The sequence below is a fragment of the Magnolia sinica genome, chromosome 19 (assembly GCF_029962835.1).
Source record: "Magnolia sinica isolate HGM2019 chromosome 19, MsV1, whole genome shotgun sequence".
Lineage (NCBI taxonomy): Eukaryota > Viridiplantae > Streptophyta > Magnoliopsida > Magnoliales > Magnoliaceae > Magnolia > Magnolia sinica.
This window is the reverse complement of record NC_080591.1, coordinates 59,798,799-59,863,020: the sequence shown is the minus strand read 5'-3', so window position 1 is coordinate 59,863,020 and position 64,222 is coordinate 59,798,799. Positions and strand designations below refer to the sequence as shown.

General features: G+C 41.1%; 1 protein-coding gene and 1 long non-coding RNA gene across 2 annotated transcripts; both read left to right on the top strand.

Annotated features, from left to right (window-relative positions):
• Positions 1–7,905: 7,905 nt before the first annotated feature.
• LOC131235464 (uncharacterized) lies at positions 7,906–10,918 on the top strand. The gene is made up of 3 exons (XR_009166153.1): positions 7,906–9,266; positions 9,391–9,458; positions 10,260–10,918. It is a non-coding gene; the product is annotated as an uncharacterized LOC131235464 (long non-coding RNA).
• A 3,092-nt stretch (positions 10,919–14,010) lies between these two features.
• LOC131234645 (NDR1/HIN1-like protein 10) lies at positions 14,011–33,777 on the top strand. The gene is made up of 4 exons (XM_058231571.1): positions 14,011–14,130; positions 18,096–18,212; positions 18,294–18,500; positions 33,084–33,777. Exons 1-4 carry the CDS (start codon positions 14,011–14,013, stop codon positions 33,762–33,764), a joined length of 1,125 nt encoding a protein of 374 aa, XP_058087554.1. The 3' UTR covers positions 33,765–33,777.
• The last annotated feature ends 30,445 nt before the right edge of the window (positions 33,778–64,222 follow it).

The following is a 64,222-nucleotide window of genomic DNA, read 5'->3' as shown; positions in this document are numbered from 1 at the left end:
TAACCACTTTTTACCGTCCATTGCAACTCAAAATTGGACCACACCTTGGCCTCACATAACTACGATATCATACAAAATTTAGACCCCAATATATGATCTTGCACCATTGAACGTGAAAGTCAATTCTTTCCTTTTGGCACAAAAGGTGAGATTTCAGATTTAGCCTTTTTCCACCATCGATCAGCCACCAAATTTTGTCCAACTATTTTCCTATATTAACTACACATTTTCTCTAAAATTGGTCCTTGATCATTAAGCGTGGACTGCTAATTGAGATTAAGTTCATTTCAACCCCCATTAGGAGAATTTCAAGATAAGCTTATGTAAGGCTCAGATCTGCTTTATATTTGGGCTCATGGGCCAACATAACCTGAATAGACTGATGAGTGAAATGGATTTCCCAAAAATTCATCGTAGTGGACCGCATGGATTCTGTACAATCGAACCAGAAGGTGTAACTTCTACATGCCAGCGCACAAGGAATTCTTGTAGGAGAGAAATCCTCTCACCTAAACTCACGATCTTGGCAACAATAGAAAAATCCCAGCCATTTAATTCTCATCCAGGGAGGATCCGACTCCAACACAAACCCTTGGATAGTGTGGTGAATCCCCACAGTGCTGGGATCTCGGAAGAATGCGAATTCAAATAGGAACTGACGTAGGAAATGGGTCGCTACATGTTTTCACTGAACCCACAGAACAAATACATCCAAACCATCAATTTTTTATGTCTATAAGCTTTCATGCTTCCATCTGGACCATCCACAATGATCGCCTTGAAGAAAGATGGGTAGGAATGGAGTCTTCTATTGAAGCACCCATCATCTTCTCCAATTTAACGTCAACCATGTGATCTTAAGAAACCTTGATTGGGGAATCAGATACATCAATAAGGTAGGCCCCACAAATTCGAACAAACTCCTATTGCTCTTGGCCTAATCATCCAGCAATACCTCACCCAAAACGAATCCAAATTCAATGTCGTTTTGTCATGTGCTATTCCACCATGCGCATGTTGCGATTCCAGCGGGATGTGAGGTTCTCTCCTCACGTTAAGATTGGCTGAGATCCTTATAAGAGATCATCTAATATAGGAGTAATAGCTAGATAATTTGGGAGAAAATATGCTAAAGTGTAAAGAAAGAAAGGAGAGAGAGAGAGAGAGAAGAAGAAGAAGAAGAAGAAGAAGAAGAACAACAACAACAACACCAATAAGAACAAGAAGAACAAGAAGAAGAAGAAGAGAAGATCTGGCACCAAAGACAATGACCCGATCTATCGAAATCCAACAAAAAGTTGGATCTAGTCAGGGGTGATTCTAGACAGACGCCCAGAAATAAAGAAAGAGAAAGAGGAGGGAGTTTTCCTCCTGGCTGAGTATATCTGGTGTAGCTGTCGAGTTCAACATCCGGATTGCACCAAGGCCCATCGAGTCTAGACAGGTTTAGCGGCTTCAAGAGGTGAATCAACTTATATGCCATTTTCTATAATCTCCTGTAAGGATAGACTCTATCCAACTTAAGACAATGAGAGCATACTTTGCTCTAAACAATTCAAACTAAGTCGACTCAGAAAGAGTACCCATGGAACTAAGGATTGGTCGGGCCAAGAACAATTGTTGAACAAGGTAAGCCGCTGTCCAAACTCCATCTAAATTTAAGTCTTCTTATACAGACGTAATCATAGGTTAAAAAAATAAATTTAGATCTTAAACTAGCTCTAACCCAAGATTCGATCCTAATTATGTAACCTGTTTAGTGTTGTAATCTTACCATATAATCCGTGTAACCATGTTAGAATTTAACCCAAAAGCATACACAAACTCTTAACGACATAAGAGGGTGATCCAACCTTAAGGTGAGGGTTTTTCCATTAAAATTTGTAATTTAATTTATTTGATTACATCTTTCTTACCTGCTTCAAGTTTTGATGCCATTTATCTTCACTATGCAAATCATTACTACGTAATTTTAGTTACTACACTTATATCACACAATGCAAGTATTATGTTGGAAATCCCACTTCTAGTGATCAATATAATATCGTGGACGTAATGCGTTATAGGTAACGACCTTCTTAGTCGGCACGTAATCCCGTGGGTTAGGTGAGTGGTGCACAATTAATGTAAGTAATCTCCATGCGTGTTATATCACTTCTCAGGATTGGATGTCGCAAATAGTCCGTCCATGAACATACCGTGTCACGTAAATTCCCCAATCACGTTATTATGTCGCCTTGAGATGTTCATATAAATCCATGTTAACATTGGACACGTCGACGAATCTTCGTAGTGTGAGAATGTGGGGCGAGCTGGATATCTTTAAACTACTTTTCACATTGTGATCATGATCATTGAGTGTGATGAACCACACATACTTTGCTAGGCATGCATGTCATATAGAATGTTTACACATACCGATACCACTTGTGTTTATGAAATAGGGGATGTATCAGAACCCTTCCATTATTCTTATGAATCACTTGAATCATTGTAAACTTTAAATTGGACAACCGCCACTATGAGTAGGGCATTGACCCTCTCCAATCGTAGAGTTGTTGCAGGTGAATCACAGGTTGATGTAAAGGACGACGATCATTCTGTGGAAGACGGGTTCAAATAGAGAAGAAGAATAGTGCACAATTAGTTTTATTTATTTTCCACTGCAAACTTTGATAATGTAATAAGCTCTCATTAATAGGGCATTTGATAATTTTTTAAATCCTTTTACTTTAATGGAATAATAAATATAGTTGATTTTACTCTCGTGAATGTAACTGGATGTGATCTAAAGAATAAAAGAAAAAAAAAACGAGGTGCGACTTTGAAGCATCCAAGTTTTACATTATTAACACCTGGAATTCTCGGGCATGAGTATGTACTCGGGCCGTGAAAATTCAGGGTGTAACATTCTTATTTGACCAGAGGATGGATGCAACTGTGATACAGATCTCCAGTTAAGACAGAGAGAGAGAGAGAGAAATGGAAGGAGAGAGATGAAAGAAAGAGAGACGCTAGAGAGCCCTAAAAATGTAGAAGCATAAACTCCCTTGGTTTTGAAAACGTGCCCTCTCCTTATGCTTAGGAATAGTTTAAAACTGTTCACATTTGGAACGGCCTACAACTTTTCCTAAACCAAATAAGTAACCATTCTGAATCAACGATTTTGGTGTAGTATTCATAGATTTAAAATATTGTAATTGCTAGTAGATAAGTAGAAATAGCTTAATCCATATGCCACTACGCATGGTGTGATTGTTGCGTGTACAATGAGTCTATACTATTGGACAATATCCCCACGCATGTAATCATGTGTATATGTATGCATTGATTGGTTTTATGAAATCAATTTGGATTCTTTATTTAGCATTGATCATGTCTCTTATCAATAGAAAACTTAAGAGGCAGAGTTGGCATTATGTGTAATTAAGTTTATTGTAGGGTTTATGATAGGCGGTTCCCATCGTATTTTGAGGTGAAGGCTTGCCCAAAATCTTATAGGCTTGTTCATAAATATAATTTTCTTCTCTTTAAAAAAAAAAAAAGGTTTCTCAACAAAGGATCTACAGCCATTACCAGTTTAGCCTTATATCATTAATCGAAATAAACAAATATCAACATGGATGGCCAAAATTTATTATGCAAATTACTTTCATTAAAAATTTAATTTTGAAATAATCATATGTTTATTTTGTAAAATCAGGGGTTTTGATTTTGAAATAATACTCCTTAAAACAGCACACCATAGTCGCACTAATACTAGCGTTGCTACACTATCCCAGGCACCATCTTTTGGCCATGATGTCCGGAATATGGCTCTACCTTCAACACCACCAAAAATTGGTGCAAATGGTATGCCACTTAATCCAGAGATCAGCACCCTTGATTTCATCTATTAAAGAACTACATGGCCATATTTAAATAAAAAATAAAGTGTTCAATTGTTAGTCATCCAATTTGAAATTTATATATATTGCGATCAAGAATTAAAAATTTAATCTTTCAATACTGAATTCTTATTTGAGTTACCTAATGATGCAAGGAAGGACATGAGGTCGAGCACCATCTTCCTTAAGGGGATAATTGTTCTGAATCCATGGAACTTCTCTAGACTCCTCACAGAGACTTCCTGAATCCACGAGAAAGAAAGCAAGCAAAATAGAAATAAATTCTTTAAAATTCATGATTTGATTGATGAATCAATTAAATGAGTTCACAACCCTTTAAATAGGGATACTAAGCAATGGGAGAGAAATTAGAATCAAACTACAACTAAAACTCCTAGAATTAGCAACTTACTATAAATAGTAAATTTACTATTTATAGACAATCGTGATGTCTACTAGTGCGCAAGTTTTTCAGTTAAAAATAGTAAGTGTCCTATTTGGATTCACCAATATGTTCTCCTAATTATTCTAAGCACTTTTCACGTTGGTCGTAACTTCGGCACCGGTCCAATCTTCTTGTTCTTCAACTTGTTGTATGTCTCGGTCGGAAATATCTCCTTACGTAGATGAACCATAACTTGGTCGCCTACCTCGAACACATTTTATCGCCAATCTTTGTTAGCTTACTCCTTGTAGTTGTCGTTCGAGGTGTGTAACTTGTCTTGTACCTCAACATGAATGCCCATGATCCTATCTGGCATATGTTCTGCTGCAATGCTCATACCTGGGAGCTTGGGCAAAGGGACCAAGTCAAGTGTGTGACGAGGCACTTGGCCATAAATAACCTTGAACGGAGACTTTCCTGTCGAGCAGTTTACCATGCTGTTGAATGTAAACTCCACTCGAGATAAGGATAAATCCCATTACTTCGGCTTTTCTTCTGACATACATCGAAGGAGGTTCCCCAACGTGTGATTCACAACTTCAGTTTGCCCGTCGGTCTGTGTGTGGTAAGCACTACTGAATTCAAGTCATGTACCAAATTGGTTCCACAAAGTCCACTAGAAGTGGCTAATGAACTTCGTATCGCAGTCAGAAGTGATAGTCTTGGGAACCCCGTGTAGCCGCACGACCTCTCTAAAGAACGAATTTGTCACGTGTGTCGCGTCAAGGGTCTTCTTGCATGGTATGAAGTGAGTCATCTTCAAGAAATGATCTACCACCACGAACACCGAATCCATACCATACTGTGTCCATGGGAGACCCAACACGAAGTCCATTGATAGGTCCTCTTAAGGGCCGTCAGGTACAGGTAATGGTGTATAGAGGCTTGTATTATAATATTGCCCCTTGGAGATTTGGCAGACATGACAACCTTGTGCCGCTCTACCCACATCAAGTACTAACAATGGTCAGTAGTACCATTTTTCAACAAGTGCTTATGTTTTGTCCCGTCCAAGGTATCCACTAAGGCCACCTCCATGTAGCTCTTGAATAATTTGCTCCCTTAACGAACATTTGGGGACGCATATTCAATTACCCTTGAAAAGGAACCCGTCTTGCATATGTAGGTCACCGAGGTGACCTTCTTGGCATCTTACCCATGTGTCCTTGAAGTCATCTTCATCAACATATATGTCCTTGAGGTGCTCGAACCCGACAACTTCATTGCTCATAGTGACTAATTGAGTTACACAACAACTCAGTGCATCAACTGCTTTGTTTTGTTGCCCAAACTTATGTTTCAGTACGAACGTGAATTCCTGCATAAACGAAATCCACCTAGCATGCACATGGTTAATATTAGCTTAGCTATTAATGAATTTGAGAGCTTGATGGTCTGTGTAAAGTATGAATTTCCTTTGAATCAAATAATCTCACTAGTGTCACAGTGCTTAGACCACTACATACAATTCAATCTCATATGTAGACCACTTTTTACGTGCATCACTAAGTTTCTCACTATCACTACTAAAAAAATGAGCAAGGCTACGGACTATATAGGTCTATGGCTATGGCTTTAATCTATAGCTAATTAGCTACGGATTTAATCCGTAGCCATAGGATAAAACCCGCCGTCACACTTTTATAAATTGTCAGTCTCATAAGGGTCTCTATGGGGCCCATCGTAATGTATTTGTTTTATCTAAGCCGTCCATCTGTTTTGATATCGTATTTTAGGGTATGATCCCAAAAATGGAGGCATATTGAAGCCTCAAGTGGACCACACAATAGTAAACACTAGAAATTATGTGCGTATTGTTGAAAATTATTTTGGAGTGGTGTGGTTGACTTGGGCCTTCAATATGACTCATTTTTGGTTTCATGTCCTATCCATGGTTGCCTAAATGAATGGACTGCGTGGATAAGACACATACATCATGGTGGCCCCCACGAAGCCCCTAAGATCACCATCCAAAATAATAGCCAAAGCATTGGCTTGGTAGTGGATTGGCTGCTGTTGCACACACCACTTATGTGATTTGGTGTGTTAACATCACTAAGTTTTGTGGGTCCCATCATGACGTATGAGTTATATCTAAACCGTCTATCCACTTGGCGACCTTGTCGTGAGGCTTGAGACGAAAAATAAGGCAGATCAAAAAATCAAGTGGACCACACCGTATAAAGCAGTGGAGGATTGAACACCTACCATTGAAACCCTTTTGGTGGTCATGGAAATTTTGGATTCACATGATTCAGCTGCCTAAACCCTATCTTTCTCCTCTCCCTCCCGCTCCAAAAAAAAAACCCTCCCTCGGACCCTCTCCCTCTTGCTCCAAAAGAAAATGAAACCCTCCCTCTCCCTCTCGCTCTCTCGTGCACCCTCGCCGTATCCCTCTCCCTCTCCCTCTACCTCTCACTCTCTCGTGCTCCTTCTCTCAATCTCGCTGCCACTCTCCTTGTGGATGGAAGGTTTCTTCCTGTTAGGTAAAAACAAAGGGTTTCTTCCCGTCAGCCCCTCGTTGTCCTTGGTCTCTCTCTCTCTCTCTCTCTCAAATATTGAATGTCCAAACCCTATTCCGTTTTCTTCTATTTGTTTTCTTTCATCTCTCTATTTTTTTTCTTTTTAATGCCTAATTGGTTGATTCAAATATCATAAAATTTCTTGAGATTTTATGCCGAAATTAGACTGATTAATCCTGATATTTGGTGCTTTTCCTTCTAATATCTTTGTGCATTTTCATCTAATATCTCTGTGCATTTCATGAGATTTGTTTTTAATGCTCTTTGGTTTATTCAAAGCCTCATTGAATTTTGAGTTTCGTCTAATATCTTTGTGCATTTCCGTTCTATGCCTCATGTTCTGGTGCTACTTTAATATTATTTTTGCTTATTTCCTTGGGTTATTCCCTGTTGTATGTGGAATTGTACTAAAGGCCCCTATTGTTTGTTTTGGGCCTTTGGTTCTCATTGGTTGGGATTGCTCTAACAGTGTGAATTTAAATATGCACATTTCCAATGGATTCACCATTTGATGTAGAAACCCCTACATCAGTGCCACAAATGAGGAGTATGAGTTACTTTTTAAACTCCACATAATTACCATAGGAATGCTAGTGGTAACTGAGTATACACAAGTTGAACTATACACAAGTTGTGGGAAGATGGATGATGCACAGTGCTTGTTTGAAGAAATGCTGAGAAGAGAGGTGGTGGGAATCTCATGATTCGTGGGTATTGCAAGACAGGGGGTGTTGAAAGTGGCATTCGTTTCTTTTAAGAAATAAGTGAACGGAGTATTGTTTTTTGGAATTCTATGATTGTAGGGTTTGCTCAAGCAGGCTAGTATGGTGATGCTATGGAGCTTTTCCAGGAGATGTTGGATGCATGTTTGGAATTTTAAATTCTAATTATATTCTTTGAGAAATTTTACATTGTGGAACAGGAAGGAAGGTTAGGACAACTTGGGGGATGTTTGGAAACATCATCTTCAAGTTCAAGCACCTTTAGAATTGCTGGAGACTCTAGTTCAATGCTGGAGGTTGCAGAGAAGCAATTGGATGAGAAGGAATAACCTTTTGCAAGCAAGTGAATCACTTATTCCACACAAGAAAGTCCTGGGTAGGTAGCTGGACTTCTTCCTCGAAGTCACATGTTTTTTTAAATATTTGAAGAATCATGCTTGGACTTTTTGGTAGAATTTTATGAATAGGGAAGAGGTTAGTAGCAAATATTTAATTAGTGGGCCTTTGGAAGAAAAATAAAAATCTTTACTATGGATAAAAAGAAGATTTTCCCAAGTGCCTGTTTGGTGACTTTTGTCTATTGAATGTGGACCCTTGGCCGGATCTTTTGCAATTGTTCATTTGTAACCATTGGAAGTCCTTTAATCCAATGGTCAGGATCATGTGAATGGTGTGTTTTAGCCATTAAGGCCTGTCCATTTGAGTAAGAGATGACATTGGTTCTTTGCTCATATAACTAGCCTTCTATTTACTACGTTTTGCCATTCACTGTGTGCATGCTGGCTGGGTTATTACTTGATTTATTAAAGAATGTTTACCCCATATTGTTCTAGGTTTTGGTTTGTACAATTGGGGCCCATGATTTAGTGATTTGGACCACTGATATATGGCCACACTTTAGATTGGCATGTACCAAAATCTCCAAGATGGAAAGGTCGTGGCCAATAATTACAAAGGGAAGAATGAAAGTATAACAATGGTTACATTCAACCAAAAATCAATATTCCATTGTATCTTCTATTTTTTTTTTTTATTCAATTCCATGTAGGTAATAGTATCTGAGGATATTGTATCCTTGATTCAAGTCCTTTTAACTCTCTTTTATAAACTTAAATTGCAGATTGAAAAGTATCATACTAACTATACTTATTTGATAAGGGATCTTCCACACCTTACACCCTACTCTTTACCCTTTACACTTTACATTTTGGGAAAGCAAAAGAATGGGAGAGAGAGCTTCAGACATCTATAGAAGACCCAGTTCCAAGTAGTTGTAGGATGGAGGAGTTTAAAATTCATCATGACTCCTCTTCTAATCCATCACATTTAAAGGTTTTATTCCTTTTTTAAAATCAGTGCATGTATCACTTTCAAAGCACACCACCTCTTATGCGAATGTGTACCATTAAGCTAGGGGGTGGAATCATCTTAATCTACTCTTTACTCTTCTTCTTATTTTTCTTTTTCTTTTTTATTATACACATGCATTCACACCTCAACATACCCACATACTCTTGAAGCACTCTCTTCATTTGAACAGGGTACAAAAAGGTGAAGCATGGGTTTGGCATGAGGGTTCCAAGATCGATGTTGAGGTTCTTCAATTAGTGAGATTTTTTCATGTAAGTGATATTGGTCTTGTTTCGAGTCTAACAGTTTGTCTGTTCTAAATGAAGACCAACTTGTTCAGGTAAATCCTGAATTTTCTTTTATTAATCCGTTTTTCAAGTTGTTTCAAGTATTCTGAATTATCTAAAGTACATAAACAAGATTGTCTGGCATGAATAGATTTAAGAAGCGATTTTGGTGTACAGATTTGTCTGGCATAAGCAATCACAATCGAAGCCGATGGATGAGAAGATAGTAGCTATTGCACTACAAGGTGAAAGATGCGTATTTACTTCAGTTGGATAGAATGCTCCTAAATAGTAGCTGTCGTGCTGAAGTTCTTTGTTCTTTATTTTCTAGGATAGGTTATGCTCCATTTGAGTTTTTATTTATACAGATTGTCAATAAGAATGCTCCTACATTTTTTGGAAGCTTTTTTGGTGCCAATTATTCCAAGTGTCTGATCTTACTTCAAATGTTCTTACTCTAGTTCAGATACTAATGCAGTAAACCAGAAACTTTCTTTGATTCATTTTGGTGACAGAACCCTTTGCATGTGTTCCTACTTCCACTTTAGATAACCTATTGCTTAAAGCATGGTAAAAGATGTTCCTTGTGCGTCATTGTATTAGTAGAGATGACCTGTTCATTTTCTTTCTCTAACTTTTTGGTCCATGCAAACTTATTTTTTGGTGATCTTGTATGGTCTAGTTTGACCAAACCAGTGAACTTGTCAATCCATTGACTAGTCTTTCTTTGAAGACATTTTTTTTTTATGCATGTCTATCTATATCTTGGTTATTGTCTTGTTAGAAAAATAAAGTCACCGTTATTGCTAATTTTCTTTAAGTCTTGAAATATTAGAGCGGAGGCACTACTGCATCATATTCGTACTTTCCTAGACATTCTTTTTTTTTTTTTTTTTTTTTTTTCTTGGTTGCCATTCTTGCATCATAGACAATTCTAAATTATTTTCTCATTTATTCTTGGACTAAACTCCCTAAGTATTATTGCTTTCTTTCTCAATTTAGTTTTTAACTTTTATAAGCTTTAAATTTGGTTTTCTTTTGTGCAGCATTTAAAAAAGTTATGTGTGACACCAGCTTATCAGAGACCCGAAAAAGCGGCTGACCACCTATGAAGTTCCGTGTGAGTTTTTTTTTTTTTTTTAGCTATATCATGTTTTATAATTTAGAGATCTTGACAGTGGTGAAATATTTATGACTGTGAAAAAGCTTTCAAGGTTAGCTCATTTCTACTTAAAACATCGAATAACTAGATAAATCAGCCAGAATGTACATTGATTAGTTGGTAGTTTTTTGGCTTTATCTCATTAATATTGTATCCATTATATTTTTCTAAAGGCAAATCATCTTTCCAACCTGAGTGGCTGCTGCAGTTGGATATAGACTCATTGACTTGAAGTTGATTTTTTCCTTGTTGGCCACCACCATTGCCATTGTCATAACTTTCCGCCAGCTATTTGAGATTGCCTTTGATCTTTTCCTTGTTCTTCTGGGAAAAAAGGAAAAGAAAAGTGAGAAAGGATTAAATCAGTTAGTTGAAATTTGTGAACATTTGAAGAGATCAGTGGAGAAATTAATCCCTCGAGTTCTTGAGAACTATGGGAACTTCTCATAGAACATTGAAGCTTGTCTATTAGATAACTTTTAATAATCAATTTCTTATTCTGGGTAAAGATGCACTTGATTCATCAGCTGATGCTCTCATGCTATTTAGGATAAGTGAACATTAAAGGACCTCTTTTTTTCTTCTCAAAATAAAACTGTTTATCTTTTGAATTCTGTAGAACTTTTTTCTTTCATGGACCATCACTTGAAAGTTGAGCTGTTTGTTACTTGTTCACCTTATGGGCATTTTTTCCCTGATTTTTTTTACTCATCTCTTTTTATTTTCATACTACTCATTTTCCATTTTGAGAATTCCTCATATAGGTGTATGCAAATATGAAAAGGGTGGGGTGGATGTAGATATCAAATTCCGTTTAGGGATCATTTGTTTGCAAGGATTTTTTTTTGGGGTGGGCGGGCCGAAATTGATTGGAAATCCATTTCACTCCTTTCATTGGCTTGCATTTTGTGCTGTTTTAGACGATGAATTATATGTCTAGATGAAATTTACAATGATCATATATCTAGAAATATCATGATATTTGACCATCTAATCTCATGTTTGGGATCATGTATCTAGAAATATGTCTAGATTGTCATGTATACAGTGTGCATATAGATGAACATATGGATAAAATACATGCATGCTTGTTGGTGCTTCCTGGTGAAAGGGAGACAGTTGCATTAATGCCTTAGGATGTAAGCATTGGCACATGTATCATTCAATTATATGATAATTAACTGACATTCACCTGCCTCTGCTTAGTAGTTGACTACGACTGGACTATTCCAATTATCTTATCAATTTGATGCCTCTGGATAAATTAATCTTTCGATGAGTAGAATGACCTGACTCTAGGACCAAGTCATCTATGTGGTAAGCCCATACAAAGATGGCTGGGATGTCATGTCACATACAGTTTTCATAGTCATGGTTCAGTTCAGTTTAGTTCAGGTTCAGTTTGCAGTTTGGATTCTTGAGGTGCTTAATGAATCCAATTCACTGAGCTTGGTTCACCATCAGTTTGTTTAGTTTGTAGTATTGATTTACTAAGTTTGTTTACTCTCTTAGTCATTTTGTGAAGTTTGTATTATTGATTTACTAAACTTGTTCACCATGGGACCCATTTGTACAAATTGAAACCTGAAATTGTTATACCTTGCTAATTAAAATCTTATTATTGACCAAATGGCTGTTTATGTCCAGATAAATCAGACACCGACTAGCGGTAACGGGAAAAAAGTTTACAGATGCTGGAATTTGCATTCGAATGCTGGGACTTGTGATCAGATTGCTAGATTTTTTTACAGTTCTGGAAAACTATTTTCTTACAAAGGTATTTATATTGGAAATAGTCTAAGACTCCTAACAAATTAAATACAATAGAAAAAGTAGCAATTGAAGTAAATTGATGTTCAATATCACTTTATGAGGAATCATCACAAACAACCAGTTGCATGTGAAGTTCACATGCAAGCTTGCTCATACGCCAAAGTGTCATGTGTAGGACATCTGAGTGATGCATAAGGTGGGATTCACTATGAAAATCACTTGCTGCAAAAAACAGGTCAGTTCGCTCATCAGGAAGCCACCCTATATGAAAACAATGAGTGTTTTTAATTAGAACTATTAACTGTCTGATTCAATGTGCATGTCTATCCTGCCTGATCAGTGGATTTTTCTGATTTCTATGCCTGGAGGCCTTCATCTTATGCATAACCTGATGTGTCATACACATGACGTGAACGGGGTTTCATCTGAAGTTCACTTGCAACTGGTTGTAGGTGATCATTCCTACTAGTATTGAATTGAATTGACTGTAATGATGGTTGTCTTTGAATAATCCTAGAAAGTTCGGTGCAAGAACTCGCTCAGATGTTTATCCAAGAGCTAGCTTTGAAGGTAACATTTGTTTAGCCTTTATCAGCAAATCTTTGGCTGACAGTTGTATCATCTCATCTTTTGTCACGTTGTGGGTCATCTTTCCATGCTCATAACTGTCCTTTGTTTGTCTACAGATTTTTGTTGTTGTAAGCATGGGGTCTTGTTAGTAAATGTTTACTTTGTGAATGGAAAGTAGCAGGGGAAGCAGCTGCTGCTGGTCTTTCTCTTGCTGATGTTACTGCAGAAGCAAATTATGCATCTGAAATGGTGGGAACGATGGGTGTCGCACTCTTTGTTTGTACACTTCTAGGCTAGGTCGCATCAGATCATTTAGGCTCAGGAAAAATGGAGCTAGGTCTTGGAATCGTAAGTTGTTAAATAATCTCATTTTCTTGCTATCTTTATTACAATTTAATCCATTTCAGGTACCTTTAATGATCAAGCAACCTGAACAAAGATCTTCTAATGATTATCTTTATATGTATCTCAACCACTAGAATATAATTTCTTGGGACCTTGCGATGGCTACTTGAGAATAGGACTTCGGAATTTATGCATCAACATGCACCACTATGGCTTTCATAAATTGGTTCTTTGACTTGAAAATATTTCTCACACTATAGGCTTTGCTTTGTGTTAGATCATTCCAATTGGTTGACATCATCTTGTTGATTGGCTGGTGTAATGACATGTATTTCCTTTTGCAGCATGGGGAGCCTGGGGCCGCTGTTGCTGACATCCAAACTGTGGATGTAGTGGTATCTCATGTTCTAAAGCAGATTTTATCAATGGTCTGTTTCACTTGATCACTGATTATTATACTGCTACTTCTATATTCTGTTTTGTTGCTTAAAATATGGGATAACAGGTCTGGGATAACAGGTCCCATGATAAAACTGAAACTCAATTATGATTGCATGCTAAATTAGTTCTCTTTTCTCATCTTTTTATCCTTTCTAGACATTATTGGAATCTTTATTGGTCCCAGTAGTGTTTAGTTCCTTTAATTCCTTTGCATTCTCTTCTTATATTTTACTATTAGCACTAGTGAGACTCACTGAAGAGTTCTGCTATCTGGTCTTCAGGGGCTTGGTAATGTGGAATTTTGGATAGTTTCTTCATTTTTCTGTGCATATTGGTGTTATATATATATATATATATATATTTATATATTGAAAACCTTGCTTATGGGTATTTTTGTTTTTCATCACATCTGAAAAATGAATTGGACTATATTGGGGTTTTCTCATTTTTCTAATTACCCATTACAAAACATGGATTACAAATGAAAGATCTCTTATCTTGGAGAAATGAGATTGTTCTTCATTCATGGAATGTACGTTGTTTCTTCTCTCATCTTGATGGGTGTGAAGAGTGATATAATTGATATAAGAACTGCAATGGAAATTGCTACTTTTGAAAGAAATAGAGTAGGTAGGTTCTTGTAATATTTAGTCATCAAACAAGGGTGATTTGGATAACTTATTCAGTGGACCATAGCCCAAAAATGAAGTCAAATGGACTGCAATGGCCATCCATTCAATGGCCTACAAACAAATCATTAACACAAAGTCGAGAGAAAAAGAGAGAAACCAAGAAAAGAGAAGTGAAGTGGTTTACATTCAACTAGAAAACTCATAATGAGCATATTGTTTGGATAGTTTCAATTAGCATAGAAGAGATGGAGACTGGTTCTTTTGCCTGCCCAGTGGGCTATCTGGTCTTAGAGAAACTTGCACTCTTTTAAAGATAAGAAGGGTTCAGTTGGGGGGAGTGCTTCGGTCCATGAAGGAGTGGGCTCCTTCATCTTCTATGGTTTGGGTTTGAAGCCTTGATGTTCACATTTTTTTTTGTTTATTGGTTTTTGTTTTTTTGTCTTTTTCTTTTGGCTATTGCCTATAAATTGTTCATCTTTGAAGGGAAAAAAAGTTTCAAGCAGCATAGTTTTTGGGCTACTGTCCATTCACATAGTAGCACATGTATGATGGTGACCACGGACTACATAACTTCCTTTTCTCTTGCTGTGAATTGATGATGAGGCATATTTTTAACCCAGTAGCAACTTATCCAATCATGTAATAAAATGTGGTTTTATTTGTAACTTCGTACACATTTCTAGTTGCAGCCAAACATGCCAACATGGCAAAGGTTTAGGATGTTGTTGTATCAACTTTGATTGGTTAAGTGGAATTAATATTGCTATAAAATCTTACTGTTCTCATATAGCTGTTGAAAATTTGATCTGGGTTCCAATTTCCACTATGGCCCATTGTCCTAGTTGTTGATGTAAGTTTTGAGGGAAGGTGATTGAGTGAGGCGATTAGGAACAGTGGGTGTTCTTGGTTTGGTGCTTTTCTTCTGTTGCAGTCTTCTCCTTGCAATGTAGCTCCTTATCCAAGGAGTCACATCCCCGCTGATCGTGATCAAAATGAAGAATAAGAGGTGGTAGATGATTGTCATACTGAAGAGAACCGGCAGGTCCAACCATTTCGAGTGGTCAACGTCGATCTGGAAGACTTATTCTAGTATGTATTCAGCAGAGATCTTTAGGAGATCTGGTGTCTGGTTATCAAATTCCAGGCCCCTCAAATCATTCTGGTATTGGCCCTGAGGAGCAAAAAGAACATTTTGAATATTGAACCTTTTAAGTGAAAATTCTACATTTTAAGAAGAAAATTGTTAAGGGCCTAAGTATTCGAGTTTAGGAATCTTTCATTATAGTCTGATTCTCCATGGTTTGAAGCATTTTATCAATATATATTTTTAAAATTTTCTAGATGAATGGGTCTTCCTGTTTTTCAAGGAATTCCAAACAACACCTTAGTTCCTTGTTCTAAAAAACACAAATGCAGATGGTTTTGTGTACCTGAAGTGCCCAGAAACGGAAACTGATGTAAGACATTGGATATCGCCAGACAGATTTTGGGATGTCCTTTGGCAGTGGCAAAGGATAAATGCGGCGTGCATGTCTCGAATGAACACCCAAACACTTTATTATTTTCTAATTTCAATTTCCTTGCAATGTGTGTCTCGAATGAACTAGAGGCTGGCCGTCCAAAAGCGGCAGAGTTTTCAGTAGTGGTGACTATTTCTATGTCGGCATTGTTTGAAATTCTCTTCACAGTTGCAATTCTCATCACCATGAGCCACTTCCCAAACCTATCACAAATTCTCTTCACATCGCCATTCTCCACCAGAAGATGCATTCTTTTTTTTTTTTTCTTCTTCTTATGGATGAAAGAGATAGGGAGGATAAGAAGTGCGGGGGGTTTTGATGATGCTTGACACGCTTCCATAAGGAGGGAGGAAGGGATGGATATTTTATAGAAAAGGGTTTATCAAAGTCATGATCTCTATAGGAAAGGAGTGGAAACCTCTTTAGGTGCTTGCTGTGATTGGGCCCTTGCAAGTCCTGATTTCCATGGCTGGCCTTTTGGGGGATTGTGATGGAGATTTTGGTGACTTTCAGCTGATGTTTTGTCTGTAGCAGGGTCCTTTTGTTTTTCTGGTTTTCTTTTTTCTCAGGTTGGTAACAAGAGGGTCACCTCCTATGCTATGTTGTGCTTTCTTCGCTATTTTGTGGTTTCAATGAAATTTCATTATCTTTCAAAAAAAAAAAAGTCATTGTGGTATTTTGTTGAAATAATGATGCCTGTATATATACATGTATGTATGTGTGCTTGTTTGTTTGTTTGTTTATATCTTTTCTATAAAACTTGTGTCTATATGTTTTTATCTTTTATATCAAAGACAATGATATTTGATCTAAAAAACATAAATGCAGATGGTTTTGTGTACCTTAAGTGCCCAGAAACGGAAAATGATGTAAGACATTGGATATCGCCAGACAGATTTTGGGATGTCCTTTGGCAGTGGCAAAGGATAAATGCGGCATGCGTGTCTCGAATGAACACCCAAACACTTTATTCTTTTCTAATTTCAATTTCCTTGCAATGTGTGCGTCTCGAATGAACTAGAGGCTGGCCGTCCAAAAGCGGCAGAGTTTTCAGTAGTGGTGACTGTTTCTATGTCGGCATTGTTTGAAATTCTCTTCACAGTTGCATTCTCATCGCCATGAGCCACTTCCCAAACCTGTCACAAATTCTCTTCACATCGCCATGCTCCACCAGAACATGCATTCTTTTTTTTTTTTTTTCTTCTTATGGATGAAAGAGATAGGGAGGATAAGAAGTGCGGGGGGTTTTGATGATGCTTGACACGCTTCCATAAGGAGGGAGGAAGGGATGGATATTTTGTAGAAAAGGGTTTATCAAAGTCATGATCTCTATAGGAAAGGAGTGGAAACCTCTTTAGGTGGCTGCCGTGATTGGGCCCTTGCAAGTCCTGATTTCCATGGTTGGCCTTTTGGGGGATTGTGATGGAGATTTTGGTGACTTTCAGCTGATGTTTTGTCTGTAGCAGGGTCCTTTTGTTTTTCTGGTTTTCTTTTTTCTCAGGTTGGTAACAAGAGGGTCACCTCCTATGCTATGTTGTGCTTTCTTCGCTATTTTGTGGTTTCAATGAAATTTCATTATCTTTTAAAAAAAAAAAGTCATTGTGGTATTTTGTTGTAAAAATCACGCCTGTATATATACATGTATGTATGTGTGCTTGTTTGTTTGTTTGTTTATATCTTTTCTATAAAACTTGTGTCTGTATGTCTTTATCTTTTATATCAAAGACATTGATATTTGATCTTCAATGTGTTTTAGGAACCATTATCCAAGCAACATTGCCCGTCTCTTGACATAATGTTGACTTGTGAACACATAGTGGTCTGTGGGTCTGGGTTTTGAAGGGTCCTGTAATGGAACTCTTGAATGTACCAACCAATATATAAAAATGACTTTGTCCTTTGTCCTCAACCTGCTGACGCAATCAGTTTGAATTGACCCGACATTTGGATAGTGGATACTGCTCCTTCTGAACCTTTGTTTTTTGGGAAGCCATGTATTCATTTCATCATGTCCATGTGACCTTGACAGCTATCAACTATGCTTCTGCTGTGCAAAAATGTATTTTTCTTTGTTATCTGGAGAACAATAATTGATTCGTGAATCATCTTTGAAGTTGATTATTTGTGAAGTTGAATGCATTAGTTCATCATGTGTGAGTACGTGCTTGATTTATAATTTATAGTCAGACTTAGGATATTTTCTGGACTCAAACAGTTGAATCTATTAATCCTATTTAAGTACCTCTTGTCTCTGCACACGGACTTGCAATAATTTTGCATCTTTTAGCATTTTTGTTAAATCTTGTCTTGTTGAATAATTCCAACACCCAATTTTATGCAGCTCTCGTAAACCATTATATGATTCTTTTTTTATGCTTTTATTCATATATCGTTTGCTGAATGTGTTGATCTTTTGTTATTGCACATAAATTTTATCAGAAGGAACCGGAGCTTCTATCTGGAAATGAGGTTTCGTGGACCTTCATAAACTTTGCTGGAGAGGATCATACCAATTTTCAGGCTCTCATTGCTTTCTTGAGAATGCTGAGTATCTTGGTAGGCCAAAATAACTTTTCATGTATGATATGGTTTATTGTGTTATCTGCACTATTGTTTGATGTGCTTTTTTTACTTCAGGCTTCTAGTGAGGAAGGTGCTTCAAAAGTTTTCGAGTTACTTCAGGGGAAAGCATTCCGTTCAGTTGGATGGAATACACTATTTGACTGTTTGTCTATTTATGACCAGAAGTTCAAACAGTCCCTCCAAAGTGCTGGAACCATGTTGCATGGATTTCAGGAGGGTGATGCAAAAGCTCTTGTTCCATATCTAAGTGTTTTACAGAAGGTATTTGAGCATTTTGATATGAACCCCCCTCTCCTACAACACACACACACACACACGGGCCGCGTGAAATTCTTATGGAGATGGTTTCAAAACTTGTTATTGATGGAGTAAGGTCTGGATCCATTGAACCGTGGCAAGTGTGGTATTTGTGGAAGACTATGGACAATGTTTTAAATATCGATGATATCAACTATAATAATAATTTCGATTTATGAATGCCATGACTATTTGTAGGATGATGGAATATACGAAGCTTTTGCAGGAACTAACTTTGTCATTACTAGAGTTGCATTTCGAGACAACTCTTCAAAGTACTACATAAATGACCGTGGAAGTAATTTTACAAAGGTCACTAAGAAATTGGAAGGAAAAGGAGTGGACTTGGACAACAATCGACTTTTTATTCTTCAGGTGGGTGATGGGCTAATAGCTGAAAAAGACCTATTTACTTGTGAAAAAAATATCATACTGTCAAAATATATCTTCTCTTTCAATTCTTTATCATTGAAATTTCATGGTGAAGTCGAGCAAATTTCTTTAATGAAGCCAAAGATTTGTATTTTCAGCATTATTGTAATTGTAATTAATTAAATGAAGGATTGTAATTGTAATTGATTGAATGAAGGATTGTAATTGTAATTGAATGAACGAAGGATTGTAATTGAATGAACGAAGGATTGTAATTGTAATTGATTGTACGAAGGACTATAATTGATTGTAATTGAATGAACGAAGGATTGTAATTGAATGAATGAATGATTATGCAGGTGGTAATTGAATGAACAAATGATTGTATATATATTTTTTAATGTACGAAATAGCTATGGATATTGACCGTAGCTAGAAATCTGACAGTTGTAGCCATTATTAAATTTGGCATATTGATACGGACTTTTAGCTACAAATAATATCTGTAGCTGTTTGTGCTCTTCGCTACAGATATAATTGCTGCGGATTATATCTGTAGGTATTGTAATCTATAGATACGGATTAAATCCGTAGTCAAATAATGTCGCCAGTGTCCCAGTGCCTAGACCACCACGTATAACTCGATCTCATATGTAGACCACTTCTTACGTGCATCACTAAATTTCTCACTATAGAAGGCTACATGCCTACCTTCTTGAGACAAAACTCCCCTAATTCTGACATATGAGGTATCACATTCGACTTCAAACAGTTTGTTGAAGTTGGGAAGTACAAGAACTGGGGTTGTGGACAACCTACGCTTAATTTAAACAAAATTCCTATTGGCTTTGTCAGTTTACTGAAACTGCCCCTTCTTCATGCAATCGTGATTGATGACACAATAGTACTAAAATTCTTCATGAACCTATGATAAAATGTTGTCAGTCCATGAAAGCTCCATACTTCATGAATGTTTGCAGGAACCGTCCATTTCCTGATTACCTTCACCTGTTCCTCATCCACCTAAATGCCCATGGATGTCACGATAAAGCCCAAAAATAATAGGCTATCGGTCATGAAGCTGCACTTTTTAAAATTGAGATACAATTTATTATTTTCAGTGAGCACTTAAAGGACCTTCTTGAGGTCTTTCATATGGGTGGTTTTGTCTTGTTTGTATATCAAAATACCATTGAAATAAACCATAACAAAGCGCCCAATGAATGGTTTTGGAACTTAGTTCATCAACCTTATGAATGTGTTAGGCGCGTTCGAAAAACCGAAGGGCATGACCATTCATTTGTACAATCCTTCCTTAGTCTTAAAGGTTGTCTTCCACTCATCATCTGACCGTATTCAGATCTGATGGTATCCACTCCTTAAATCCAATTTAAAGAATAATTTCGTGCCCTTAAGTATGTCCAACATATCATCCAGCCGTGGTATAGAAAACTTGTATTTTATGGTGATTTTGTTGATGGCTCGACTATCGACACACATGCACTAACTCCCATCTTTCTTATGAGTTAATAGAGAAAGTACAACACATGGGCTCATGCTTTCTCGGATAAGACCCTTATAGATCAGTTCCTCCACTTGCCCTTGGAGAATTTCGCACTCCTTCGAACTCATCCGATAGTGAGGACGATTGGGTAAGCTAGGCCCAAGGACAAGGTCGATATGGTATTTGATATCTCGCATGGGAGGTAATACATCGGGAAGGTCATTAGGCCAAATTTCATTAAACTCATGCAGTAAGGGTTTTATTTCATCAGGGATGTTGGTGGGATCGAGTTCTTTCCCTTTTACAATTAGTGTATAGGGTTGTCTTGTTTCTTTGGATTCCTCCACGAAGTCTCGTACAGTTAAGAGGAAATAACCCTCCACCTTAGAGGTTTCAGGTAATCCCTTCAGATCTATAGGGACCAATATAGTTTTTCGGCCGTCCTTGACAAAAATATATACATTATCTTGCCCTTTATGAGTGGCGTCATGGTCGGATTGCTAAGGTCAACCGAGTAGTATGTGACATGCTTCCATGTTAACCACATTGCATACTACTTCATCTTTATAATATTTTTCAATTAAAAAGGATATGCCACACTGTTCAGTTACCTTTATTTCACTGACCTTCTTGATCTAATTAATCATATACGGGGAGGGATGATGCCCATTTTTCAATTACAATTTCTCTACCATTACCCTGGAGATGATGTTTCACTGCTCCCTCTGTCAATGATCATATCACAGACTTTTCATTGTGGGTGTACTTCTTTCCTTGGTGTATACAATAGTCGCCTTACGACGAGTGATTTGCCATGATCCTACTAAACCCAACCTGACTCATCCATATCGTCTTCTGTAGTGTGCTCTAGTTCCTCAATACTTGGATTCTCGTTAGCGTTTTCAGCACTACCATCATTGATGGCGAGGTTCGCCACTTGTCATTGAGGACAAGTATTTGATAGGTGACCTGGCTAGCCATAATGAAAGCAATGGTCTAGACTTGGCCAAACATTAGTGTCTACACAAGGAGCCTAGTCCTGATTTGTCCATAACTAAGATCCCTCTGATAAGCCTAGGAAGGTCGGAGGGGTGCCTATATATTCTATTGGGGCAGCCTTCACTGGCTAACCTGGCTAGCGCATCCGTCATCGCATTACCTTCGCGAAATATGTGAGTGAAGGTGAGATTAAGGGGTTGCCTTTTGGAATGAATTTCGCCCATTGTGTACCAGATGTTTCAGGGGTAGGTAGCAGTCGGGTCTTTAGCCGCATTAACAACTATTTCAGAGTCTGATTCGACTATAATCTTGGAAAGGCCCAGGTTTGAACAGATGGTTAAACCCTCAAGCAATGCTTGGGCATCCGCCACCGTGTTAAAGATCACCCCAAATTGCCGTCTGAAAGCAAAAATCAGTCTGCCAGAGTGGTCTTTGCATGCACCGCCTCCTCCACTAATACCCGAGTTGTTTTTGGATGAACCATTAGTGTTTAACTTCAACTAGCCCACAGGAGGCTTGGACCATTTGACGATGTTAGGATTTGCTATAGCAGGGGGGTTTGATTTGGAGGATCTGAAGAGTGATGAAAGACTCCATGGGAAGCCTTAGCTAGCTTGATACTCTGTAGATGATGGAATTTTCTGACATGGGGTGGCCCTGGAACTGGGCAGCATTTCTACTAAGCCAAATTTCCCAAATGATTAAGCTAGGGAGGAGACCGGTAAGAATGGATAAGCTAGATTGATTGCTGGCTGCTGAGATCCACTGCCTGAGAGGGGGGAGGATGGGTTGGTTGGGGATGAAAGGAAAGGTAAATATCTTGTGATCCACTGCATCATTCGTCATCCAAACGGACTGCATTTGGACCCGATCCTGAATCGCCATATGCAATCCACTGTTGAATCGGGTGACTTGCTACAATTCAGACTCGACCAAATCATTACGTGCCGCCAAGTGGTAGAATTCTTCTGCGTATTCTCTCACTGACAGACTACCCTGTTGATAATTCTGGTGTTGTTGGAATAATACCCATTCGTAGTCACTATGGAGGAATCGGGTGCATAGTAGTTACTTCATCCGCTACCATGTGTGGATTGATGCTTTCGTCTATCTGGTCTGTGCGAGTTGCAGTTGTCCCACTAAGCTGAAGCTTCACCCTTCAACTTGTAAGACACAAGCTTGACCTTTTTTTTTTTATTTAGGGATGTTCGTATAGTCGAAGAATCGCTCAACTTCAGAAAGCCAATCAACAAAATCCTCAATGTATAGTTCGCCATTAAAACTAAGAATATCGACCCTCATCTTGAACTCCCGATCTATTCGATCTACTCGATCACCGCCTTGTCTGGTATATTAGAGGATTATATCATTGATCTTCCCCTTATTAGATCCCCTTTCCTTAGGAATGATCCTTTGATGCACTACCAACACCATCCCGCAATCAGGGCGATTACGAGTTTCAATAATTGGTGGTGGAGGATTACCACCAAGAACACGGAGTTGCCATATGGCCTCCGTTATGAGAGTGATGGAAGCTTGTAGCCCTTGCATGGCTTGTTGATTCTCTCATTGTATCTTTGAAAGTTGCTGAAAGATGATCCTTGGGAGCATCGTCCACAAGATTGTTGCCCTACCCGTCGTTAAAAGCCAAAAATCTAAAGAAAAGCCTTGCTCTGATACCAAACTGACGTATGAAAGGACATGAGGTCAAGCACCATCTTCCTAAAGGGGATAACTATTCCGAATCCACAGAACTTCTCTGGACTCCTCACAGAGACTTCCCGAATCCATGAGAAAGAAAGTAAGCAAAATAGAAATAAATTCTATAAAATTCATAATTTGATTGATGAATCAATTAAACGAGTTCACAACCCTTTAAATAGGGATACTAAGCAATGGGAGAGAAATCAAAATTCGCAACTTACTATAAATAGTAAACGTACTATTTATAAACGCCATGATGTCTACTAGTGCACAAGGTTTTTGGCCAAAAATAGCGTCCTATTTGGCTTCACCAAGCTATTCTCCTAACTATTCTAGGAACTTTTCACATTGGGCACAACTCCTAAAGCCCAATGGATGAAGAGTTATAATCAAAATAAAACTTACTATTTATATTTAAAATGGAATTAAAAAAGGGAAACAACCATCAATCCGATGGTATTTTGCAAATCTGGCTTGCATAAGCTAGCATAGCATGGTTGGGTGGCTAAAGTAGCTTGTTCTACCCCAAAATCATATTTTTAATGTCTGATAACTCATTCCGGATTGTGAGATATGTTCGATTTAAGGTCCAATGGTCCGGATCACTTTTATTGTCGACCGGGCCTTTTCTGATCCATCTTGCCCATAAATCTGTCCATGACCTGCTCTACATCACCTAAGTTTGCATCAGTCATGGTTTGATTTTATGTGTGGACACATTAAAAATATGTATTTGCATCGTTAGACCGTTCTCATGAGATAATAAAAAGGGATTTTGACCATACTGACCTCGAAGTTTGGGTAAATTACCTAGAAAGCTATGACGTTCCATATATCCCAAGAGTGGCCTTCTGACAAGCTTTGGATATTGTTTCGGATGAAAATGCCCCTGTCCTTAGTTTAGAAGTCGTACGGTCTTAGAGAGATGAAGTAGCTACTCTCCCGAGAAAGTGACAGATTGGCTACTCTCCCCGCCACCAGGCAATGGCTGGTGCTCAGTGCTTATGTATTTCATCCATGTCGTTCATAATCTATGTTGCCCATCCTTTTTGCCATGTCATTTTAGGGGTAAGGCATCCATGTCGTCCATAATCCATGCCATGTCATTTTAAGAGTAAGGCATCCATGTCGTCCACAATTCATGCTACCCATCCTTTTTGCTGTGTCATTTTAGGGGTAAGGCTTAAATATCAGCCGACAAGGTGGATAGAAGTGGATACTGCCCAAGTTAGGACTTTTTGGGCCCACAGTGAGCTAGCCGATAGGGTGGATGGATCGAATCACCCCATTGTGGGCCTTAAGTTATGGTACCAATGGTTTGATAAAAAAGGAAGTGAATATGTTGAAAACCACAACCATGATCTAGGCAACATGACAACCATGACCCATATCACATAACAACTACGACCCACGCAAACCACGACCCATATGGCAACTACGACACATATAACATGACAACCACGATGCATATAATATGACAACCATGACCCATATAACATGACAACCATGACCCTTACCTCATGACAACCATGACCCATATAGCCTGCATTTCCAGCTCTTGCAGTCTATCAATAGTCATCTTATATTCAAAAAATGCAAGGCTAGCTTTGGTACGGAAGGGCACATTACTTTTCTAACTTTGATGGACGGTAAGGATCTTACGTTCATATATGGGTCGTGGTTGTTATGCAATCTGGGAGCAGGAAATGAGAACCACGAGCCATATAACATTACAACCACAAAGGTCGTGATTATAATATGGAAAGGGTCGTGGTTGCAAGATCCTTACCGTCCATCAAAGTTAGTACATGACATACATAGATATCATGCAAACGATATCTGTATAGTAGCATAGGTCGCATCACGTAGTTGTAATGTGGTAAGGGTCATGGTTGTCATGTATATGGGTTGTGGTTGTTATGTTATATGTGTTGCAGTAAATATGCAACAACCGCAACTCATATAATAGACAACCACGACCCACATAACATGATAACTACGATCCATGACAACTACAACCCATAAAATATGACAACCACGACCCATATAACATAACAACCACGACCCACACAACATGGAAACTATGACCTATGCAACCCAAGACCCATATAACATGAAAACCACAACCCTTATAACATGACAACCACAATCCATATAATATGACAACCACGACCCATATAACACAGTCACTACCAGAAGAGAAGCTTAGAGCTGCACAAGACTGATTTATGAGAGATTTTTATGGTTTTTCAGTACTATCACATAACTCTACAAGTTTCTTCCACTTAAGTTTGCAAATGAGGATATTATCATCCTCTTCACTCTCATCATCACTGGTTATTAGGTTTGAAGAGTGTTTTCTTTTAGTTGTAAAGGATGGTGTAAAATTCTCCTCAGAACTACTATCGTTTTCTAAAACTGCACTCTCACTTCTCTGGTCAGAATACCATTCATCTGTTTTTTACAGATCATTTAAGGGCTTGATCCTAAAAATGAGACATATATAAATCTAAGGTGGAACACACTACAGGAAATCAGCTAACAACCACGACCCATATAACATGACAACAACAACCCATATAACATAAAAACCACGACTCATGAAAACTACGACCCATATAACATAACAACCACAACTCCATAGGAAACCACGACCCATATAACGTAACAAGCACGACCCATATAACATGACAACCATGACCATAATTACAATACAATATGAAGAACAGTTCTCTTCAATGGACACCTAGTGAGCTGAAAAGCTCTGTTGAGAAGGTCCATATAACATGGGTCGTGGTTCTCATGTTATATGGGTCGTGGTTCTTATGTTATATGGGTCATGGTTTTCATGTGATATGGGTCATGGTTCTCATGTTATATGGGTCGTGGTTCTCATGTTATATGGGTCGTGGTTTTCGTGTGATATGGGTTATGGTTCTCATGTTATATGGGTCGTGGTTTTCATGTGATATGGGTCGTGGTTTTCATGTTACACGGGTCATGGCTGCCATTCCTTTTTCCCTCAATCCTTGATCCAGTGTTGGATGACAACCACGATTCAATGTGGATAAAAACTATGATCCATTGTGGATGACAACTATGACCCATTGTTCGTCATATCCACGACCCTTCCCTTCGGAATCAGTGCTACATTTTTTTTTTAGAAAATCGCATTAATGTCGTTACTTCCCCGTAATCCCTTTGGAATTAGCGTGACCCTTCAGAATCAATGCCTTAACCATTGGTTGACCAGCCTATAAAAGTGGTACTTAGGTTTCAAATTACTTTCACAAGCCAATCCGAATTAGAATCCTTATTACAACACCTTAAGCATTCATGGATTTCTTTGTTCTTTCAATCAAAATAATGGAGGAGATATTCGAACAAGCCATCGAGTCCTTCTCACATTCTTTCTTTATGGGTGATCCCTTCCCTTTCTCAGGGATGTTAACGATCTTCCTGAAGATAATGGCCTCCTTAGAAATTTCTGAGGACAATTTTTGAACTTCGGCAACTCAATAATTTCAACGGGCACCCAGCGATCTGAAAAACTCTGTTAAGAATTTTCACTAAGTCACTGGTAGAAGAGAAGCTTAGAGTTGCACAAGACTGATTCATGGGAGATTTTGATGGTTTTTCAGTACTATCATAATAACATGACAACCACAACCTATGTAACATGACAACCATGACCCATGAAAACTATGACCCATATAACATAACAACCACGACTCCATAGGAAACCACGACTCCATGGGAAACGATAACCACGACCATAACATGACAACCATGACCATAATTACAATACAATATAAATAACAATTCTCTTCAACGGGCACCCAGCGAGCTGAAAAACTCCGTAATGTCTTGTTTAAGCCTGACCTTCTCAATAGAGTTTTTAATCAGGCTAAAACAAGACATTCTCAACAGAGTTTTTTAGCTCATTGAGTTCCCATTGAAGAGAATTGTTATTCATATTGTATTGTAATTATGGTCGTAGTTGTCATTTTATATGGGTCGTGGTTATTACGTTCTATGGGTCGTGGTTTCTTATGGAATTGTAGTTGTTATGTTATATGGGTCGTGGTTGTCATGTTATATGAGTCATGGTTGTCATGTTAAATGGGTTGTGATTGTCATGGATCGTAGTTATTAACATGGGTCGTGGTTCGCATGTAAAATGGGTTGTAGTTGTCATGTTATATGGGTCATTGCCCTTAAATGACATGGCAAAAGGATGGGCAGCATGGATTGTACACATACTTCAATGTGAGCCCATATGGGTCATGGTTCTCATGTTATATGGGTCACGGTTGTTACATGTTCACTTCCTTTACTATCAAATGACAGGATAGCCATTGGTACAATAGCCTAAGGCCCACAATAGGGTGATCCTTTTCGTCTACCTTGTCGGCCAGCTTGCCATGGGCCCAAAAAGTCCTGACTTGGGCAGTGTCCATTTCTAACAAACATCACTGTGAGCCTGGAAAGTTTCAACAGTGGGTTCCATTGTCACTATTATTTTCTATTATGTAGCCCACAAAAGCTCTAGATAAGGCTGACATTTGAGCCCTAACCCTAAAATGACATGGCAAAAAGGATGGGCAGCATAGATTATACACATACATCAATGTGGGCCCCATTAGTTTGGTCCTTGCCCATGTATAAAAAAGGGTTCTGTACACATCACTTTCTTGGCATTAAATAAGATATAACTTTTTATTCCTTAAAAAATCGTACAACTACTGAAACAAGGAAAAGGGCATTTTAGTCCAAGTAATTTTCAGAAGCTTGTCGGAGGTCAAACGGTCAAAATCCCTAATAAAAAAATATAGTCAAAGAACAAAACACGGTGCGTCTTAGACAATTTTTTAAGGTGAGTTTGTGCCATTTCCTAAAATGATGCCCCCACTTAGGTTTCAATGGTTTGCGTTGCCATCCCCACGATGACCCTGTGGCGTGGCCCACTTGAGTTTTCAATCTGTTTGGACCCATTTCCTAAACTGATCTAGCCAAACGGATGGACGGAGTGGATATAACACAGAAATCACGGTGGGCCCCACAGAGGTTAGGGTTAGAAGCGAGTCGCTTCCGTCCTTGTCCACGCCAATGAGTAGAGGTGTGAATACCGTGAGTTCCTATCTTTCTCAAACACGTTTGTTTACGTGTATATACAACGCGGTTACAAAAGAAGTTTCTTTGATGCTCACGCTTCCTACTCCTATATATCAACTTCCTATCCCTCTCTCTCCATACCCATCTACATTTACTCTCTCTCTCTCTCTCTCTCTCTCTCTCTCTCCATCCATGGCCGATTCAAAACAAGCCAACCTAAATGGTGTTGGATACGGTGATTGTGCAAATCCAAAACTGTGTGCATACCGTGTGAGCTAGTTGTGAATATAAGATTTTTTTTTCTAAGTTTAGTTTTGATACCAGTTTGTTGGGTCTAAACCCAGCTCCTTCCTACTGACGTGTGGCTACAGCCACCAAAAAAAAAATAAAAAAATAGAAACCTTTGAAGAGAGAAAGAGAGAACTTGCTGCTATAGCTTTTTATTGAATGAAAAGGAATGAATGAAAATATATTACAGTGTTGCATTTTATAGGCATTCTTATTCTATGAAATGACTAATTTATCCCCGTCTAGATTCATCCAAGGGCAGCTAAAGAAAGAAAAAATCCAAAGAAAAAATCTATTGTTTATCTTCACCCAGCTAGCAAACTAAACTTAGGAAAAAAAAATCTTATCTTCACAACTAGCTCACACGGTATGCACACGGTTTTGGATTTACACAATCACCGTATCCAACACTTCCAGCCACAAGAGAATTCTTTTTTTTCCAAAAAATCTGTTTTGAAAAAATCAGATTGCAGTAAAAACATATCTGTTTTTTCAAAAAAATCAAATTGTAGCAAAACAAAAAACAAAAAAAAATCTATTTTTAAAAATCAGCTTGCAAAGCCAACGGTTTGTTTTCAGTAAAAAAAAAAATAATAATAATCAAATTTTAAGGAAAAAAATCAGATTTTCAAAGATTTTGTTTTTTCAAAAAAAAAAAAAAAATCTGTTCTTCTAGTCCATCTCTCTTTTTTTTGTTAAAAAAAAGAAAAAGATGGCTAGGACAATCCAGCCACAGGTTCCTAAGTTGTCAAAGGACAACTAGAAAAAATGGTGCATCCAAATGAAGGCATTGTTTGGGTCATACGAACTATGGGAGATCGTCACCGATGGGTATGAAGAACTCACTATAAAAGAAGAAGCCGCCTTCACCAATGAAGAAAAGATCGCTCTAAAAAATCAAAGGAAGAGAGACAATAAGGCTTTGTTCCTTCTCTATTAAGGGTTAGATGAATCAACCTTTGAAAAGATTGCCGAAGCAACATCAACCAAGCAAGCATGGGATACCCTTGGCACCATCTTCAAGGGTGTAGATCGAGTGAAGCGGGTTCGCCTTCAAATATTAAGAGCCGAGTTCGAAGCGACTCACATGAATGAAGGTGAGAATATTACTGATTATTTTTTGCATTTGCTTGTAACTGTCAATAATTTAAAAAGAAATGGTGAGAAGATTGAAGATGTCCGAGTTATTAAAAAGATACTTTGATCCCTCACAAACAAGTTTGATCATGTGGTTGTGGCGATCGAAGAATCAAAAGATATTGAGAAACTCTCCATTAAGGAGTTGCTGGATCGTTGCAAGTTCATAAGCAATGAATGCAGAAGAATGCCAGTTCCATGCCAATGGAATAAGCTTTAGAGTCAAGATTGACTCTGTATGATAACAATGGTGGACGTGGAAGTTCACAATGTGGTGGACATTTTGTTAACAATTGCGCAAGAGGCAGAGGGCGCGGATACCAACAAAGCCATGGCCAAACCCAGCAGAAAAATATCACTTTCCGTGGAAGAGGAAATGGTAGAGGTAGATCTATGCGTGGACGAGGAAGTACAAAGAACATCCAATGTTATAATTGCAACAAGCTTGGCCACTATACATCTGATTGCTGGAGTAAGCCGGTGACTCAAGACGAGCTATCCAACTATGCCGAAGCATCAGGCCATGAACAAGAATGCTCCACACTTCTCCTTGTACAAGAGAAAGGTAGTGATCAACAGGATGTATGGTATTTCGACACGGGTGCAAGCAATCACATGTGCGGCAACAAGAAACTCTTTATGGAACTCACAGAAGGAGTTCATGGCGATGTAACGTTTGGAGACTCATAAAAAATGCCGGTGAAAGGTAAATGCAAAATCAAAATCTTTTAGAAGAATGATGTTCCAAACTATATCTCCAATGTGTACTACGTGCCCAACATGAAAAGTAATATACCGAGTCTCGGACAACTCCTTGAAAAAGGGTATGTCATACACATGGAGAACTCTTCTCTTTTCATAAGAGATATACATGGACGTTTGATTGTAAAAGTCTAGATAGCGAAGAATCATATGTTTCCTCTCCATATAAACACAATGCTTGAGAAGTGTTTTTATGGGAAAGCAAAGAATGATTCCTGGATGTGGCATCTTCGCTTTGACCATCTAAATTTCAATAGCCTGAAACTTCTGTCCTCATCAAGCATGGTGTATGGCTTGCCTGCTATTGAAGCTACAAATCATGTGTGTGAGGCATGCACACTTGGGAAATAACAAAGGAACTCCTTTCTGAGTGGAGTATCCCGAAGAGCAAGAGAACCGTTGCAGTTGGTTCACATTGACATCTGTGGACCATTGGAGCCAATCTCTCTTGGAGGTAATAAATACTTTATTACCTTTATTGACGATTTCAGTAGAAAATTGTCGGTGTATGTAATCAAAGAGAAGTCTGCTGCTTTTACTATTTTTAAAAACTTTAAGGCCCTTGTTGAAAAAGAAAGTGGTCTTAAAATCAAAACCCTCCGATCTGACAGAGGTGGGGAGTACACCTCAAATGTTTTTTGAGAATATTGCAGGGAACATGGCATTAAGTAACAACACACTACAGCGTACATGCCATAATAAAATGGAATTGCGGAACGGAAGAACCGCACCATCCTCGATATGACGAGGACCATGCTGAAGGAGAAAGCCAAAGAATTTCCGGGCAGAGGCGGTTGTATATACTGCCTATCCGCTCAACAGGTGTCTGACTAAAAGTGTCAGATTTCAGACACCACAAGAAGCATGGAGTGGATACAAGCCGAGCGTGGCGCACCTTAAGATCTTTGGGTGTGTCACCTAAGGTCAAGTTCCAGAAGCGAAAAGGAAAAAGTTTGATGATCGTGGCGAGAAGTGTATCTTAATCGGCTATAGCAAAGAGTCAAAGGCATACAAGCTCTACAACCCACTAACCAATAAGCTGGTGGTGAGTAGAGATGTAGTATTTTGTGAGGAAGAAGTGTGAAAATGGAACGAGGGAAACTCGGCCAAAGAAAAGCAGGTCGAGATCGAAGAATACGAAAAAGAGAGACATGAGAAGCAAGAGCAGACACCCACATCACCCCCTTCGGATCGCAGAAGTCCAGGAGTACGCTCCATCTCTCCTGGAAGTACTTCATCAAATTAGAATTCATCTAGCACATCTTCATCCGATTCTCCTTCACCCTTGGCTCCTATTAAAATGAGAAGCCTTAACGACATCTATGCAAAAACTGAGGAAGTGAATCTACTCTGCCTGTATGCGGACCACGAGCCTCTCACATTCGAGGAGGTTGTAAATGAAGAATGTTGGAGAAAGGCTATGGAAGAAGAGATTCATGCCATCGAGAAGAATCGAACATGGGAGTTGACCTCACTCTCCAAAAGCCAAAAGACCATTGGTCTCAAATGAGTGTACAAAATCAAGCAAAATGCTGATGGTAAGATCGAACGATATAAAGCAAGGCTCATAGCAAAAGGTTACAAACAGAAATATGGGGTAGACTATGAAGAAGTTTTTGGCCTAGTTGCTCGCCTTGACACTATAAGAATGATTATCTCCCTTGCAGCTCATCACAGTTGGATGATTTACCAACTGGATGTGAAATCTGCATTCCTAAATGGGGTATTCGAAGAAGAAGTATACGTCGACTAGCTTGAAGGCTCCCTAAAAGAGTCACACTGGCTAGCTGCAAAACGAGTACTGGGGTATATCAAAGGGACTATTGAATTCGGTCTCTTTTATCTATACGATAATGAAGCAATACCGTATGGATACTCAAACAGTGATTGGAGAGGTGACCAAGATGAGAGAAAGAGCACCACTGGCTATGTATTCTATTTCGGAACGACTGCTTTTACATGGAATTCGAAGAAGCAAAGTGTGGTAGCCCTGTCCACATGTGAAGCAGAGTACATGGCAACATCATCCACCGTCTGTGAGGGAATTTGGTTAAGGAATCTACTGAAGGAGCTGAAGCATCCACAGGAGGAATCTACAGTCATATATGTGGACAACAAGTCAGCAATTGAGCTAGCCAAAAATCCGGTACAGCATGGAAGAAGCAAACACATTGATATCCGATATCATTTTCTAAGAGATCATGTAAAGCAGAAAACGATGAAATTAGAGTATTGTCATACTACGGAACAGGTGGCGGATATTTTTACAAAGGCATTGCCGACAGATGCATTCAAACGACTAAGAATGATGCTCGGAATGAAGCCGGTTTTGGTTTGAAGGGGAGTGTTGGATACGGTGATTGCTCAAATCCAAAACCATGTGCATACCATGTGAGCTAGCTGTGAAGATAAGTTTTTTTTTTTTTTTTTTTCCTAAGTTTAGTTTGCTAGCTGGGTGAAGATAAACAGTAGATTTTTTCTTTCTTTAGCTGCCCCTAGGATGAATCTAGACAGGGATAAATTAGTCATTTCATAGAATAAGAAAGCCTATAAAATGCAACACTGCGATACGCTTTCATTCATTCCTTTTCATTCAGTAAAAAGCTACGGCAGCAAGTTCTCTCTTCCTCTCTTCAATGGTTTCTGCTTTTTTTTTTTTTTTTCAGCCACACGTCAGCAGGAAGGAGCTGGGTTTAGACCCAACAAATGGAGCCTACTACGGCCCACCCATCCCTCCCAAACGAGATTATCACCGGCCTGGTCGATTGAGTGGATGCTGCATACTAAGCGCCTTGTTCAAGCTCATCTTCACCATCGTCGTCGTCCTTGGGATAGCTGCCCTCGTTATCTGGCTTGTTCTCCGCCCTTCAAAGGTGAAAGTGCATGTCGACAGCGCCACGCTTACTCAGTTCAACCTCACTAACAGCAATAATCTCTATTACAACCTTTCTCTAGACATAGCTATAAGGAACCCCAACAAGCGGATCGGCATTTACCACGATAAGCTCGAAGCTAACGCTTACTACGAAGGACAGCGGTTTGATTACGTGCCTCTACCGACTTTCTACGAAGGCCATAAGAACACAACCAGTCTCTATCCAGTTTTCACCGGGCAAGCTGCTATTCCGTTGCAGAGTTCTGATGTTGTGGTTTTCAATAGGGAGAATGGAGATGGGCTTTTCTCCATTGATGTTAAGATCTATGCAAGGATTAGGTTTAAGATTGGATCAATCAAGACTAATCGCTACAAGCCGAGTTTCAAGTGCGAGTTGAGGGTCCCTTTAATGACGAGCTGCGGCTCCTCTGCTGTCGGATTTACTAGGAGGAAGTGCGACATCGATTTCTGATCACTGTTCCATTAGCCCTTGATCTATTCTTCTTCTTCTTCTTCTTCTTCTTCTTTTTTTGGAGGTTTGCTCACTTCACAAGATGCACATGTGTAAATATGAAGTGCTTGTGTGTGATCTGTACTTTCCATAAGGTTGGAAATCATGCTTAGATCTTCTGCCTTAAAATTCAGAAATTTTCAGTCTTCAGTTGGTTAAGATATTTTATAGCCGTTCATTCATTTTTTATATGATGTGGCTCAATGAGGTGTGGAATGTGCTGATTTTTATGCCAGAAGATCTAAATCGTGTAGTTCACCGGATGGAAAGCTTAGATCTCACACATTTGTTACATTTTTGCACTTGTGCTGGTGTGGAATTAGCAAGTTCTATGATTTTTATTATTTTTCTGTATGTTGAGGTGGTTGATTGTATGATATCATATGCTTTTTATTTAATAGATAGTGTTGTTGTTTGGCTTTGGTTTTGTGGTCAATGGAGATGAAAAGCCCCGCTAAAGATAAAAGAGAGGTTTTTTACGATGCCTTCGCGTGTATGGCTGTAGGGTGCATTGAAATTATAGCCGTTGAATCCTGGGTCATGTTTCAATGATCCAGACCATTTATATGATGACCCTCGCAGAGGATGGGTCCCAGAATTTTCAAATGGAACCTTTCTATCCCTTGATCTTAGGCGGCCACCACCAGCTATGTTTCTGGTCAGATCAACGTCGGAACATGACGCTGGATCCAACGGCCATAGTCAGATGTTTACCAGCTGTTTAGATATATGATGTCCCAATAATTACTCGTATTTAAGTATTTGACTGTCGGATTGATGAAAATTTATTGGATGGCAAATGATAAAATAAATCCAATAGTCCTATTACAATTTTTAAAAAATGACCATGAATCACAGGCTAGATTGTTCAGTGAATCTGATTTTAGGACCCGAGTTCGCATCGATGGGTTATACGGTTTAGTCTATTTAAGTTTTGTTAGTGCGCCACGTGCACAATCTTCTAGTGCCTACATATCATGAGTCACGCAGCCAACGGATCAGATGAGTCCACTTGTACACTATGTAAAAAACGTCTGAAATTGACAATAAAATTGCACGAATTTGAATGACCAATGACTGTTGAATAACTTACACGGCCTGATGTAATTGAATTTATGTTTTTTTATAGTCGAATTTATTCAGTAGTCATGGACCATGGAAGTTATCTCTTATATATCTATCATACCACTGCACCCTAATTCTCCTCTGGCCCTGATTTTCCTCTCTTTGTCCTTCCCTCCTCTTCTAATTTTTCTCCCTCCCTCCTGCTCCAATTCTCTCTCCGGCAGTTGCTGGCAGGCGGCAACAGTAGTGATAGCGACAATGGCAATGGGAGGTATATTTCTCTCATCTCTCTCCTCTTCTTTTCTTCTTTTCTCCCTCCCAGGTACATTACGTAAAAATAAAAACGTATCAAATTTGACTATAAAATTATGCTAATTTTATTACTTCGATGGCTTGATGCAGTTGACTATATGCTTTTTTATTGTCGAGTTTATTCAATAGTCAGTGGCCAACCAATTTACCTTATATATTTCAGACATCAATCCAGCTGTAGCCACCTCGGGAGCATGATGAACTGAGGTATCTCCCACCTCCATTTCCTGGGGCCCTACGAATGCAGCAGCATCGGCCTGGCCTTCCCCGTTTCTAGCTGAGGACGACTCCAGGTCAACGATGTCCATCGCAATCGGTTTTGAGGGAGGAGCCTCCCTCTCTAGTCCGCTTGGAGGAGCCTCCTGAGGTGCCTCGACTCCTCTACCTATGGCCACCTTTGCTGGCCTCAGTCGCCCAGCAGGAGGACCCTCCGGGGCGGGATCAGACCGCCATCAACGGCCCTCGAAGACGAGCCGAGGATGAAGTGTCGTCCCTCCTGGTGGCCCTCCTCAGCCTCTCCAAATCAGTCCTGGAGGGAAGCTTCAACCTCTTCGGGCAAGGTTGGTTTGCCATTTCCAAAGAAAAAATAAAATGTGTCAAAAAATAAAAGGCAACACTCAAATACAAAAACATAAAAGGAATCGATCAACTGCAATGTACCTACCGGCTCGACTATTGACAAGCCGACCCGGTGCAGAAGTGAAGGGGTGATCAACCTTATCCACTTCCTTTTAGCCGAACTCCGCTCCTTCGCGAGTCTGACCTGGCAAAGCTGTAGTTGTGATAGTTCCAGTTGCCTTTGAGGAAGAGCTACTGGAAAGCGCGACCAGAGTTAACAAACAAGAATCAACCTCCAAAAGAAGTAAAAATTCAAGGCTATGGCTCAGGAATTCCAACATGGGAAAGCAAACTCGATGGGAACCTGAGAACATATTCTTGCCACCTCCACTGTTGGGGCTTCCCACTCCCCTTATGCGAAGAACCACTTATCCTTCCACCCTTTGTTGGAGGAAGGGTTGTCGGTGATAAGGGCCTGGCCTTGACTTGACCATGAAGAAAAGTAATCCCAGCCCTGAGCACTGGGCTAGCCTTAGCTCCGTACATGTATAAGAGTTCATCTGTAGTCAACTCAGCATATCTGAGCTGGTGCCATAAGATATAGCTACCATTGATAGCTCGCCATACGTTTGGGATTAGCTGAACAGGGGCAAGCCTAAGGCGGTGAATGACCTCTCGCACAATAGGGTGGAGGCGCAGCCGCAAATCGCACTTGAGAGCTACAATATAGATGGCCACCTCCCCCGCGCAAGGACAGCCAGGATCTTCCTTGACCTTAGGAGTTCGTAGCCCCATAGAGTCGGGGATGTGGAACTCTGTAACATCCTAAAATTTCATGGCCGGAGTTTATACTCGTGCCCGAGAAATCCATATGTTAATAAAGTAAAGTGAGAACGTCTTAAGGACCTGCCTTGAGACTTCTCCTTTCCATATTACATCCATTTACACTTGCGATGGGAATCAGCCATAAGAATAAAATTAACTGTAGTTCTTATTCCAAAAGTAATTAAACAGATTGTCAAAGGTTCTCACAATAAGAGTTTAATAATAAAACAAAAATTGGGTAGTATCAAAAATGCAATTAAAACTAAGTCCTAATTTCTAAGCTACTCAGCATGTTCTTCCTCAGGATAGTGATCCTCTGGTTCTTCAATCTGTTCGTCACCTGCATTATTTGTACGGTTGGAAGATGGTCAATGCCCTACTCATAATAAAGGTTATCCTTCAAGATTAACAATAATTCAAGAGATTCATAACAGGTAAAGTAGGGTCTAATACATCTCATGCTCCACTAACACGAGGGTATCAATATGCGCAAACAACCTACATAAGATGCATGCCTAGCATAATATGTGGGGCTCATCATACATAGTGATCATCATAATGTGGAATACGATTTATAGATAACCAGCTCGACCCGCACTCTCACTATACGGATATTCACCGGCATGGCCAACGCTACCGTGGAATTACGAGAACTCCTTAGAGCACACAACACATGGGCTGGGTGATTTACGTGACACGACTTGTTCATGGAGCAACTATTTTCGACATCCAATCTCGGGGTGATGTGACGCTGTTGCGACTTACACACATCGATTTGTGTACCACTACCCGAAGGCTCAATGACTTACGTGCCCCAAGAGGGTTTCTACCCAGAGCGCATTACGTCCATGATAGAATATTTAAATTACGAGTTGTGATACATCGTATACATCACTTACACTTACAAATAATATAATTGAATCATAACGAACATAATTGAATCTGAATCATAAAGAATATCAATTGAATTATGGAGATTCTGAAATAACAAGACACATGCCCAAGTCGTAAAGATAGACGATACGAGGCCAAAATAATAAAGAGAAGAGTGACAATGGTCAACTCAACGAATGTGGCAATGGCCAACGTAATAATAAGAAGAGTGACAAGGGCCAACTCAAATAAAGAGACGAGGCAAGGATAAGACTTGCATCCATGGCCTTACATAAATTTAGAGAAATCCCTTATATTTAACATCGTGTCGTAAACCCAAATGGCCAATGACAATAATTGAATCAATTGATAGGATAATTCCCAAAAACATATAACCAAGAGAGGCATGATGATTCACATCATGAGAGGTATGAAAAAGGCAAGATAATTCATATCATTAAAGGTAAGAAAAGGTAGGATAATTCTCATCATTAAAAGTACAAAAAGGTAAGATAATTCATATCATTAAAAGTAAGAAAAGGTAGGATAATTCTCATCATCAAAAGTACAAAAAGGCAAGATAATTCACATCTTTAAAGGTATGAAAAGGCAGAAAAAATATAATAACTTAAATTAGTGTAAGCTTAAAGGATAAAACCCTCACCTTAGGTTGTCTGTTCGCCTGATCCTAACTTAAATGTTGGTTTACTCTTGAGATTTTAGATCTTGTCCTAATATTCCTATTCAAGATTAAATCAGATTCCCCAATTAAAGAAATTTCTGTGTTATGCTCATGTCTTAGTCGTGGTATCTATCGTGACAGTTTTACCAAGTTGACTCGTTTCGCCGAGTTGATTCAGTTTGGCCGATTAATGCATTCCTGCATTCTTTTATTTGAATACGAGAAATTGGGGGAGAAAGAGTGAAAGGAGGAAGAAGGAAAGAAGTGCATAGAGCCCCTACCACCTGTTTGGGAGTCGGAATCTTGTCGGTGAGATCGGGACACGGCGGAGAAGATTGGAGTCTCCTTCCCGGTTGTCGTGGAGCATGAGGCGATCGGTCCCCCACCATTTCTCTCTCTCTCTCTCTCTCTCTCTCTCTCTCTCTCTCTCTCTCTCTCTCTCTCTCTCTCTCTCTCTCTCTCTCTGTTGCTGTGTTATACGATTGCTAGGTGGGGCCCTTTTTATGATGTGGAGTGAAGCTTCCAGAGTCTCCCTGCGCAGCCTTTCGCTGCTCGGTTTCACACTTCTCTCTTCCCGCGCAGCGAAAACGCGTAGGTGGTTGCGTTTGGTCTGAGTTTGGAGGGAGAGACCATCCCATCCAATCAATCTGACCACATGGAAGTGGTCGAGACCTCCCTTTCTGGAGTCCGGACGGTCTGGATTAATCACAGGATCTCTACTTTAGCAGTTCATCAGACCGGTCCGTCCGGATCGATCGGACGCCCGCACTCTGCGTAATGCCGATTGCGGTGGTATTTGTGGGCCCACTTTCTCCGGTTTTCTTGTAAATCCACACCATTCATCTTGAATCTTGGCCCCTTTGGTCATGGTTTGGATTGACTCTGTGGTGGCCTACGGGCTTTTCCTTGTTGCCGTTTAAATTACGTTCGAAGGTGTGGAAACAGCTCTCGCTGCTTCTTTGTAAGATTTTCCTCTAGGTCCTAATAAAACGCCCATTTGGAGTCTAACCGACGGTTCGGATCTGAGATTTGGGAGGAAATGATGGCCCACCTGAACCATCCGCGAGTCCCTGTTTGGGGATTTCGCAGAGGGACTCCCGCTGGAGAGAGGACTCTCTCTCTCTCTCGCTCTCTCTCTCTCTCTCTCTTTGTGAAACACGCGGGTCAGCCTTGTGTTGACCAACTCACGGTTTCTATATTTTGCAGGTGCATGTGATCCGTGCACACGTACCTAGTACGTGGGTTCATGGTGGAGATCCGAAGAAATCCACGTCGTCCCATCGTTTTTCCACTTGAATTTAAGTGTTCAGCCCAAGTTTGAGTCGCATCCAAGGATCGAGTGGCTCTGTTTGTGTGAGTATACGTTTCCATCATCGATCACGCTGATCTAATGGCCGATCTTCGTTATGAACGGTGAGTTTTTTTTTTTTTTTGCTACTTAGGCCTCATACGAGGTTTCATGCCAACAAGGGTCGTGGAACCCGATGATCTTGAATACAGGGGTTTGGTGTAATGGCATTTTCGTAATTTTTATTAATCTAAGAGTTTTGTGAAATCTAATAGCTCCACATGGTTATATTCACTTTTCTAAACAATCTTTACAAAAGTGCTTACGTCTAAATCCTCATGATAAGGTGTTGTTTATTTATTCATCTAACGGAATGAACGCCCATATTTATCATGTTGAATCTTAGGATAACGCTTGAGGACTTTCGATTCTCGAGTATCGAAAAGTTCGGGGCGTTACAATCTACCCCCTTAAACAAAATTTCACCCCCGAAATTTACTATTCCTTGTCCTTAGAGGAGGCAAGGTGATCCGTTTCTGTTGTTACTATTCATCCATTAGTGTGTACTCTAAGTATTGAAATGTGTTTAGTCATAATAGCTCGGATTATTAGTGTCTATCTTACTTAAAGTTGGTTCTTGCATTTACCTCCTATCTTGGTCCTTGTTGAAGAGATTGGGGTAGCTTTCCTTCATTTCGTCCTCACGTTCCCATGTCGCCTCTCCTTCATTGTGATGTGACCATAGAACCTTCACTAGTAGGATTACCTTTGTCCGAAGAATTTGTTCCTTTCAATCAAGGATCTGTACAGGCTCTTCTATATACATGGTGTTATCCCTTAGCTTGATTTGCTCCTAGCTGATAATGTGAGTTGGGTCCGGTTCGTACTTCTTTTACTTGGAGACATGGAAGACATTGTGTATGCCGGCTAGCTGAGGGGGTAATGCGAGTCAATAAGCCACTTCCCCTACTCTTTCTAATATTTCGAATGGCCCAATGTACCAAGGTGCAAGTTTACCCTTCTTCCCAAAGCGCATTAGACCCTTCATATGAGAGCCTTTTAAGAATACATTATCACCTTTGAAGAATTCGAGGTGTCGGCGTCGTATATCTGCGTAACTTTTCTATCTACTTTGAGTGGCTTGGAGGCGCTTCCTTATCAAATCAATTTTCTCGGAGGTTACTTGAACTATGTTGGGTCCCAGGGTGTTTTTCTCTCCCACTTCTGTCCAACAATGCGGTGTACGACAAGGGCGTCCATACAGAGCCTCAAATGGAGTCATACCGATACTGGCCTGAAAGTTGTAAGCAAACTCGACGAGGTGGAGCTAGTCATCCTAGCTACCCTTGAAGTCCAGGATGCAGGTTCTTAGCATGTCTTCGAGTACTTGATTCACCCTTTCTGTTTGTCCGTCCGTTTGGGGGTGGAAGGCAGTGCTATGATTCAAGGATGTCCCTAATGCGGTTTGTAGCTTAGTCTAGAGATTCGAAGTAAAGCATGAATCTCTATCTGATATGATCATAGTTGGGATCCCGTGGAGTCGTACCACATGCTTCATGTAGGTTTCGACTAATTCGTTCATCGAAGTTGTGATTTTCATGGGGATGAAATGGGCGGACTTAGTCAGTCAGTCTACCACCACCCATATCGAATCATGATTTCTTCTTGTTTTAGGTAGTCCTACAATGAAATCCATGGATATAGAGTCCCATTTCCACGGGGGTATTTCGAGGGGTTGAAGTAACCCTGTCGGCCTCTGATGTTCTGTTTTCACTTGCTGGCAAGTGAGACACTTAGCCACATAGGTGGCTATTTCTCTTTTCATGTCATTCCACCAGTAGTAGCGCTTTACGTCTTGGTACATCTTAGTGCTCCTCGGGTGGATTGTAAGCTTGGAGTGATGAGCTTCATCCATCACGGCTTGTCTTAGCTCGGGTTTGTTTGGTACACATATTTTATTGCAACACCTGATTCCACCATCCGAGCCCTGGTGCCATCTTGGGTCTTTGTACTCTTGGGCCTTTGCGTAACGCTTCTGTAATTCTTCGTCTTGCTCTTGTTCCTTGATGATTTGTCGTGTTAGCGATGGTTCTACGGAAAGATTCCCCAGAAACACGTTCTCTCCTTCTAGGCTTAACTGGATGTTAAAGTCCTTTATGAAGTCCAACATTTTCCATTCTTCAAGCGCGAGCGTGGCTGTCGTGGTGTGAGTTTTCTTACAACTAAGTACATCGGCTACCACATTTGCTTTTCCTAGGTGATACTCTATCTCGAATTTGTAGTCCTTGAGGGTCTCCATCCATCGACGCTAGCGCATATGAAGGTCCTTTTGGTCGAACAAATACTTGAGGTTCTAGTGGTCCGTATAGAGTTTGAATTGTTCGCCGTATAAGTAATGTCTCCATATCTTAAGGGCAAACACCACAGCCGCTAGCTCTAGATCATGAGTGGGATAATTTTGTTCATGCACTTTTAATTGTCTCGAGGCGTATGCTATCACCTTGTTGTTCTGCATAAGTATGCATCCTAATCCTTCAAGGGAGGCGTTCGTATATACTGTAAATTCTACTCCTTCCTCGGGTAGGGCGAGCATGGGAGAGGAAGTTAATCTTTTCTTGAGTTCCTAAAAGGCTTCTTCAGCTTTTCCATCCCATTGAAAATGTGCATTTTTCTTCGTTAGGTTGGTTAGCATCGGGCTATTTTGGAAAACTCTTTGATGAACCGCTGATAGTACCCAGTTAGACCTAGGAAACTTCTGATCTCAGTAACGGTGTCGGGCCTGGCCCATTGTAGTACGACCTTAACCTTGGCTGGGTCTACTGTGACGCCCTAGTGATTCACCACGTGTCCTAGGAATTTGACTTTTTCCTTCCAGAATTCACATTTTGAGGGTTTAGTGAACAGTTGATTCTCCTTTAACAAGTCCAGAACCTTTCGTAAGTGAACTCTGTGTTCCTCTTTACTCCGTGAGTAGATTAAGATGTCATCGATGAAGACTATGATAAATTGATCGAGGTATGGTTTAAAGATGCGATTCATAAGGTCCATAAAAACTGCTGGTGCATTTGCGAGACCAAAGGGCATTACCATCTGAATGCGGTCTTATGTATATCCTCGTCCTTGATTCTCAATTGATGATACCCCGATCTCAGGTCAATCTTTGAAAAGCATTAAGCTCCCTTTAATTGGTCAAATCGGTAGTCGATGCAGGGAAGAGGGTATTTGTTCTTTACGGTTGTTTGGTTAATATGACAATAGTCGATGCACAATCTCAGGGATCCATCCTTCTTTTTAACAAACAACACTGGTGCACCCCAAGGAGACACGCTTGGTCGAATAAACCCTTGATTCAGGAGTTCCTCTAACTGCTTCTTAAGTTCCGCCAACTCGACTGGTGTCATACGGAAAGCGAGTAGTGCAACCGGACCAGTCCCAGGCATTAGGTCGATACTGAAGTCTACCTCTCTCCTGGGAGGTAGTCCGAGTATACCTGGAATACCATGGTGAATTCTTTGACCACCGGGATTTGTTCCACAAATACTTCCCCCAAGCTCATTATTCTTTTCAAGGGCTCCTCTTTTTTTCTCCCTTGTACCGTGGTGGGGGATTGCCCCATTGTGGTGAAGGTGATCTTTCTGTCCCTAATCTCTATGATTGCCCTAGCTTCATCCATCCAGTCCATCCCAAGGATCACATCGAAACCTTTTATGTTCATCATCACTAGGTTTACAGATATTTTGATACCTGCCAGTGTGATAGGGCAGTTTTCACAATATTTGTTTAATTCCATTACCTTCCCCAAAGGCGAAGCCATAATGATTGTCTCTTTTGTGTTCTTTAATTCCAAATTTAAACGTTCTACTATAAAACTAGAAATAAAAGATATGGTAGCTCCGTAATCAAACAAAAGAACAACTGGGATGTCTTTGATAATAGTCGTACCTTCTATTAGTCCCAAGGTAGTGTCTGTGTCTTCTGGTGACTTCATGGCATACAGATGATCTTGTGCTTTCTGAGACGTATTCAGGATGAATTGTTGTACTCGGGGCGGGATTGGTCGACCTTCACCCCTCATCTTCTTGAAATAGTTCCTTGCATCATGGCCCGTTCTCTTGCAATAGCTGCAGTTTGAAAGATTGTCCCCCTGCTTCCTCTGCTCCGGGATGACATTCGGTGGACAGGCAGTTCTGGGCCTTTTGTCGGTTATTGGTGGCGAGTTAGAACTTGTCCTGAACCTCTTCCCTGTCTTAAGGTGCTGCATCCAAGCTCGAGATCTTTGATCATCTTTGTTCTCAGCCTGGGCGACCTAATCAACTAAGATGGCGTATGTTGGTAAGTCCAGGCAGCAAATCTTGGTATGGATTGAAGGTCTTAGGCCATCCTTAAACCGTTTAATTCAGAAATCTTTGTCCTCGATTAATCTCGAGGCGTAGCGTGACAATTCTGCGAACTTGGCCTTGTACTACGCGATGGTCATTTCACCCTGGGTGAGTTTCAGGAACTCAGACATTTTTTCCTCTCTGTAAGATCTTGGGAAGTATTTCTCGAAAAACTTCTCTTGGAATGCTTCCCAAGTCCAGGAGAAATTTTCAGGTACCGTTCTCTCTGTTGCTTCCCACCAGATAATGGCCTCCCCTTCTAGTTTGAAGGTGACCAAATAAACCCTAAGGTGTTCTGGGCATTCCATAGTCTTTAGTATTCTCTTGGTTTGCTTTATCCAATGCTCTGCTGTTACCAGGTCGGGTGCGCCTGAGAACTCGAGGGGTCATAGCTTTAGAAATTTTTCCAGTATGACAGTCTCGTCGTAGTGCTCTGTGCGAGGTAGGGCGGGTAGCGAGGTGCGGGTACTGTGTCTCTTGGTGAGTTATCATGAACCTGTTGCTGTAGATCATCTAATGTCTGTTGGGTCCTTTGCATGAATTCCTCCATCCATCCTAGGATGGAATATAATGGTGCCCATGCTTAGGCATCAGCAGGCGTCTGTCTTGGGAGTGTGGCCTCCTGTTGGGTTATCGATAGGGATGGCATTGTTTCTCCTATGATTGTTTCCTGCGGTGCGCCGTTCCCTGCTGTAGGATCCAGGGGTACGAGGTTTACTTGAGTGACTTCCTTTGCGGGCGCCATATTCCCTGTATGCAGAATTGTCCAATCAGAGTGTGCTTGGCAATCGGGAAACAATTCCTAAGATGTCAAGTAGGGCATGGTAGCGTACTCTTAGGATTTTAATTCTTGACCCGCACACCTAACCTATCTAAAGTTTAGCTCTTGGGCACCTAACATATTCCTAGAATTACAGGAAAGACTTCGCAACATTCCACAATTACATTGAAATGGTTGAAAGTCCTAGGTTACTTTGGGGAGTCTATCTTATCGTTCTCAATGAGGAACCTATATATGGTTTCTAATCCTCTAACTTCCTAGTTCCTTTGGGGATCCTTGTGAATATACATAGCTACTTCATCACACATTCTAATCGTGTCAGGCTTATGGTGGTCCATCCCCTCAGGCCCAGTTAATCTCATTCTCGGGCTCAAATGCCAACTGTAACATCCCGAAATTTCGCAGCCAGAGTTTATACTCGTGCCCGAGAAATCCATATGTTAATAAAGTAAAGTGAGAACGTCTCGAGGACCTGCCTTGAGACTTCTCCTTTGCATATTACATCCATTTACACTTGTGATGGGAATCAACCATAAGAATAAAATTAACTGTAGTTCTTATTCTAAAAGTAATTAAACAAATTGTTAAAGGTTTTCACAATAAGAGTTTAATAATAAAACAAAAATCGAGTAGTATCAAAAATGCAATTAAAACTAAGTCCTAATTTCTAAGCTATACAGCATGTTCTTCCTCAGGATAGTGATCCTCTGGTTCTTCAATCTGTTCGTCACCTGCATCATCTGTACGATTGGGAGAGGGTTAATGCCCTACTCATAGTAAAGGTTATCCTTCATGATTAACAATAATTCAAGAGATTCATAATAGGTAAAGTAAGGGTCTAATACATCCCGTGCTCCACTAACACGAGGGTATCAGCATGGGCAAACAACCTACATGAGATGCATGCCTAGCATAGTATATGGGGCTCATCATACATAGTGATCATCATAATGTGGAATACGATTTATAGATAACTAGCTCGACCCATACTCTCAATATACGGATATTCACCGACATGGCCAACGCTACCGTGGATTTACGAGAACTCCTCAGAGCGCACAACACATAAGCTGGGTGATTTACGTGACACGACTTGTTCATGGAGCGACTATTTACGACATCTAATCCTGGGGTGATGCGACGCTGTTGCGACTTACACACATCGATTTGTGTACCACTACCCGAAGGCTCAAGGATTTACGTGCCCCAAGAGGGTATCTACCCAGAGCGCATTATGTCCATGATAGAATATTTAAATTACTAGTTGTGATACATCTTACACATCACTTGCACTTACAGATAATATAACTAAATCATAACGAACATAACTCAATCTGAATCATAAAGAATATCAACTAAATTATGGAGGTTTTGGAATAACAAAACACATGCCCAAGTCGTAAAGATAGACGGCACGAGGCCAAAATAATAAAGAGAAGAGTGATAATGGTCAACTCAATGAATGTGGCAATGGCCAATGTAATAATAAGAAGAGTGGCAAGGGCCAACTCAAATAAAGAGACGAGGCAGGGGCAAGACTTGCATCCATGGCCTCACATAAATTCAGAGAAATCCCTTATATTTGACATCATGTTATAAACCCAAAGGGCCAATGATAATAATTGAATCAATTGATAGGATAATTCCTAAAAACATATAACCAAGAGAGGTAGGATGATTCACATCATGAGAGGTATGAAAAAGGCAAGATAATTCATATTATTAAAGATAAGAAAAGGCAGGATAATTCTCATCATCAAAAGTACACAAAAGGCAAGATAATTCATATCATTAAAGGTAAGAAAAGGCAAGATAATTCTCATCATCAAAAGTATAAAAAGGCAAGATAATTCACATCTTTAAAGGCATAAAAGGCAAGAGAAATATAATAACTTAAATTAGTGTAAGGTTAAAGGATAAAACCCTTACCTTAGGTTTTCTGTTCGCCTAATCCTAACTTAAATGTTGGTTGACTCTTGAGATTTTAGATCTTGTCCTGTTCAATATTAAATTAGATTCCCCTATTAAAGAAATTTCTATGTTATGCTCTTGTTTTAGTCGTGCTATCTATCGTGACAGTTTTACCGAGTTGACTCGTTTCACCGAGTTGACTCAGTTTGGCCAGTTAATGCATTCCTGGATTTTTTATTTGAATACGAGAAATTGGGGGAGAAAGAGTGAAAGGAGGAAGAAGGAAAGAAGTGCATGGAGTCCCTACCACCTGTTTGGGAGCTGGAATCTTGTCGGCAAGATCGGGACACGGCGGAGAAGATTGGAGTCTCCTTCCCGGTTGCCGTGGAGCGAGAGGCGATCGGACCCTCACCGTTTCTTTCTCTCTGTGTGTCTCTTTGTTGCTGTGTTATACGATTGCTAGGCGGGGCCCTTTTTATGATGTGGAGTGAAGCTTCCAGAGTCTCCCTGCGCAGCCTTTCGCTGCACGGTTTCTCACTTCTCTCTTCCTGCGCAGCGAAAACGCATAGGTGGTTGCGTTTGATGTGAGTTTGGAGGGAGAGACCATCCCATCCAATCAATCTGACCACATGGAAGTGGTCGAGACCTCCCTTTCTGGAGTCCGGATGGTCTGGATTAATCATAGGATCTCTGCTTTAGCAGTTCATCAGACCAGTCCATTCGGATCGATCGGACGCCCGCACTCTGCGTAATGCCGATTGCGGTGGTATTTGTGGGCCCACTTTCTCCGGTTTTCATGTAAATCCACTCCATTCATTCAGTTCCATCTTGAATCTTGACCCCTTTGGTCATGGTTTAGATCGACTCTGTGGTGGCCCGCGGGCTTTTCCTTATTGCCGTTTAACTTACGTTCAAAGGTGTGGAAACAGCTCTCGCTGCTTCTTTGTAAGATTTTCTTTTACGTACTAATAAAACGCCCATTTGGAGTCTAGCCGATGGTTCGGATCTGACATTTGGGCCGAGATGATGGCCCACCTGAACCATCCGCGAGTCCCTGTTTGGGGATTTCGCAGAGGGACTCCCGCTGGAGAGAGGACTCTCTCTCTCTTTGTGAAACACGCGGGTCAACCTTCTGTTGACCAACTCACAGTTTCTATATTTTGCAGGTACATGTGATCTGTGCACACGTACCTAGTACGTGGGGTTCATGGTGGAAATCCGAAAAAATCCACACCGTCCCATCATTTTTCCACCTGAATTTAAGTGCTAAGCCCAAGTTTGAGTCTCATCCAAGGATTGAGTGGCTCTGTTTGCGTGAGTATACGTTTCCATCATCGATCACGCTGATGTAATGGCCGATCTTCATTATGAACGGTGATTTTTTTAGCTACTTAGGCCTCATACGAGGTTTCATGCCAACAAGGGTCGTGGAACCCGATGATCTTGAATACAGGGGTTTGGCGTAACGGCATTTTCATAATTTTTATTAATCTAAGAGTTTTGTGAAATCTAGTGGCTCCACATGGTTATATTCACGCTTCCAAACAATCTTTATAAAAGAGCTTACGTCTAAATCCTCATGGATAAGGTGTTGTTTATTTATTCATCTAATGGAATGAACGCCTGTATTTATCATGTTGAATCTTAGGATAACACTTGAGGACTTTTGATTCTCGAGCATCGAAAAGTTCGGCGTGTTACAAACTCTGATCGGATAGAGGCCAAATTTGCCTCCTGCAGCCTCAATCCAAAGGGGTCAACTTCTAAAGACAGCCCCCCAGTGGATGTAGCAGCCAATCTTGCCGAACAAATGCAACTTCCGTCTCCCGAGCTGCCATCATTGGAGATGGTTTGCTCGAAGAGGCGCTTAGCCGAGAATCTTCACTCTCCATAATGGATTCCCCATGAAAAGCCTCGGACATTAATGCTCCCCTAGAGCCTTCCGATGATATTTGGAGAAGTAGGGAAGAAAAGAACAAAACATGAAGGAGAAGAGCAAGGAATTGCTGGAGGAGGAGCACGGCAAGAAAGATGTGAAAGGAAACGTACCAAAAATTTCCAACTGACTGGATCTAGCACAAAGAAAAGAGGAAATTGGGGGGGAGCTCTCGGCATAGAAAATCAAGGAAGCCAGTTAACGAACGGGAATGAGAGCAGCCTTTTCATATTTATAAAGCTTTTAAACAGGAGCATTAAAAGCGCATTAAGTGCCAAGATGTGAAAGGGCTCCTTGGCACACGATCTTATCCACGTGCCAGCTCGAGGTTCGCTATCAGACCCCAGTTTCAACGGCAGGTGCAAGACTTTTGTAGAAAATATGCGAGAGATAAAAATTTTACCATCCGAAGAATAATGTGCTACCAGCACTCGACCTTATAGAAGGCATAATACAATCGAGCGTATAGTACCTTTTCCCTATATATATATATATATATATGTAAGATCCATATCCTAGCCTGTACTGTTCCGTAGGCTTCGCCGGTCATGCCGGTTGAATTCTGACGACCCGCGATCAGTCATCGGCCTTTGTGTGCGACCCTGAGACGTGTCCCGTATATCAGAGTTGGCTTGACCCAAGACTTGTACCAGTGCGACCGCGTCGTCGCTGCGGTTCCGATGCCACGTCTTGCACATTGATGCGGTACCCTGGCCAGGAGATGTGGGCCCGCGTTCAGTTCGAGAAAAATGCCGCATATTACAAATCCCGAGAGAATCCATCACATCAATCACCTCACTTGTCAAAAGTACACCCATCACTCAACCCATTACTCTCCCCATTCCAAAGTACAAAAGCAATCCCAAAAGTCAACTTTCCCATCACCTCACCATCCTCTCTCCCATCACTTCTCTTACACCTCTCTCTCTCATCTCTCTCTCTCTCTCATTTTTCAAACTCCATCTCTCTCTACAAGTAACCCACGTCCATGGCTTCCAAGAGGAGAAGCTAGTGTGGCCCACCTTCCTTACTCACATCTCCACCGTCCATGATCCAATCTCGACCGTTGAAGTTCGTCCATTGAAGCTCTAAGATACTTTGGCGAAAGGAGGAGAAGATCATAGGTGGGTGCTTCTTTCTCTCTCTCTTTCATTTTGAGTTGATTTGGCTGTGTGGCCCACCCGAATGGACCCCACCATGAAGTATACATCTTATCTGTGCTGTCCATCAAGTGGGCCCACTTGACATCCCATAACCCACAAGCCGAGCATGGGGAAAACACAAATATCTGATTGATCCAATTAGGTGGGCCACGTCCATGTGGGAACCACTATGCTGCACGTGTTAGAGTGTCCAGCGTCCCTGGACGCTGGACGTGCTCAGTTGTGGGCGCGGCTAACAGTGAAATGTGAACTGACGTGTGGGGGTGGCTAAGGGTGATGTGTGGACCGCTCCTACAGGCCCCACCTTGATGTATGTACTTAATCCAAGCCGTCTGTCCTTTTCCTCAGATTATTTTAGGCGTTGAGCCAAAATTTGAGACCAATCCGATTCTCGGGCAGGCAATACCATAGGAAATAGTGGAATTACCATTAAAACACACCTTGATTCTTCTATTCGCCAAAAACACGTCACATATTGGTCTCATTTGGTCGATCAGGGACTGTAGAATCCAATGGCCGGGTTAGATTTTTCAGATGTGGGCCCTATATATCAAAAACCAAGTAATTTAAAAATATATATAAGAACATGCAGCAGCGCCTGCTGCCTACAGCATCAACAGCGCAGGATGCTGCTGCTTGCTGTGCCGTGGATGGAAGAGGCAGGGATGTGGGTCCCAATTGTAGGCCCCACCGTGATGTGTATTGAGCATCCACGCCATGCATTGGTGGGCCCCTTAGGGCAGTGGGCCCCCCTCCCAAGATCAGCCATATATATGGCTCAGGTGGCCCACATCATAGGAAACGGTGGTGATTGAATGGCTGCCATTGGAACCCTTTTGGGCATTACAGAAGTTTTGGGTCAATATGAAATTTGTTTTTCCTCTGTATCCAGGTCTACATGACCTTATTAACAGATTGAATGGAAAATAGACGTTATGGTGGGCCCATCGTGGGACCCACTGGTGTATGTGTTGTATCTAGCGTGTGGACCCACCCGGCATGTGTGGCTTTCATCCACATTGTCCATATCATGGTGGACCTCACCGTGATGCACGTGTGGATCCTCATCGTCCATGGCTTGGACGGTGGGCCACATGAATGTATGTGTTTCATCCAGCGTCCATCAATGTGGACACTGGTTACTGTTTAATAATAATAATAATAATATAACTAATATATAATAATATAATATACATATTATATATACCTAATATATATTTGGGATGGTGGGCACCACGTGGGACCCACCCACGGTGTCAACAGCTGGGCTGCTGTACGTGGGAATAAATCCGCACCATCTGCTGTTGTGGCTTTCACCATGATGTATGTTTGTATATGCACCGTCCAGTTGCTAGATGGTGCTGTGTAGGCCCCACCTTGCATCCATGCCACCCACCTGGTGTGCCTTTACCATAATGTAAGTGTTTTATCCCTACCGTCCATCTAACCTGTGGACTATGCCATGATACATGTGTTTTCTCTCTCTGGATGGTGGGTTGCACAGTGACGTTTGTGCTTTATTAGACCGTCTAGGTCGTGGGCCCCACTTGATGTGCACATCTACACCATTTAATGTGGTAGATTCAAATCTCTAGTGGGCCATGTGCGTGGACCCATCCATGATGCATATGTTGTATTCATACCATCCATAGTCGGGATGGTGGACACCCACCCACTGTGCACACCGTCTAGATCAGTGGGACCCACATGATGTTTGTACATATCGTCCATCCAGACGTGGGATGGTGGAACACCACCGTGATGTACGTGTTTCTCCTGCACCATCCAGTGGTGCCATGGACCCACCTTGATGTATTTACTGTATTCACACCCAGCGGATCTGGAAGATGGGCCACACCTTGATGTATTTATTATATCCACATCGTCCATCCCTGGATGTGGGGCCCACCTTGGTGATGTATCTACCGCACTGTCCAGCATGGGACGGTGGGCCTGCCATGATGTACATGTTTCACTCCATACTGTCCATCTGTTTGATAGGTGGGAACCACCTTGATGGATGTGTTTCACTCCATGCCGTCCATGGGACGTGGACCCCACACTCAATAGGTTCATGACCCATCCATGAGGCCCACCTTTGATGTGTTTATGGCCCATCTGTGAGGCCCACCTTGATGTATTTGTGACCCACCCATGAGGACCACTTGTTGTGTATTTGAAGCCCATGGTATTAGGCCCATTGATGCGACCCATTGATGTAGCCCACCTAATGTGTATAAGTCCCAATAGTGCAGCCCATATCATGTACTGTACCGTGTTTGTGACCTTTGGTGAGGCCCATGGTGATGTATATTAGGCCCTTATGGGAGGCATTGGGGCCACTATACGTATGGCTCTATGTGGACCACTCTTTGGGAGAAATGTTGGTTAAATGTCTACATTGAGGGGTAATGATAGATCGATGTCCACATTGTGACCTTCCCTTAGGCCTGGTTAGGCCCATTCTCATCATTCTCCAGTGGATTACCCCAAACGATTGGGCCCCATTGATATTGTTGGTCCATCATCGGCAATTCATCCATGGACCCCGCCTTGCATCGAGATCATTACCGATTGTCGAGGCCGATTATCAAGGCCGATTCTGATTCTAATTATTGAGGCTGATTCCGATTCTGAGTGTCAATTTCGATTTTGATTGTTGAGGCTGATTGTATAGGCCGATTTCAATTGTCGAGGCCGAGTATCGAGGCTAATTTTGATTGTTGAGACCGATTGTATAAGCCGATTCTGGTTGTTGAGGCCGAGTATCGAGGGCGATTCTGATTGTTGTGACCAATTATCGATTTCGATTGACGTGATCGATTTGCCAATTCTAATTATCAATCAATTTCGATTGTCTTGACCGATTTTCAATTTCAATTGACGTGATTGATTTGTCGATTTTGATTATCGATCGATTCTGATTGTTGTGACCGATTGCCGATTCCGATTAACGTGACCGATTTATTGATTCTGATTATCGATCGATTTCGATTGCAATGACCAATTATAGATTTCAATTGATGTGATTGATTTGCTGATTCTGATTATCAATCGATTTTGATTGCCGTGACTGATTGCCGATTCCGATTGACATGACCGATTTACCGATTCTGATCATCGATCGATTCTAATTACCGTGACCGATTGCCGATTCTGATTGACGTGACCGATTTGCCGATTCTGATCATCGATTGATTCTAATTACCGTGACCGATTGCCAATTCTGATTGACGTGACCGATTTGCCGATTCTGATTGTCATGACCGATTGCTGATTTTGATTCCAATTGTCAATGCCCATTATAAAAGTCGATTCTAATTTTTGATTCTGATTTCGATTGTCGAGGCCGATTCCGAGTGTCGATTTCGATTTCGATTGTTGATTCCGATTCCGATTATCGATATTGGTTCTGATTGTCGAGGCTCAATGTGATGTATATGCAGCCCGTATTTGAGGCCTGTTGTGATGTGTATTTAGCCCGTATTTAAGGCCCAATGTAATGTATATGAGGCTATGTGATGAGGCCCATTGTGATGCATTTGAGGGCCCGGCGATGTAGCCCATTGTGTTGTATGTTAGGCCCATGTGAAATGTCCATCGTGATATATTAAGCTCTTGAGTGAGGCCCATGGCGTTGTATATATTTGGCCCTTGTGTGAGGTCATAGATCCACTATATGTTAGGCTCTATGTGGGCCACTCCTTGGGGGCAATGTTGGTTAAATGTGCACATTGTTGAGGCTGATTGTCGATGCCGTCAATATGAAATTTATTTTTCCTCTGTATCCAGGTCTACATGACCTTATTAACAGATTGAATGGAAAATAGACGTTATGGTGGGCCCATCGTGGGACCCACCGGTGTATGTGTTGTATCTAGTGTGTGGACCCACCCGGCATGTGTGGCTTTCATCCACATTGTCCATATCATGGTGGACCTCACCGTGATGCACTTGTGGATCCTCATCATCCATGGCTTGGACGGTGGGCCACATGAATGTATGTGTTTCATCCAGCGTCCATCAATGTGGACGCTGGTTGCTGTTTAATAATAATAATAATAATATAACTAATATATAATAATATAATATACATATTATATATACCTAATATATATATTTGGGATGGTGGGCACCACGTGGGACCCACCCACGGTGTCAGCAGCTGGGCTGTTGTACGTGGGAATAAATCCGCACCGTCCGCTGTTGTGGCTTTCACCATGATGTATGTTTGTATATGCACCGTCCAGTTGCTGGATGGTGCTGTGTAGGCCCCACCTTACCATCCATGCCACCCACCTAGTGTGCCTTTACCATAATGTAAGTGTTTTATCCCTACCGTCCATCTAACCCGTGGACTATGCCATGATACATGTGTTTTATCTCTGTGGACGGTGGGTTGCACAGTGACGTTTGTGCTTTATCAGACCGTCTAGGTCGTGGGCCCCACTTGATGTGCACATCTACACCATCTAATGTGGTAGATTCAAATCTCTGGTGGGCCATGTGCGTGGACCCATCCATGATGCATATGTTGTATTCATACCGTCCATAGTATGGACGGTGGACACCCACCTGCTGTGCACACCGTCTAGATCAGTGGGACCCACATGATGTTTGTACATATCGTCCATCCAGATGTGGGATGGTGGAACACCACCGTGATGTACGTGTTTCTCCTGCACCATCCAGTGGTGCCATGGACCCACCTTGATGTATTTACTGTATTCACACCCAGCGGATCTGGAAGATGGGCCACACCTTGATGTATTTATTATATCCACATTGTCCATCCCTGGACGTGGGGCCCACCTTGGTGATGTATTTGCTGCACCATCCAGCATGGGATGGTGGGCCTGCCATGATGTACGTGTTTCACTCCATACTGTCATCTGTTTGATAGTTGGGAACCACCTTGATGGATGTGTTTCACTCCATGCCGTCCATGGGACATGGACCCCACACTCAATAGGTTCATGACCCATCCATGAGGCCCACCTTTGATGTGTTTATGGCCTATCTGTGAGGCCCACCTTGATGTATTTGTGACCCACCCATGAGGACCACTTGTTGTGTATTTGAAGCCCAAGGTATTAGGCCCATTGATGCAGCCCACCTGATGTGTATAAGGCCTATTAGTGCGGCCCATATCATGTGGCCCACTGTGCTGTGTTCGTGACCTTTGGTGAGGCCCATGATGATGTATATTAGGCCCTTATGGGAGGCCATGGGGCCACTATACGTATGGCTCTATGTGGACCACTCTTTGGGAGTAATGTTGGTTAAATGTCCACATTGAGGGGTAATGATGGTTGGATGTCCACATTGTGACCTTCCCTTAAGCCTAGTTAGGCCCATTCTCATCATTATCTAGTGGGTTACCCCAAACGATTGGGCCCTATTGATATTGCTTGGTACATCAGCGGTCGTTCATCCATGGACCCCGCCTTGCGTCGAGATCGATTACTGATTGTCGAGGCTAATCATTAAGGCCGATTCTGATTCCGATTATCAAGGCTGATTCTGATTCCGATGTCAATTCCAATTCCGATTGTTGATTCTGATTCTGATTGTCGAGGCCGATTGTATAGGCCGGTTTCGATTGTCGAGGCCGATTCTGATTATCGAGGCCAATTGTATAGGCCAATTCCAGTTGTCGAGGCCGATTGTATCGGTCGATTCCAGTTGTCGAGGCTGAGTATCGAGGCTGATTTCGATTGTCGTGACTGATTGCCGATTTCGATTGACGTGATCGATTTGTCGATTCCGATTGTCATGACTGATCACCAATTTCGATTGACATGATCGATTTGCTGATTCTGATTATCAATCGATTCTGAATGTCGTGACCGATTGCCGATTCTGATTGACGTGATCAATTTGCTGATTCTGATTATCGATCGATTCGGATTGTCGTGACCGATTGTCGATTCAGATGGACGTGACCGATTTATAAATTTTGATTATTGATCGATTCCGATTGCTGTGACCAATTGCCGATTCCAATTGACGTGATCGATTTGTCGATTCTGATGATCAATAGATTCCGATAGTCGTGACCGATTGTCGATTCTGATTGACATGATCGATTTGCCGATTCTGATTATCGATCGATTCCGATTGCCATGACCAATTGTTGATTCCGATTGACATGATCGATTTGCCGATTCTGATTATCGATCGATTCCGATTGCCGTGACCGATTGTCGATTCCGATTGACGTGGCCGATTTGCCGATTTTGATTATCGATCGATTTCGATTGTCGTTACCAATTGCCGATTCTGATTTCGATTGTCGAGGCCGATTATCGAGGTCGATTTCGATTGTCGATTCTGATTCCGATTGTCGAGGCCCAATGTGATGTATATGCGGCCCATATTTGAGGCCTATTGTGATTTGTATTCAGCCCGTATTTAAGGCCAATGTAATGTATATGAGGCCTATGTGATGAGGCCCGTTGTGATGCATTTGAGGGCGAGGCGATGTAGCCCATTGTGATGTATGTTAGGCCCATGTGAAAGGCCCATCGTGATGTGTTAAGCTCTTGAGTGAGGCCCATGGCGTTATATATATTTGGCCCTTGTATGAGGTCATAGATCCACTATATGTTAGGCTCTATGTGGGCCACTCCTTGGGGGCAATGTTGGTTAAATGTCCACATTGTTAAGGCCAATTGTCGATGCCAATTGTCGATGATGATTATCAGTGCCGGATATTAATACCGATTATGAGTATGTGATAGGATAGCATCATGATACATGCCCATACGCATCATCTGCATGTTTATTATGGGATGTGGTTGACCATTGCATATGTCATTGGGCATGTTATTAAGAGACTCCCTGATAGGTGGAGGTTATCTCACATGAGGGCACGATATGCGCAGGAGTGATGCATGACTAGATTGTATGACTCATGCATCTTGCATTATGATTACTGTACGCCCTAGCAACATTAGGGCTGTAGCCTCCACAGGCATATCGTGGATGGCCAAACGGGACACCAAAAATTTGTTCTAGCATTGGCCTGCCATAGATGGCCCTGGGTGAAAATCCCTAAACCCTCTTTGTACTAGAGGACGCCCCAACGTCGAGACCGAGTGGATACATGAGCGCCCGAGTGCCGAATACCAGGAGGCCGCGTCTCCTGCTATGTCATGGTCGGTTGGGAGGGGGTGTGGCCTTGTCTGCCCGAGTGTAGGGGGCATAGCTAGGCTGAGTTTGACCAGCTCATGAATGGGTCCGCTATCAACGTGCCGGATAGGTATTGATAGACTATTGGTCAGGCGGATAGTTAGGCTTCTTACGCTCGCTTGGACTGTGCTGCTGGGAGAGGGGCAGTGCCATTTGGAGTGTACTAAACCCCGGTGATGATCCTAGAGATGAACAGTACTAATATGTGGACTTATTGAGCAGGAGTTGCATACTCATTCATTCATTCATTCACTATCCACTCGAGCTGGTGGTGCGCAACTATTTGTTACGTGTACCTTCGCAATGGCCAGGATTTCGGTTGGGGTGCGCGACTAACCTGAGATCAGGAATTTACCACATTGAGTCTGACTATCCAAATTTAGGTATGGGACTGGTTTGTATAGAAGTCCCTTGTGATGGACCCCATAGCTTGCGAGACTACGTATTATCATCCCGACTTCACACTCCAGCATGTTCATTCCATTCGCACCACATATTGCATTACATCCGTGACATATAGTATTTTGGGTTGCTATGTTTCGACATTTATGAGGTTGATGGTATTCATAGATCTTTCGAATTACATATTGTATTGCATCCTCGATATCTGATATCTGGTTCATTATGTTTCTGCATTACATAGTCGATTTACATAACTTTCTTATTATATGACATTGGGTTGCTATGTCTTTTCATCACATATCCTGGATGAGGTTGATGATTTCTTTATGGACTTGTTAGTATTTCTGCTTACTTTGATATCATATGATTCATGATCTTACCAGTATTTCGAATATTGTATGAATATGGCATTATGTTGAATACTTGGCACTTACCTTATGCACACACTTACACCACCCTCTAAGCTTTCTATAAGCTTATGTACGATAGATGCGTGCAGGTGATGTTAGGTTGCAGTGGCGTGGAGCTTGGAGCATGTAGCTAACTTATGGAGCTTTGATTTTATTTGACATATGTATTTTCCCTTTCAGTATTGTATTCAAAATTTATATTAGTGGATATGTGATGATGATGTCGCTCTTGTGATTTGGGTAAACTTGTGGTTATGCTTCTTACAAGATAAATGTACGTTGAAAAAAAAATCCTCGTTGTTGGATCTCAGGATCGGAACCTGGCATATGTGCGCTGGGAGCCGAGAATGAGGTACTACGGAGGCTGTCGGCCCTGGATTCGGCGATCAGGATTACTGTGAATCCGATTTCTGGGTTTGGGGCGTGATACCTTCCCTCCCCTACATTAAATGACAAGCAACAATATAAGGTAGTGCTCATTAGGCGAGCCAACCTCCAACCTTCCATACATTTGAGGTCTCCTACTCACGTGACAGTTCAAGACCACGTTAGTCCAAGTCCACTTACTTCCTAAGCTCTTGGAAGTAGGGAGGCAATTGTTACAAGTTAAATTGGACTGACCTGACACCTGGAATGAAATAGAGAGATTATAGGAAACTCTCCAAAGAAGAGTCGGAGTACTAACCTAACCTCAGGTGCCGACCCCAACTTTTATGACCAACCCAGGTAAGAGACCTCAGTCGCCAAGTTGAGACTTCATGTGACAGTCTCGACCAACGTCCTTGGAGGTAAGCTCCATTCGTCGACCTTGAGAGATGACCTCGACCATCAACCTCGAAGGCCGGCTTCAACCAATGACCTTGGCCTAGGGTACCAACCACTACCCCAAGATAGAAAGTATCCAAAAAGGATCCTCACCGTATGCAGGCGGGATTGCCCATCAAGATCTTAGCCGAAGATCACACCACGTGAGGCGCGATATATTCAGGGATAGATTCATTCTATGATATAGGTTTATCTAGTCGAGTCACTGCAACACATAAGTGGTACAAAGGAATTATAAGGGATTTTGACCGTACTAGCATTGTAGTATGGTCAAATTCTTGAAATGGAAAAGAAGTTCCACATATTCAGAGGGTAGCCATCTGACAAGTCTTGAGAAATTTTTTAAACCAAATTTCCCTTGTACTTGGTTCATAGTTTTACAGTTTTTAAGTGAAAAGGAAGTTACATCATATTCAATGTTGAGAAAGTGACGTGGACAGAAGCTCTTTTGGGCGTGAGCCCTAATTCATGGGGCCCACATTGATGTGTGTGTATAATCCACGCCACCCATCCTTTTTTTCGTGTCATTTTAGAGCTGGGGCTCAAATATTAGCCTGATACAAAGCTCGTGTGGGCCACATAATAGAAAATAATGGTGACAATGTCACCCACTATTGAAACTTTCTAGGCTCACTGTGATGTTCGTTGGAAGTGGAGACTACCCAAGTCAAGACTTGTTGGGACCACGACAAGATGGCCTATAAGGTGGACAAAATGGATCATCCCATTATGGGCTTTACGCTATGGTACCAATGGCTAGCCTTTCATCTAGTAGTAAAGGTCATGGTTGTAATGTGGTAAGGGTCGAGGTCGTGGTTGTCATGTTATATATATGGGTAGTGGTTGTCACGTTGAATGGGTATGGGTCATGGTTGTCATATTATATGGGTTGTGGTTGTAATGTGTTAAGGGTTGAGGTTGTCATGTTATATAGGTCATGGTTATCATGTTATATGGGTCATGGCTGTCATGGGTCGTGGTTGGTATGTTATATGGGACATGTTCGTCATATTATATGGGTCATGGTTGTCATGTTATATGGGTCGAGGTTGTCATGTGATGTGTCGAGGTCGTGGTTTTTTTAAAGGAGATTTATATTCAAAAGGGGCACAAAGGCTTAACAAAGACTATATTTGGGGAGGGCCTATAGCAAAAAGAAGAGGGTCCCCTATCATATGATGGAAAAGGGATAAAAACTGAAGCACGGGTAAGGCGACAGACAGGTTGCCTAAGCCCAGTCTATTTAGAAACAGAAAACCTCGGATGGAGGAAGGAAGACCCTCCCAAGATCGGAATGTGAGGTTCGCTTGGCTTTCACTCCCCAGTCTGGCCAAACCGTCGCCAGCCGAGTTGGCCTCTCTAGGAGTGTGGGTAATGTGAACTTCTAAACCTCACCTAAGAGACTCAATCCTCGCCTTACAGTACCATATGGACCAAGAAGACACTGATTTGTTCGAGAGGGTCATCACCACTAAGTTAGAATTGCTAGCCACTTTTACTCTAGAGTAACCCAGTTGGGCACACAACAATATCCCATCTAGAATCGCCTTAATTTCAGCCCTTGTGTTGGAACCAAAGCTATACCTAAAGAAGATTCTGAATAGGAAATCTCCATTGCAATTTCTCCCGATACCTCCACCCCCGGAAAGGTCCGGGTTTCCTCTCGCTGAGTCGTCTACATTGAGCTTGATCTATCCTCTTGGAGGTCTTGTGTAATGTCTCAGAAAAATCTGTACAAAGACCCGAGTACCACCTCAAGCAGAAATCACTAAGGACCAAATCCCTTAAGGAATTAGACGAAAATTAATTAAGTACTAAACTGAATTAACAAGCAGATTAGCTTGAACTACTTTCTATATGAACTACAAGACCCAAAACAAGTAGGATCGCTAATGCTACATTACTTAAAAACCTAGGATCAATCTCTAAACCCAGTTGCTCTCGGAAGAATCTTGGAACTCCATATTGGACCTGGACCACGCGTCAAAAGTCCGATTACCACGGAACTATACGATTATGACCGCCTTACTGGGCTTGACAACCATCTCAAAAATCAAGTCTAAATAGTATCCAGAAACGTACAACTTGAGCCCGGAGCGAAGTGTGTGAGAAATGTGAATATCTTTAGAAACTGAACTCGAGCTTATGTGAATTGGGCCGTTCGCTTGCGGGCCAACTTTAAGGTTTTAGACTGTCAAATTCTGACCCAACTACACCTTCTTGGATCAGGGAAAATTTCCAACACATGTCAGTGTACTTGTAGCCCTGATCGAGTGACGACGACTGTTGAATTGAAACTGGTCCTCCGTGATCGATCCGTAAATCTGATCGGACTGGAAACTTAACCTGACATAGATCCATTGTCAGGGAACTTTCTCTAGACCGTATGTAGAAAATGGACCTCCAGATGAACTCTGTTGGACCGAAACGACCACTCTTTGGCTATAACCTAAGTGTACCAGGGCCCTGGGGCCATTTACATCAGTTCTGGGACTATATAAGAGCCTTAACCCACCACTCTCTCATTCCATACGAATTCCATGAACCCTAGGAGAGAGAAGAGAGAAAAGAGAAGGAAAGAGTGAGGAGAAGTGAGAGAAAGTGAGAGTGGGTTGCTGGGTTTCATTCCCATCGCTCTGCGTGCTGAATCGCCTATCCAGTGTCGATACACCGGCGATTCTGATTCCGTTGTTAGGTAAGAAATCCTAACCCTGACTTATTTTAGGTATCCAAATAGAGTAGATGGTGAAATAGCTAACCTATTTCATGTTATAGGTTGTCGTTGTGCCGTAGACGAAGACTTAGTGTTCGAACTAAGTTTGATACGAGTTTTTCGGCAAAATGTGTGGACTATAAATGTTTAGGTTATGATTTTCAAGGCTTTCAATGTCAGTTAATGATTTATGACTGACTTGATTGCGATCACATGTGCTTTGATACGATGTTATCCATATATTACATATATATGTGTATTGTGTCATTTTAATGCATTCTATGTGTTTGTTGAAATGTTTGATTGAATACGGAATTATGATATTTGCTTCCCATGATTATTGATTGATAATACATTATTGATGTATGTGTGGCAACTCCTTGGTAAAAGATTTGCTATAATATACGTTATAATAACTTTATTACATGTATGTGATATTTGTAGTCTAAGTGTTTGATAAAATGCCTGAATGAGAAAATGCTTGTTGAAATATGTTTAATGCGGGCGTTGAGATGAGATTCTCAATTCCCTTATCTATAGTACAGTTTCCTTTATGTAACCTATATCGCTACTACATGCTTTATGGTTAAAATGCCTATGTATGATAACATGCACACTATGTGTTTGTTAAAACTCTCGAATGAGATTAATATCTATGTTGGTTGTCACATGCTGTCTTTGACTACCACATGTGGATGCTATTGTTTGGAGTGTGATTGAAGCTATGATGTAGTCCAGACAATCGGTAATGGTTTACAATCGGTGGCCGAACTGTTTAGCTACGATGGATACGTTCGATGAATTCGAGTCATACGGTAATTATCAACAGTGGTTAGGCCATGAGGAGTGCTTATGCACTCCATGTTGATTAATTTAACGTACACTCATACTAGTCGAGCTTCTTAAGTAACCCGATTGGCCTAATGTATGCTCACCATGTATGGACGCTACTACTTGAATCTATGGTACCAACTTACTAGTGAAAAGCCCGTTTAACCTTGGTACCACGATCCGCTAAGACTCATGAGCCGGGCATGGTGGTATGGGACACCGTGGTCGAGCTGTCGGCCTACGCTAGGGTGACGAGCCTCCCCATAGTGTCCAGTGAGCAAACCAAACTCGTGAGCTGAATACAGTGGTATGGGACACTATATTCGAGCTATCGGCCTATGATCAGGTGACAAGCCTCTCGTAGTGACTTATAGTATACACTAGGACTATGCTAAGGTGACGAGCCTTTCCATAGTGATTCAAGTATAAACTAGGCATGCGCTAAGGTGACGAGCCTCTCCATAGCGACCTATAACTACTAACGTATGAGATTAACTAGGATCTGTATAGATCATTGTTTGGGTAAATGATATAAAGGGAGGTGCCTTAGCTTCCCAACCTGCTGTATGAATAAGACTAAGTAAGAACTTAGCTAACCATGTATATGCACCGCATTGCATGTGCCTTTAACGTTGTAGTTGAGCACTGAGGAAGGTGTGCATGCCGTAATCGTGAGATGAAGTCACAGAGGGAGTGTAGGCAAGGGCATGCATCATTAACACATATCATCCTTGCATTAACCAGAGTACCTAGGAATGCTTGTTGTATTGCTTTATCATTACTGCTTGACTGAATTGATAACATGTTAACCTTTGCCTTATAGCTCCACTGAGTTGATCACTCACTCCCACTCTAGGATGGTATTTTAAAACACCAACCAAATCTTTTGCAGTTGTAGATGATGGCGATGCTGATGAAGCAGAGCTTGACTTTTATGATGATGAGGAGTTCTCTTATATACAACTCTCGGGCGGGTCTATGTAGACCTGGAGTTGCGCCGTTGAGGCTACAGGGATATGGACTAGATGATATTACACTTAATCATTTTGTAAATTTTGGTATAGTACATGTAATTATTTGACCTAGTGACGTTCATACTTTGGGGACTTACAATCACTTATATGCTTATATGTACTTATTACAGTCTTTCACTTGCGTAATTTAACTGTCTCTGGAGTATGATATGTTAAGTTGGTATAATCTCACTCATGTTTAATGCACTAATACGGACAACATTTAATCATCATTATCTATGTTGCATAAGTGATGTATTAGAACAAGGGAGTTGGGCTCCTCCTCGACCCCTCATTTTCAGGGCATTACAAGTTGGTATCAGAGCATGATTTGGTTTAAACTGGGCCTGGGTTATGGACACATGATGCACACTGATGTACTTTGACTTAGGAGGGAGCAATAAAACATAGAAACGTTTGTAGGATTCTAAGTTTCGCCAGTGAGCGAAACTGACCGTTGAAATAGGACCCGTATGTATCTGTGATCATGTGAGGTGATCCCAATCCTTTTCCAGACCGTCAATAGACAGGTTTAGATGAGGATTCAACCTATTCTACACTTAAACAACCCGAAAACGTGAATATACACGAGACGAAACCTGAAAACGCCTTAAACGGACTCAGGGGCTAAATGCTGCAAATCGGGGGGTCCAAAGTGGACCCCACACACATACGACACCTTGAGGGGGATGCTATCGCCCCTCGGGAAAGCCCTCACCCTGATGTTTAGCGACCGGCGATGGCATCGCTGGATTGGCGAGGCCTCGCCGATTGGGTCGATCGGGCCGTGCCGAGCCAATAGGGCAGGCACGTATACATGGCTGTGGGCCCCACGGAATCATGTGGGACCCCTTTTATTCACCCCATTTGCTTCATTTCCTCCCCTTACACCACTTCAAGCTTTCCAAATCCCTCAAAATTTCATTTTCCTCTCTTAAATCATCCCTCCAATCTCAATCTTCTTCCTTCTTCTTGTACCACCTCCAACACTCTCTCAAACCCATCTTCTACACCCACCTATCTCCCTTAATCCCTCTCATTTGAGTACATAAACGCTTCTTTATGTCTCAAAAACCTCAAAGTTCAATAACTCATCCTGTCCCTCCATCTTGTTTCATTCAAATGACTCTTTTCGAGCTCGTGGCGGCGATTTTCTCCATTTTCACGCTTCTTTCTCTTATGGGGAAGAAGAGGGCTTCAACGGATGAAGCTGGGCCTAGCCACCCTACCTATTCAAGGAGGCACAAAGGCATCGCAG

Excerpts from the sequence above, each read along its gene's own strand:
- LOC131234645 (XM_058231571.1), top strand. The coding sequence starts at position 14,011 with ATGAGATTGTTCTTCATTCATGGAATGTACGTTGTTTCTTCTCTCATC. Across the intron at positions 14,131-18,095 it reads CTACTTTTGAAAGAAATAGA|AAGGAACCGGAGCTTCTATC; the intron begins GTAGGTAGGTTC and ends AAATTTTATCAG. Across the intron at positions 18,213-18,293 it reads TGAGAATGCTGAGTATCTTG|GCTTCTAGTGAGGAAGGTGC; the intron begins GTAGGCCAAAAT and ends TTTTTACTTCAG.